General features: G+C 38.0%; 2 protein-coding genes across 3 annotated transcripts; one reads left to right on the top strand and one right to left on the bottom strand.

The window, feature by feature from the left end:
* The first annotated feature begins 45974 nt into the window (after nt 1–45974).
* On the top strand, nt 45975–55175 carry LOC137244493 (uncharacterized). Of its 2 annotated transcripts, XM_067773542.1 has the most exons (7): nt 45990–46023; nt 46169–46323; nt 53148–53206; nt 53295–53482; nt 53645–53857; nt 53950–54103; nt 54179–55175. In XM_067773542.1, the coding sequence occupies exons 3-7, from the start codon at nt 53155–53157 to the stop codon at nt 54304–54306; spliced, it is 735 nt and encodes a 244-aa protein (XP_067629643.1). In that variant the 5' UTR covers nt 45990–46023; nt 46169–46323; nt 53148–53154; the 3' UTR covers nt 54307–55175. The 2 variants fall into 2 exon arrangements, with proteins under 2 accessions (XP_067629642.1, XP_067629643.1); XM_067773541.1 differs by having other exon boundaries at nt 45975–46323.
* Nucleotides 55176–56579: 1404 nt separating this feature from the next.
* On the bottom strand, nt 56580–70198 carry Atf6 (bZIP_ATF6 domain-containing protein ATf6). Its single transcript, XM_067773539.1, has 3 exons — nt 70026–70198; nt 62872–64289; nt 56580–58800 (listed from the first exon to the last, which is right to left on the bottom strand). Exons 1-3 carry the CDS (start codon nt 70060–70062, stop codon nt 57391–57393), a joined length of 2865 nt encoding a protein of 954 aa, XP_067629640.1. The 5' UTR covers nt 70063–70198; the 3' UTR covers nt 56580–57390.
* Nucleotides 70199–72089: the final 1891 nt, after the last annotated feature.

Genomic DNA, 72089 nt, shown 5'->3' with positions numbered 1-72089 from the left:
TGTTATATTAAGTAATGTGTTTGTGTGCACAAAGCTTTTCCTTGATGGCAAGTATTTTACAATGTTAAGTCTGGTAGCTAGTTCACTTCTTAGTTTAATACAGTGGTGCTTATAGCTAAGTTTATTGTCAAATATGACACCTAGTATTTTTATGCTATTTACATTGGCTATGTTATTGTTGTTATATTTGATGTTGATGTTATTACAATTATGTTTTCTACAAACATGCAGGTGCTTACATTTCTCAAGTGAAATGTGAGCACCTGAGTGTTGTGACCATTCCTCTAAAGATTCTAAAGCCGTCTTAAACGAATTTTCTATATAAATTTTTGTCTTATTGTTGGATATCAAGAAAAAGTCATCGGCATACAAACAATACCTAATGTTACGTTGGAGGCTCATGATTTTGCCTACCTCTTCAAAGGCTATTAAGAAAAGGGTTACAGAGAGTGGAGATCCTTGGGGGATTCCATTGTGTTGAGTGTAAATGGGAGAAAGGTGGTTGTTTGCCTTGCAGCGACATTTCCGGTTACTTAGAAATGATTTAATATAGTTAAATATTTTGGGTCCCACTCACCACTCTTGAAGTTTCCTGAGGACTATGTGGCCTCCGATCTTGTCAAAAGCGTTGGAAAAATCAATTGCCAGTACAGATGAGTGATTTTTTGAGGAGAGATGATGGTCTAAGAAAAGTAAAGCATCTAGCGTGCTGACGCCGGCTTTAAATCCGACCTGAAATGGTGATAAATGTTTTTTGGTTGTTAAGAACCACATTAACCTTTTTGATATAGATTTCTCCATTATTTTGCTCATACAAGATATTAAGGAAACGGGGCGGTAACTTTCTATAAGCGAGGGGTCTTTTTGTGGTTTCAATATAGGGACAACTATAGGCGTCTTGAAGCTTTGGGGGATAATTCCGGTGTTATATATTGAATTGTATAGTTGAAGTAGTCTTTGTTTAAAAGAATTTGGGGTATGCTTCAGCATTTCATAATTTATTTGGTCAAACCCAGGTGACTTTCCTTTGCATGTTTTTAAAGCCTACTCGATTTCCGAGAAATTAATGGCGTTTTCAAGGCAGAGAGCAAGCTGGTCAGTTGTGTCCGCTGCACGCATGTGTGGAATGCTGTGCGCGGAGGCTATGAACTGTGGCGAAAAGTTGGAAGTTTCGGAAGACTTTGATATTGTATGTGCAAACTCTGATGAAATTGATAGTGGATTTGTGATGGTAGTGTTATTTATCGTTAATGAGGGGATATTATGGGGACTGTATCTTCCCGTGAGAGTTTGTATCCCTTTCCATATTTTTTGGGTAGAGCAGGTAGGGTTTAGTTCTTTAGTGAAATCTTCAAAGCTTTTGGTTTTTGCGTGTCTCTTTTCTCTGTTAAATCGGGCGTTGCACCTTTTGTAAGTTATCAGAGAGTCGAGAGTTGGGCACCTTTGGTATTCCCTCCAGGCTTTCATTTTTTCATTTCGTAGCTTGTTCAGTTCTCGAGACCACCATGGGACATTTCTTGACGCTTTTCGCGGGTTAGTCCGAGGTATTGCTAAGTTGGTTGCCTCTCTTATAGCCCTTTGAGTTATTGCGGCTTCTTTATTTGGATTATTGTTGTCGAAGTCGGGTAGAAGCTTGTCATTTAGCACTTTTACAAATTTGTTGGCACACAGTTGGCTCTCGTGGTATTATATCTAGAAGGTCTGGTAGGTTTGGGAGGATTCTGGGTGGAAATTGCCAGAGAGCAAACTATCGGAAAGTGGTCGCTGTTATGAAGATCTTCTAGGGTATACCAGGATATAATGGGAAGTAGTTGTGGTGAACAAATGGTTAGGTCAACGTGTGTAAAGGATTTATGGGTGGAGAAATATGTAGGACTGTTGTTATTAAGTACACATAAATTCGAAGCTAGGATAAAATCTTCAATTATTGTACCTCTGTGATTAGCGCTTGGTGACCCCCAGAGAGGGCTCCAGCCATTAAAATCACCGCATATTATTACTGGTGTATTTACTGACGAGATAAGCTGTTGTAATTCTAAGTGTGAGAAGGTTTAATTTGGTGGGATATATGCAGAAATTATAGTGATGGGGTATTGAACGTTGAATTCTACTGCAACTGCTGATATGTTGGAAGTAATGTTGACTCTTCTATGTTTAAGGTTTCTGTGAATTAATATGCCACAGCCTTGTTTGGCGTGGCCGATGTTATGGAAATTATGGAAATACGTTATGTACTGCTTTGGGCAGTATGGTGAGTGGGTGTGTTTGATATGGGTTTCTTGTAGGAAAACTATTTGTGGTTTGCGATCTTTTAAAAAGGTATCCAATTCTAGGTAATTATTTTGATAGCCTTTGATATTCCACTGGAAAATATCAACAATCATTAATAATAATATTAACTTTACTATTAGGTTTATTTTCTGCGAAAATAGTCTATAGTTCGGGCTCTGGGAGCTCGCATTCAATATCGTTTTGTGTTTTAGATATTGAGGTTGAAGTATTGCATTAGGTTGAGTTGGTTCAATGTGTGTGTTGTTGTAGGAATGGTGAGAACGAAGGAGATTTGAGTATGGAGTAGACGAGGAGGAGGTGGTAGGGGCGGTTGGGGTATCAGTGATGTTTTCGTTGTTACTATTGTTTTGACTGCAGTTCATGGATCTAACAGGTAGGGTGGTTGCGGATTGAGTGTGAGAAACAGAAGAAATATTTGTGGGTGAGTACATTCTGTGTTGTGCGTTTGATTTTTCTGAGAGAGATTGATTATTAGGTAAAGAGATAATATTTGTAGAAGTGTGGGAGTGAGTGTGATTAGAGAAGAGAGATTGAACTTTAGGTAAAGAGTCGGAGTTAGCAATCAAAGAGTTGGTAGTGGATGGGTGAGGTTGTACATGGGAGTTAAGTGGCTGAGCGGTAGCGGTGGAGTTGTCAGCTGAAGATGTTGAATCGGGTTTGCTGAGAGAGGGAGAAGGCTGCACTGAGCCCAGAATTGCTGAGTAAAATTGTGATTGAGTTGCATTAATGGGATTTTGCTCTTTATATAATCGTCTTGCTTCAACAAAATTGCATTTGTTCTGTGTTTTTATTTTTAATATTTCTTTCTCTTGTAGGTATTTTGGGCAGTCTCTTGCTGAGGCGGGGTGGGGTCCAAAACAATTTGCGCACATTGTGCGTTGGCATGGTTCTTTGCTGTGAGGTGGAAAATTGCAGGTTTCACAGGTAGTGTTGTTTTTGCATCTTTTCATGGTGTGGCCCAGTAGTTGGCATGATCGGCATCGCATGGGAGTGGGGAAGTATTCCTCAACTCTCACTGAGTACCATGCTATGTCAATAGTGGGGGGAACTTTATACAAGTTGAAAGAGAGCACTATTCCAGCTGTGGGGACTTTTACATTGTTGATATTTTTGGTAGATTTGTATATGCCAACGACACCTCTAATATTTCCTCCTCGTCTGTATGAGCTAAATTTTTATCGAAAATGGTACCCTTGCAAGTATTCAAGGAGTCGTGGAAGGCAATGGATACTGGACATAGGCCACCAAAGCTCTTGCAATTAATAAATTTCTCCCCGACGCTTAGAGATAGCCTTGGATAGCTTTTTGTTTGGCAAAGACACTGCACTTTGACAGAGGGTTAGCCTCATCAGTGGATTTGATCACAATGAATTTCGGGTCATTGCAGTTATTATTTTGTGTCACTTTTGGTAGTGGTGGGAATGGGGCTTTTGTATTTTCTTTTTTCTTTTTCCTTCGGGGAGGTTGACATACTTTCAGAAAGTATGTCAAATCGATTTCCCGAAGGAATCGTGGACCATTTGCCCATATACAACACTCAGTGATATATTTTAATGTATGATATAAGCAGAGTAATTAAGTTTATGTCGAAACACTAATTGAAAAGCACGTGTTTGTCGCACTTATGCTTACGAAAATTTGCTCAACTACGGATCACACTTGTTTAGCACAACTGCACTGAAAGAGAGTTAGTCGGTGACTGAGCAAATTTATTTATTTTTTGTTCAGTATAAGACGTGCTATATCTAAAATGGGCATCAAATCTGGAAATGCAAAAAACATTTTGGGTCAAATTTGCAATTAATTGTTATAAATAAATAAATTTAGTGAGTTTGAACAAAAGTTTACTCATTATTTGTGATTTCATGTTTTTTTGAAAGCAACTAAAATAAAAAACAATGAATTTGTTAAATAACGACCTATGCATTTAAGTATAAGTAAAATTTGTCAAAAAAAAATAGGCCGGTTAAGTTATTACTTCTCTTTAAAGTTTTTTTGTGCGCTAACAATTATTTTAGAACAATTTTTTAAGGATTTTGGTATATACCAATATAGGTAAGTAGCAACAATGGGAAACAATATTTTATTTGAACTGAAAATGAGTAAGGTCCCGCGTTTATCACCCACCACTGAGTGCAATATAATATATTTGATCCCGACATCGGTATCATGCTACCGACTGTCTTACACCCTAAAATCTTGGGTGTGACGTTCGATCAGGATCTACATTTTGGAGAAATGCAACCGTAACTGTACCGAAAGTCCAGAGCCGTAATAAAGTCGTCAAATCTCTTGCCGGCAGCACTTGTGGTAAAGGCAAAGAAACGCTCATTACTACTTACAAAGCAATTGGTCGGCCGATTGCATGCTTACGCGTCCTCGGTATGATCGCCAAGCTTAAAGGTTACTCACTGGAAGAAAATACAGGCCTGCCAAAATACTGCCCTCAGAACCTCTACGGGCTGTCTTCTTATGTTCTCAGAACACCATCTACATAATGAGGCGAGAGTACTCCCCATTAGGGAGAGAAATGAAATGCTAACCAGATAGTTATTGTTGAGTACCCAGAAACCTGGGCATCCCAACAGATATCTGATTGATGAAGCTACACCTCCCAGGGGGTTGGGGGTTCATCTCCGTAAGCATTATGAGGAAATACGGCAAAAACTTCATACATTTCCCTAACGGCCTACCAATTCCAAGTCAGCAAGAGGGCAGGGAAAGTTGAAACTGCCAACAACGGATGTGGATGTGGGTAATAAGCGAAAGGGCTGTAGGTAAATTCTCCTTAGTTATGGCTCCCGAAACGTAGAATGATTATTAGAAAAAGGGCGGTGCCAACCCCATTACCAAAATTAATTTTTCTTATTAATTTTCATGTTCAATTTTTTTGTTAAAATTCGTTTGGATGAGTCATTCCATAGCTATATTTTGAATTGCCCACTGGTTTACAGCCAAAATGCACCAGAGACGCCACTATGAAATTCCTATTTAAAATCACCACCTGATTCCGAAAATCAAGGTTATTTTTAATTCTATGGTAACATTTTTGAGATATTTACGAATAACCGTTTAAAAAAAAAAAAAAAATTGGGTCCACTTAATCATATATACATATCTCAAGAACGAATTTAGCAATTCCAAAACGGTTTGAAGCTTTAAAAGGTAATAAAATTTGCTATAAACTATACATACAACACTTTTTGCTAGGCCCTGCAGATTCAAAGATAACGAACAATAATTACGGATTTTTTCAATTTTTTTTTGTAAAAATATAAAAAAAAATTGGAATTTGCGAGAAAGGATCTCGAAAACTTTTTTTTTCTCTAAGCTATGTTTTATTACAAAAAAATAAGCTTTCATTCAACAAACTCGATGGACTAATAGAAAAGTTATAAGCATTCAAGTAAATATATCCATTTAATACTTAAGTACCCTACTGGCACATATGTGTTAGTATTCGTATATCATTTATTTAGCGGATACTAACACATATGTACCAGTAGGTTACTTAAGTATTAAATGGATATATTTACTTGAATGCTTATAACTTTTGTATTAGTCCGTCGATTATTTTGAATGAAAGCTTATTGTTTTTGTAATAAAACAGAGCTTAGAGAGAAAAAAAATCTGCAAAAAAATAAAAAGTTTTCGAGATCCTTCCTCGCAAAGTACAAACTTTTTTATATTTTTACAAAAAAATTTAAAAAATCCGTATTAATTGTTCGTTATCTTTGAATCTGCAGGGTCTAGCAAAAAGTGTTGTATGCACAGTTTATAGCAAATTTTATTACCTTTTAAAGCTTCAAACAGTTTTCGAATTGCTCAATTCGTTCTTGAGATATGTATATATGATTAAGTGGACCCAATTTTTTTTTTTTTTGAAAAACGGTAATTCGTAAATGTCTCAAAAACTTTACCATAGAATTAAAAATAACCTTGATTTTACATAGGAATTTCATAATGGCGTCTCTGGTGCAGAAAGTGTAGTTAGAGGGCCAGACTTTAATTATGTTCTCATAAAATTAAAGTCCGCATATAACTTTTATTTTCGGACTTACAAAATAAAAGTCCAGACTTCATTTCTTTCGGACTAAACAAATTAAAAGTCCGGAAATACTTTTTTTCTGTGGGGCTTTTGTTATAGTTAAAATAACATTTTGTGTCCCTGATTATGATCAATAAATATTTTTGAAACTTGAAAAGATTTCAGTTTAGTTATATATCTACTTATTATTATTTTTTCCTTGCTTATACTTTTTAATCTATAGTGCTGTAAGCAGACGGCTGCTGCTTATTGAAAACCTGTTTATTAACCTGTTTATCCCAATTCAGTGGAAGCTTCTACTGGGGTGTACAACGTCAACAATCCATCGCAGCCTTTTAGAACTTTTTTTCGTGTGCTTTTGATTGTATATCTAAGCAGCTCGTGTTCCAGCTATCAAAAGTTAAGTTACTTAGTAGATTTACATACGACTATTGAGTGGAATATCACCCTATCGCGGCTGCCGATTCAAAAAAAAAAAAAAAAACTTTTAAAAAATAACCTATGTCGCATTATTTTTCAAGAATGCCCTACTACAGAATTTTGTAGAAAACATCTATGTATATCAGACGATTTATTCAATAAACTTTGACATGAAACAAGGCGAATGGACATGGGGCGATCTTTCACTCGGTAGTCTATATGTAAATTCCCTAGGATGGCCCAATAAAAAAAGTCCCCTTTTGGTAAAAATTTTAGCTTTTAATTTTAATGTTAAGAGGTACCCACAGAAGTTATTAAAAAAATGTCACTTTGTTTTCTTCAGAAGAACAAGTGGATTATTTCGAGTGACAACAAATTTTTCACGGAAATATATGTTTATGAACTTGTTCTGGTGGCATTGGAAAATCTTTTATTCTTTCTATAGCATAAAAGGTTACTAATTTTCTTTTTTTTTTAAATAGATGTAAAAAAGATTTTTTGCATAAAATGAGCGACATTTAATTAAGTTTGAGGTCATGAATATTTTTTGCAAATTTGCAGAAAAAATTGCTAAGGTCTAGAAGTAGCAGCTCTACCAAAAATTTAAAAGTTTGTGCTTAAAATATAGAGTTGTACCATTTATTTAAAACGAAAATGGTAAACATATCTTTACCCGTTCAGACGTTAAAACTAATACAAGAAATGAGAATTATACTTTACGGGCCAGATTATGTATGACGCCGTGACACTTTGCGTCGTAGTCACTCACATTCACAGTCACCACTATATAATATTACACATTAGGGGGACTCATAAAGCATATAAACTTATAAGGTGTAAAATTATATCCATTTACACCCGCGGTTATATGAACGCACCTAGTAATTCTCTTGATAAACTTGATTGTTTATCAGCTGTATTATTGCCAAACAAAATTTTTTTGATTGTTATACAAATTAAAAAATGCCAAGATTAAGTGAAAAATCAAAACTAAAACGCCTTTACTTGCTTATGTTGGAGATTTCTGATGAAAATGCCTGCTGTAATTTGTGCAAGGTTGCATTCCTTTGAGCTTACCGCGTTTACACAATGAAATGTGCGCGTAAATTTATACAAATTGTGTAAATGATTTTTCATACAAAATTTGACAGCTCGTTTACGCACTAGATAAATTTATACGTTTACACACTTTATAAGGCATTTATACGGTTACATGAGTCGCCCTATTTTTTATATGATAGCAATTTTGGTACACACGAGAAAAAATGGCACGTCGCATTATACATAATTCCCCCCTAAAATATCAACTGTTTGGAAAGTATGCAATTTTTCTTAGGTAAAAATGACAGGCATCAAAAACTACCCATGACTAGCCCGCTGTTCATTCGAGACAAAGACATTTCCATTATCTCACAAAACTGACTCGTAGTCGATAAAGCAGTGTGGTCGAAGCCTAAGCTAAACCTAAACATTTGCGTTCTTTTATTTCACCTTGACCTAGTGAAAACAAACCATAGGAAGGGTAATCTGACGGATGAATTGATAAATGAATGCAAAATGCTCAACTTTTATTTTTATTCGGTCACCGCCCACGGACTTGACTTTAAACATTACCAAGGGAGCCCTTTTTACCCGGATAAATTCAGCAGCCCTATTAAATACGAAAGCTGAACCCCACCGTAAATGAACTCATTTAGCAAGATTTTCACCACACTCAAAAACTTCGAGCGCATCCGCTACCTTACATACTTACAGCACACTTTTCTTAGCACATTAAGAGATCTCATAAGACAAAAATAAAAGAAATGAAAACAGTTTCGTTCCAGAAAATTAAGGGATACAGTAGACGCTCACAAATTAGAACCACTTTGTTTTTAGGGTGATTCTAATTTCTGAAAAATTCTAATTCCTGGACGTTTTTTTATTTGTATAAAACCTTAAAAATAAAGTCAATTTGCATTAAAAATAAGAAAGGAAGGCTAAGTTCGGGGGTAACCGGACATTACATACTCATCTGAAAGCTTTGGAGACAAAATAAGGGAAAATCGCCATGTAGGAAAATAAACCTAGGGTAATCCTGGAATGTGTTTGTATGACATGGGTATGAAAAGAGTATGAAATATCAAAAAAAGATCCAAAAAACAAAAACTCCAATTACAATAAATATATTTTTTCATTAAAAATCATATATTTAATACTCCTATATTGCTACAAAAGGCTAGGTACATTCCTAAACATCAGAGTGCCGATATATTGCTGTTTAAACGTTTTTGTTGTTGTGTACGAATGACTAAAGATCCCGTAATGCCACAACCGTGTATTTGTAATTTAATATAGGAAAAAAGTTACTGTCAAATGACGTAACGCTTTTGAAGTTTTTCAGTTTCTTAATTATCATTTTTCTTTAAATTTTGACGTGTTTTCTAAACGGTCACAAATTAAAATTTCGTAAAAATTTATTTTTTCGTTGCGATTGTTATTTTCAAATTGGGTCTTGTATCAAAAAATGAAGTGCTTTGTGAAGGGATGTGTAAATTCCTATGAAAAGGACAGTTCCATCCATTTATTTGGAGTGAGACTTCGATAATGACCTACATTTTGGCGACCATCTAGCCGCAATTGTATCTTAAGTTCAGAGCCATAGCAAAGTCCTCAATTCCGTCGGTGGCAGCTCTCGGGGCAAAGACAAAGAAACGCTCTAGCTACCTTTGAAGCAATTGGCCAGCCGATTGTACGCTACGCGTCTCCAATATGGACACCGAACGTAAAAGAAACACACTGCAGGCAGGCCTGTCAAAAAACCGCGCTCACAAGAGGCGGAATGGTCCCCATAAAGGAGAGAAAAGAAACGAGGAACAAATAATTTCTGTTGAAAGCTCCGAAACTTGGCCATCCTAACAGACAACTGATGAAAGAGCCCCGCCTTCCACGGATGTAAGAAGTCATTTCTGCAAGCACTACGAAGAAATTCGTCACACAAGAAGCCTTATGAACCGAAAGAGCGTAAGGAAGGCCCTCAGAGTCATCTTCAAAGAATCGGTAAGTCCTATGACGAGATATGCCCGCCGAACCTCGTTCTCAGAGGTCAATAACCGACACTTGCAGTTGAGGAAAACAGAATCTCCAGAGAGTCATTTTGGCGCAGCTTCGATCTGGATACGTGAATCATATTGACGACTGACAGCGCCCAATACTGACGACTCCTACTGTGGAAGAAAGGACATAAATCTTTCGCAATTTCAATTTTTGTGAACTCTCTATCGAACTTTTTTGATATGTAAATTTTAATTTAATCCATATATGCCCAGCGCCCCATTTTTAAAACGCCTTGTATTTATAAGTTATTTAAAAAGCTAGCGAAGCAATATCAGTAAATGTTTCAGTTTTGTATTTTTGTAATTAGCGGCAACACCAGCACGTGCTTCGTTTTCAGCATAACCTTAGTTTATTTATAAAACTAGTGAAGAGTGGTTCGTGTTTTGTACGATTTACGAAGTTGCGAAATAATAAGTAAGTTTGCGTGGTTCTTTTTTTGTAAATGTGATATTTTTGGCTTATCCTAAAAGTTTTATCTCTTTAAAATGCTAAACTAAAATAAAACAAGTAAGGAAGGCTAAGTTCGGGTGTAACCGAACATTACATACTCAGTTGAGAGCTGTGGAGATAAAGTAAGGGCAAATCACCATGTTGTAAAAAGAACCTAGGGTAACCCTGGAATGTGTTTGTATGACATGTGTATCAAATGGAAGGTATTAAAGAGTATTTTAAGAGGAAGTGGGCCATAGTTCTATAGATGGACCTCATTTAGGGGAATCGCCATAAAGGTAGACCAGGCCTGACTCTAGAATTTGTTTGTACGATATGGGTATCAAATGAAATGTGTTAATGATAATTTTAAAAGGGAGTGGGCCTAAGTTCTATAGGTGGACGCCTTTTCGAGATATCGCCATAAAGGTGGACCAGGGTTGACTCTAGAATTTATTTTGTACGATATGGGTATCGAATGGAAGGTGCTAATGAGTATTTTAAAAGGGAGTGGGCCTTAGTTCTATAGGTGGACGCCTTTTCGGAATATCGTTATAAAAGTGGACCAGGGTTGACTCTATAATGCGTTTGTACAATATGGGTATCAAACGAAAGGTGTTAATAAGTGTTTTAAAAGGGAGTGGGCTTTAGTTGTATGGGTGGACGCCTTTTCGCGATATCGCCATAAACGTGGACCAGGGATGACTCTAGAATGCGTTTGTACAATATGAGTATCAAATGAAAGGTGTTAATGAGTATTTTAAAAGGGCGTGGGCCTTAGCTCTATAGGTGGACGCCTTTTCAAGATATCGCCATAAAGGTGGACCAGGGGTGACTCTAGAATTTGTTTGTACTAAATGGGTATCAAATGAAAGGTCTTAATGAGTATTTTAAAAGGGAGTGGGCCTTAGTTCTATAGGTGGGCGCCTTTTCGGAATATCGTTATAAAAGTGGACCAGGGTTGACTCTAGAATGCGTTTGTACAATATGGGTATCAAACGAAAGGTGTTAATAAAGTGTTTTAAAAGGGAGTGGGCCTTAGTTCTATGGGTGGACGCCTTTTCGGGATATCGCCATAAACGTGGACCAGGGGTGACTCTAGAATGCGTTTGTACAATATGGGTATCAAACGAAAGGTGTTAATGAGTATTTTAAAAGGGCGTGGGCCTTGGTTCTATAGGTGGACGCCTTTTCGAGATATCGCCATAAAGGTGGACCAGGGGTGACTAGAATTTGTTTGTACGATATGGGTATCAAATGAAAGGTGTTAATGAGTATTTTAAAAGGGAGTGGGCCTTAGTTCTATATGTGGACGCCTTTTCGAGATATCGCCATAAACGTGGACCAGGGGTGACTCTAGAATGTGTTTGTATGATATGGGTATAAAATTAGAGGTATTAATGAGGGTTTTAAAAGGGAGTGGCCCTTAGTTGTATATGTGAAGGCGTTTTCGAGATATCGACCAAAATGTGGACCAGGGTGATCCAGAACATCATCTGTCGGGTACCGCTAATTTATTTATATATGTATTATTTATATATGGTATTAACAGTATTCCTTCCAAGGTTCCAAGGGCTTTTGATTTCGCCCTGCAAAACTTTTTCATTTTCTTCTACTTAATATGGTAGGTGTCACACCATTTTACCAAGTTTTTTTCTAAAGTTATATTTTGCGTCAATAGACCAATACAATTACCATGTTTCATCCCTTTTTTCCTATTTGGTATATAATTATCGACTGTGTATAAAAACTGGGCGTGGCTTCAACCGATTTCGCCCTTTTTCACAGAAAACAGTTGTCGTCCTAGAATCTAAGCCTCTACCAAATTTCACAAGGATTGGTAAATTTTTGTTCGACTTATGGCATTAAAATTATCCTAGACAAATTAAATGAAAAAGGGCGGAGCCACGCCCATTTTGAAATTTTCTTTTATTTTTGTATTTTGTTGCAACATATCATTACTGGAGTTGAATGTTGACATAATTTACTTATATACTGTAAAGATATTAACTTTTCTTTTAAAATTTGAATTAAAAAAAATTTTTTTTAAAAAGTTGGCGTGGTCGTTCACCGATTTTGCTAATTTTTATTAAGCAGACATATAGTAATAAGAGTAACGTTCCTGCCAAATTTCATCATGATATCTTCAACGACTGCCAAATTACAGCTTGCAAAACTTCTAAATTACCTTCTTTTAAAAGTGGCGGTGCCACGCCCATTGTCCAAAATTTTACTAGTTTTCTATTCTGCGTCATAAGTTCAACTCACCTACCAAGTTTCATCGCTTAATCCGTATTTGGTAATGAATTACCGCACTTTTTCAATTTTTTCGAAATTTTCGATATCGAAAAAGTGGGCGTGGTGATTGTCCGATATCGTTCATTTTAAATAGCGATCTGAGGTGAGTGCCCAGGAACCTACGTACCAAATTTCATCAAGATACCTCAAAATTTACTCAAGTTATCGTGTTGACGGGCAGACGGACGGACGGACGGATATGGCTCAATCGAGTTTTTTTTTTGATACCGATGATTTTGATACATGGAAGTCTATATCTATCTCGATTCCTTTATACCTGTACAACCAACCGTTATCCAATCAAAGTTAATATACTCTGTGAGCTCTGCTCAACTGAGTATAAAAATGTGTTTATCGTTTATATGAACTTTTGTGAGCGATGTTTTGCGACGTCCCATTTTTGGGGCGCTCAGCACAGCTTCTCACATGATTTTGCGCAAACTTTTTCAGAAAATTTGTTCAAATTTAGTGGATATATCCATTCATTTGCGCTTTCTTTCGTTGGATTTTTTCAAAATTTTACGGAGACTCCGTAATCCATAATATAGACTTAACTCTTGCTGATATAATCGACATACATATAAGACAATAAAGATGATATTTTGAATGCTGCTGTCATTTGCCCTCCCGAAAATTAGTTGTTAAGTGATGCGGATAGTGACGAAGACGACGCTGTTGAATGAGATTTGAATCATCTGTCAGGAAATAATTTGCGAGTTACATGTAATAAGAAAAAGTGTAGTGAATTGAAAACAGAATCTTTTGGTCGGTAGGATGAATTAGATTTGGATGATAGTGATGACAACGTCCTCTGTCACAATTGAAGCTATACTATCAAGACCAAGTAATAAAGTTATAGAAAAAATCACCTCTAGAGAGGGAACGGCAAAACAAAGACCTTCCAACATATGAAAAGCAAGTTTTTAGTAAGCCTGATTTTTTCAACGATTATAGGAGCCCCGTGGAGTGGTTTGAACTTTTTTACAATGATGAGCTGATAGATTTAATAGTCCTAAACTCAAAAAAGTTTGCTGCTTACGAAGGAAACGGAAAGTGTACTTGTTATATTCTTATTGAGTGGGTATTGTTCTTATTCAAGATATCGAATGTTTTGGGATACCGGAGCAAATTCTAAGATATATGGACGTAAGCGAAAATACTTCATAAGTTCATAGTGATAAATTTACAAAGATTCGGTCATTGTAAGTTAAGCTAAATACCAGTTGAATGACATACTTCCCAAACTACCAGACGGATTCCAAGTTTAGGTTTATATCGAAGGAATCTGGGCATCATATTTAACTTACTCCATTTTTTACTAAGTGAAATCTGTCCTGCATTTATAATTTTCCCTAATAAAATAAAAGTCATAATTTTTTTAATCTCAGCTACTTAGTACATTTTTATTGCTCCCTGGCATGACCAGCGCCCCATTTTTGGGGCGGCCTTTTTCTAAAAACCGGCGAGAGATATAAATAAAGTTCTTAAAGCACTCTGATATTGGGGTCTCTTAGCACACTTATGTTGTATAATTCACTTCAAAATTTTAGTTTCAAAAAGTTTTGATTATATGGGTTAAATTTCCTAATACAAAAAATATCAATAAAAATGTAAGTCAAATAAATTTGTTTTTTGTTGTCCTCTTTTATTACATTTTACTTCATTTCAAACATACTTCAAAAGCGTGACGTCACAGCTGAAGTTTTACTTTTTATTGTTGCGTTTAATGCGAGATCTGTTACTTAGATCATGATTTTATAGGCTGTCTTGATTTCAAATTCAAAGCACATTGCGAGCATTTTCTAAGTATTGGAGTATTACATACTTATATGTTAACAAGTAAGGAAGGCTAAGTTCGGGTGTAACCGAACATTACATACTCAGTTGAGAGCTATGGAGACAAAATAAGGGAAAATCACCATGTAGGAAAATGAACCTAGGGTAACCCTGGAATGTGCTGTTTGTACGATATGGGTATCAAATGAAAAGTGTTAATGAATATTTCAAAAGGGCGTGGGCCTTTGTTCTATAGGTGGACGCCTTTTCGAGATATCGCCATAAAGGTGGACCAGGGGTGACTCTGGAATTTGTTTGTACGATATGGGTATCAAATGAAAGGTGTTAATGAGTATTTTAATTAGTTCTATAGGCGGACGGCTTTTCGAGATATCGCCATAAAGGTGGACCAGGGGTGACTCTAGAATTTGTTTGTACGATATGGGTATCAAATGAAAGATGTTAATGAGTATTTTAAAAGGGAGTGGGCCTTAGTTCTATAGGTGGACGTCTTTTCGAGATATCGCCATAAAGGTGGACCAGGGGTCACACTAGAATTTTTTTGTACGATATGGGTATCAAATGAAAGATGTTAATGAGTATTTTAAAAGGGAGTGGGCCTTAGTTCTATAGGTGGACGTCTTTTCGAGATATCGCCATAAAGGTGGACCAGGGGTGACCCTAGAATTTGTTTGTACGACATGGGTATCAAATGAAAGGTGTTAATGATTGTTTTAAAAGGGAGTGGGCCTTAGTTCTATGGGTGGACGCCTTTTAGACATATTGCCATAAGGGTGGACCAGGGGTGACTCTAGAATTTGTTTGTACGATATGGGTATCAAATGAAAGGTGTTAACGAGTATTTTAAAAGGGATTGGGCCTTAGTTCTATGGGTGGACGCCTTTTCGAGATATCGCCTTAAAGGTGGACCAGGGGTGACTCTAGAATTTGTTTGTACGATATGGGTATCAAATGAAAGGTGTTAATGAGTATTTTAAAAGGGAGTAGGCCTTAGTTTTATAGGTGGACGCCTTTTCGAGATATCGCCATAAAGGTGGACCAGGGATGACTCTAGAATGCGTTTATACAATATGGATATCAAACGAAAGGTGTTAGTGAGTATTTTAAAAGGGAGTGGGCCTTAGTTCTATAGGTGGACGGCTTTTCGAAATATCGATATAAAGGTGGACCAGGGGTGACTCTAGAATTTGTTTGTACGATATGGGTATCAAATGAAAGGTGTTAATGAGTATTTTAAAAGGGAGTGGGCCTTAGTTCTATAGGTGGACGCCTTTTCGAGATATCGCCATAAAGGTGTACCAGAGGTGACTCTATAATGTGTTTGTACAATATGGGTGTCAAATTAAAGGTATTAATAAGAATTTTAAAAGGGAGTTGTGGTAGTTGTATATGTGAAGGCGTTTTCGAGATTTCGACCAAAATGTGGACCAGGGTGACCCAGAACATCATCTGTCGGGTACCGCTAGTTGATTTATATATGTAATACCACGAACGGTATTCCTGCCAAGATTCAAAACCCTTGATTTCACCCTGCAGAACTTTTTCATTTTCTTCTACTTAATATGGTAGATGTCACACCCATTTTACAAAGTTTTTTTCTAAAGTTATATTTTGCGTCAATAAACCAATGCAGTTACCATGTTTCATCCCTTTTTTCGTATTTGGTATAGAATTATGGCATTTTTTTCATTTTTCGTAATTTTCGAAATCGAAAAAGTGGGCGTGGTCATAGTCGGATTTCGGCCATTTTTTATACGAATACAAAGTATGTTCAGATAATTATGTGAACTGAGTTTAGTAAAGATATATCGATTTTTGCTCAAGTTATCGTGTTAACGGCCGAGCGGAAGGACAGACGATCTACTGTGTATAAAAACTGGGCGTGGCTTCAACCGATTTCCCCTTTTTCACAGAAAACAGTTATCGTGCTAGAATCTATGCGCCTACCAAATTTCACAAGGATTGGTAAATATTTGTTCGACTTATGGCATTAAATGTATCCTAGACAAATCAAATGAAAAAGGGCGGAGCCACGCCCATTTTGAAATTTTCTTTTATTTTTGTATTTTTTTGCACCATATCATTACTGGAGTTAAATGTTGACATAATTTACTTATATACTGTAAAGATATTAAATTTTTTGTAATAATTTCATTTTAAAACAAATTTTTTTTTAAAGTGGACGTGGTCGTTCTCCTATTTTGCTAATTTTTATTAGGCATACATACAGTAATACAAGTAACGTTCCTGCCAAATTTCATCATGATATCTTCAACAACTACCAAATTACAGCTTGCAAAACTTCTAAATTACCTTCTTTTAAAAGTGGGCGGTGCCACGCCCGTTGTCCAAAATTTTACTTATTTTCTATTCTGCGTCATAAGTTTAACTCACCTATCAAGTTTCATCGCTTTATCCGTCTTTGGTAATGAATTATCGCCCTTTTTCGATTTTTCGAAATTTTCGATATCGAAAAAGTGGGCGTGGTTATAGTCCGATATCGTTCATTTTAAACAGCGATCTGAGATGAGTGCCCAGGAACCTACATACCACATTTCGTCAAGATACCTCAAAATTTACTCAAGTTATCGTGTTAACGGACGGACGGACGGACATGGCTCCATCAAATTTTTTTTCGATACTGATGATTTTGATATATGGAAGTTTATATCTATCTCGATTCCTTTATAACTGTACAACCAACCGTTATCCAATCAAAGTTAATGAGCTCTGCTCAACTGAGTATAAAAATACATAAAAGATAGAAAGACATGAAGAAAGCCAAAAATGAATCAAAAACTTCATAACTAATATTCAGCGATGTGCAATGATTTTTTGTTAGCCTCATGATAGGTATTAGAAACAGCGTTTAAAATTGATGATTGCAGATGGCGCCACATCAAAATCCAAGGGCTAACGCTTCCCTTGAACACCTTTATGACGCTGTTCCAAGATCTGAACTTTGGTTCCAAAACACGCACACATATCGAATTTCACACAAAAACTAGCAAAAACTGTACAGAACCGAGACGAAAATCCAACGACTACCGAACGTAACATGAATAAATTGGGGATTCTCCTTTTTACGTCTATTTTGCAACAAGCAACGCTCAGAAATTAGAATTTTCTATTCTAATTTCAGATAGTGTAATGTATTGAAAAAGTTGATTCTAATTTCGGGACATTCTAATTACTGAAGGTTATAATTTGTGAGCGACTCCATTACTACCTATTCGCAATTTTTTGTTGAACGTTTCATTTTAACAAAAAAGGAAGATGTTTAACCACTTTTAATACCTGAACTTGGTAAAAAAGTAATTCATACCGCAATTTCCGGCAGTGTGTTTATTTATGTACATGCACTTTTAATTTTTATACCTATGCTACAATCTACATAAGGTAAATACTTCTGATCGTGAAATTATCTAATTATCTATAATTCAAAAGGTAGAAGTCAACGCGCAAATTATTCTAATGTTTTTATGCAAATGTTCCTTCTATTCAAGCCACATCATCCCTTGACCTTCCCCACATCATGTTATTTCACACAACGCCACACCCCTGGTCATTTGTATTATTCAATGTTTTGTTGGTTGTCTGGAGATCGGAAGCGACCCTAACCTTCACACTTGAGCGAACTTTTCTTACAAGAAATTTGTTTAATTTTTAGAATACAAGAAATATGTAAACAACTGCAAAGACAAGGTTGATTGATATAAATATATTCTGTACGAATGTATATACTGTGTATGCATTTACAGTGTTGTTGTTGGCGCACGCGTAAATGGCCAGTGCTTCAAACACGCGTTACCACAGCACATTTAGATAAGAAATAAAATCAGGTGTCGTAGGTATTAAGGCATCGTGTCCCGAAGATCCTTTCGATACCGGGACTTCGGGATTTGAAAATAACAGTCCCGGAATCCCGATATTTTTACAGGATAATTTCTGCTACCTTTGAATTTTGGTTCGAAAATAATTATGTATCGTATATACATATTGTACCGATATTTATGAATTCCTGATTATTTTGCAACTTCTACAAACGTTCGTATCGCTAAAATGTTGAATAAATAACTCCAATATTCAGTAATGCAAAATGGTCTTTATTAAAGTACTTCACAATAACAATTATACTTCGCAACCAATAGCGTGCTTAAATCAAACTGATTGGTCGTGCCTCAGCTGGTGCTGCTTTTATACTCTTAGGTTTCCTCGTTGGCATAGGTTAGGTTAGGTTAAACTGACCGGCCATGAGGACCTCACATAGACTGATTGAGTCCGTAGTGTTACCAGAAGTTTGTTTTAACGACCACACTGAAAAACCCTATCAAAAACCAGGACCTATGTTATAAAATAACGTCGTCCTCTTGGCAAATACTAGAAGCTTCCTAGGACTTAAGCCACTTGCTGCTTCTAGATCTGACAGCTGTATCACTCATAATAGCTGGAGTCTTAGCCTGGGAAATGCAGGGCACGAGCACAGAACGCGCTCGATCGTTTCCTCCTCCAACAGCACTTCCTACATCTGCTATCACTGACCAAGTCTAATTTAAAGGCATGTGACGCCAGAAGGCAGTGTCCGGTCAGAATACCCGTCATGAGTCTACAGTCCTCTCTTTTTAATGATAGAAACAACTTTGTTAGTCTAAGGTTGTAAGACCTACACATAATCTTCGACACTTTACAGCCCCGCGCTTGAACCCACGCCTGGGGCAGCGCACAAACTCTCTTTCAGTGTTTGGAAAGCTACTTCTTGCTCCTTCTTCCATTGAAAAGCTTTATTTTTCCTTGTTAGCTCGTGGATAGTATGGGCTACGCTGGCAAAATTTGGTACAAATCGCCGGTAATATGTGCACAGCCCAAGGAAACTTCTCAATTCATGCAGATTCTGTGGCCTTGGCCAATCCTTCACTGCTTCTATCTTTTCATTCGCGGTGCACCAACTATTCTTTGGAAAACCTCCTCCAAGTTCTTCAGATGTTCTTCGAAGTTCTTTCCCAATACGATGATGTCGTCTAGGTACACTAAGCATGTTTTCCAATGTAGTCCTTGCAGTACCTGATCCATGAGTCTTTCAAAAGTAGCTGGTGCATTACATAGTCCAAAAGGCATCACTGTTAATGGCCAAAGACCATCACCGGCACTGAAGGCTGTTTTCTCTTTGTCCTCCTACTTCACTTCCACTTGCCAGTAGCCGCTTTTCAAGTCCAGTGTGGAAAACCATTTCGTACCAGATAGCGAGTCCAGAGTGTCGTTAATTCTTGGCAATGGGTAGCTATCATTTTTCGTTACGTCATTCAACTTCCGGTAGTCCACACAAAACCTCATTTTTCCATTCTTCTTCTTTACAAGTACTACCAGTGAGGTCCATGGACTAGCTGATGGTTCGATGACGCCGCTGTCGCTCATCTCTTGTATGATTTGACTCACAACTTCCCGCTCAGCCCGTAGATGTTCGCGTACTTTAGGAGCAGTTGTTTTGCCTTACTCTGATAGTCTTCCTCTAGCCCCTCCGTCCATGCCAAGATGTCATTTGAAAGATCAGTATTGCTGGTTGAAACGTGTTCCTGGAGCTGCTCACAGTTAATAACTACATCAGCCTCTTGGCATCTTCCTAATATATCTCCTATGGTTAGTTTGATTGGTGATTTGAACTCATTGAGTACTCTTACCGGGATACGTCCATCTTGTTTTGTTATAGCCAGGGATTTTCCTACAAGTACGTTCAGTGTTGATTTGTTTTCCGCTTCGACAAACCACAATATTTTTGTCGCACAATCTCCATCAACCTTTTCCCAGATGACTGCTTCTGATTTTGGTGGTATTTGCTGACTCTCTTCCACCAGCACCCGTTTACTGCTGTAGTCTTTATCGTAGCCGAAATTAATTGGCACATCCATGTTCTCATATCGCATCGTCTTGCTTTGCATGTCGATCTTGATGCCTTGGTCGATTAAAAAGTCCACTCCAATTATGATTTCATCAACAATCTCTGCCACTATAAAATTGGGTTCCCAATTGCGACTTTACATGATACTTCTCCTAGAACCGTGGTGTCTTCTCCAGTGGCTGTACGCAATCTTGCTCCATGCAATGGTCTTATTTTCTTGTTGACTATATCCGATCGAATGATGGAAGGAGATGGACCCGTATCTACAGTCAGTAAACGTTCCTTTCCATCCACATGTCCTCCAACAGTAAGATTGTTTGACCTTCTTCCAATTTGTGAGATAGAGATTATGGGGCATTCAATTGAGGAAGCCAGCTGTCGCCACTTGCGGCTGACTCGTTTTAGTTTAACGATTGATTGGTCTTGGAGATTTGCTCATCTCCTTCAGCTCTGCGTTTACGACCACCCACATTGTTGGAACTGTTAGGGTTGGTGTTGCAATAACGCGCAATGTGCCCTGGCTTTCCACAATTAAAGCATTTGACTGAATCCTAATTCTTCTGCTGCGTACCCTTCAATGCTTCCAATGCTTCTAGTTCCACACGATGAGCCTTATATGCTAGTTTACTCAATAGGGAGGCAGTTTCCTAAGTCAATGCATGTGATATCATTTCTGCGAATGTGGCTTTTGGGTTTGCATATGTCGCTCGCTTCGTTTCCACGTCCCGTAGGTCATTTATAAAACTCTGGATTTTTACCCTTTCAGTGTATTCCACGGGTGCGTCCGCATTTGCTAGATGAGCCAATCTTTCAACATCCGAGGCAAACTCCTGCAAAGTTTCGTTTTTCTTGTTCTTTTTGGTAGCGGTTTTGCAATTCTATTTGGTAGATCTCTTTCCTGTGTTCGCTTCCGTACCGTCGTTCTACAGCAGCCATCAATGCTTCATAACTGTTCCGTTCGTACTCTGTGATTGTCTGTAAGATTTCCGCAGCTGGTCCTTTTAAAGCTACGAACAATGCAGCAACTTTATCTTCAGCATTCCAGTTGTTCACTGTTGCGGTCTTCTCAAACTGTAGCTTAAAGGCCTGGAAAGGTACAGAACCGTCAAAGGATGGTGTTTTTACCTTTGAAATACTCGTTGAAACTGCTGGGCGATTTAGTTGCAACTGCTCCATACGACCTTTAAATCCTCGACTTCTACCTAAAATTGAGCGATTTTTGTATCCTGTGTTTCCAGCTTTGATGATATACGGACTTCCTGCTCTTCAAGTTGTGTGGAGATCTGAGATGATATCTGCGCTGAAATTTGTGCCGACATTTCTGATATACGTGCCTCTTGCGATTCCAGTTGAGATATTATATTTGTCTTTTCTTCTTCCAGTTGAGATGACACTTGCGACGCCATTTCTGAAATGCGTGCCTCCTGCGCTTCCATCTTGGATGTTACTGTCGATGTTTGAGCAGATATTGCAGCCAAAATCGTGTTCAAGTATGTGCTCGTAACTGTCTGCGTAACTGTCTCTTCCATTTTTGTTGTTGTCTCGTCGCTATCAAAATGAAAGACGTACTGCTGAACATTAATTACCTCCGACTCCATAGCGTCTCGTAGCCGTGCTTGAAGTTCGATCTTATTGCCGGTTGTACTCAACCCACGGTTCTCCAATTCCTTTTTCAATTGCTGGATCCTTAATTCACTTAACTTTGCCATGTCCTTGTTGTCCTCTGGAATTTATTCAACAATTCCTCTTCTGACACCAATTGTAACGATATTTATGAATTCCTGATTATTTTGCAACTCCTTCTAACGTTCGTATCGCTAAACTGTTAAATAAATAACTCCAATATTCAATAATGCAAACTAGTTTTTATTAAAGTACTTCACAATAACACTTATACTTCGCAACCAATAGCGTGCTTAAATCAAACTGATTGGTCGTGCCTCAGCTGGTGCTGCTTTTATACTCTTAGGTTTCCTCGTTGGCATAGGTTAGGTTAGGTTAAACTGGCCGGCCATGAGGACCTCACATAGACTGATTGAGTCCGTAGTGTTACCAGAAGTTTGTTTTAACGACCGCACTGAAAAACCCTATCAAAAAACAGGACCTATGTAATAAAATAACGTCGTCCTCTTGGCAAATACTAGAAGCTTCCTAGGACTTAAGCCACTTGCTGCTTCTAGATCTGACAGCTGTATCACTCATAATAGCTGGAGTCTTAGCCTGGGAAATGCAGGGCACGAGCACAGAACGCGCTCGATCGTTTCCTCCTCCAACCCGCACTTCCTACATCTGCTATCACTGACCAAGTCTAATTTAAAGGCATGTGACGCCAGAAGGCAGTTTCCAGTCAGAATACCCGTCATGAGTCTACAGTCCTCTCTTTTTAATGATAGAAGCAACTTTGTTAGTCTAAGGTTGTAAGACCTACACATAATCTTCGACACTTTACAGCCCCGCGCTTGAACCCACGCCTTTCCCGCTTGGTCGAACATGTGCACCTCTCGCCTTCGCTTAATCTCGCACAGTCTAATTGGGACGTCTACGGAGCAAGCTTCAAGGGATGCGCCTTTTTTAGCTAGTTCGTCCGCTTTTTCATATTTACACTCTAACACGCATTTAGGTGCTGTGCTATGCGAGATTATTGCCTTAATTGCTGCTTGACTGTCGATATAAAAGCTAACACTTTGCAGGTTAAGCTATTCTCTTCCTGGGTTTCTACTGCTTTGGTTACGGCTAATATTTCCGCTTGGAAAACGCTACAGTAATCCGGCAGCCTGTAGGATCTGCTTATTTCTGGATCAGCACAGTATACCGCAGACCCTACTCCTTCCACTACTTTGGAACCATCTGTGTACACATGTATCGCCTCGTCCACCATTTTCGCACCCTTGCGCCATCCGTCCACCTCTATTGTGGCCTTAAGATCTCCCTCGAAGCGCAGATAGGGAATCAGGTAGTCTGTTCGTCTTGTGATTGATGACGCTATACTACTATGGCCCGGCGCTCAAGCTGCCCCGAGGCACCGAGCCTGGTTGCGGTTGTTAATGCTTTGTTCTTTGCTAACAGGTCTACAGGTGGAATGGGCAGAATAGCATACAGTGCAGAATGGCATACAGTGCAGCCGTCGGGGTTGTTTTCAGGGCTCCCGTAATGCTAAGCATCGATAGTCTGCATACCCCCTCTAATTTTTTGAGGTATGTTGTTTTTTGTGTGGCTTTCCACCAAACAAGAACTCCATAGTATAGAATAGGGCTTACAATCGCTGTAAAAACCCAATGAGAAAGAGAGGGCGATAAGCCCTACGTACACCCCAGCATTCTTTTACATGCATAGAGGGCCGTTGAGGCCTTCTTGACCCTCTCCTCCACGTTGAGCTTCCATGACAGCTTACTGTCTATGATGATTCCTAGATATGTGGTGCAAGGTTTCTCCTGTAAGGTCACCCCTCCTAACTTAGGCCTGGTCCAATTTGGGACCTTGTACCTCTTTGTAAACAAGACCATATCCGTCTTCTTCGCATTGACTTTCAACCCGACATTAGATGCCCAGGTATGACTATCCCGAAGCGCCCGATCCATCAAAGAACTAATCGTTGGAAGGCACTTTCCACTTATGACAATTGCAACGTCATCTGCGTAGGCCGTAAGTTTTACGGGTCCCTCATTGAATTGCCTGAGCACTTGGTTGATGACCAGCGTCCACAGCAGAGGTGATAGCACCCCTCCCTGCGGCGTGCCCCTGTCCACTGATTTCGTAGCCTCTTACAATCCCCATTGTGATGTAATCTTTCTGCAATTTAACATGCAGCCGATCCATCTGATTAAGGCAGGATGTACTTTAATGTAATTAAGACCATCTATAATCGCCCATTTTGCAACATTATTGAAAGCCCCGGCAATGTCCAAGAAGACTCCTAGAGCATACTCCTTATATTCCAGAGATTTCTCTATGCTTATTACCACCCTATGCAATGCGGAGTATACCGACTTGCCTTTGGCGTACGCATGCTGTCTTGTGGAGAGCAGCTTTTCATCCACGTTGGACTTTATGTACACATCTATCAGCCTCTCAAAAGTTTTGAGCAGAAATGATGTTAAGCTAATGGGTCTATAGTCTTTGGGGTACACGTGACCGATATTCCCGCCTTTGGTAGGAAAGCTACACGAGCAGTTCTCCAAGAGTGCGGTACATGATTCAGCCTTATGCACCCATCGAATATTATTTTAAGCCATTCCACGACCGCCATACTTGAAACTTGTAGCATGGCCGGAACATACCGTCTGGGCGCGGCGATTTAAACTTAGAAAACGTTTTCACTGCCCATTCTATCTTGGTATCGGTCACCAAGCCCGGCACTACTAGCTCCGTGATCGAAGTGTGAGTGATGTCTGCTGGCTCTTCTAAACCGTCTCCCGATGAGAAATGTGTGTCGAGAAGCACCTCAAAGGATTCCTCACTATTACGTGACCATTCCCCGTTCTCTTTCTTTATTAGTCCCTGGACTATGTTTCCCTTTGCTAGGACCTTTTTTAACCATGCTGTTTCGCTGGAGCACTCTACGTCCGTACAGAAACTTTTCCATCAGTTTCCTCGTTGGCATATTTCTAGGCGTTTCTATTTCTAGAATTTACTACTTGTTTACCAGCTATAAATTTCTCAGCTATAATACAGATGCACGATTATAGCTTCTCGCATAGCTATATGCGCGTGTATATGTGAATGATACTTCCACCGATGATTGCCTACCCACTCAGCATATATTTGATTGAATTTTCAATTTCCCTACATATAAATACAATTTGATTACTCTTCCTGACTAAATAATGAGTTATCATACAATTGAACAAAAGAAATAATCAAATATGCTTACCTTTGATGATCAAAAACTGAATATAGCTTTTCAAAAATTTATAACCATTTTTAATTCTGCTTTCTGAATCTTTTTTGACTATATTTGTTTTATACTTGTTAAAATTTTACTTTTCATTGAAAATCTTATTTTTTCACATACACACATTTTTTCAATCATGAAGTTCAGAAAAAATATGTATATAAAATTGACAATGTAATGCAAATGCTGCTCGTGCCCGAAAATTTCCCCAACCATTTCTCCACGTTCGGCTTTCCAGAAAATACATAATAGCTGGACAATACAGAAGTTGTGAGCTATTTGACCAGGTAAGTGAAACTCTCTTGACATATGTACCTGGATATGTCTTCAACATCCCGTGCCGTATCGTATTTTAAGATATTGACGATCATACCTGATGTTGGATGTTGTAGTCGCAGGTTTATATAGGTCAAGTTTGTTTGCGAGTGACCTGTGGTTCAAATAGCTCACTTTCGCATGCTTTCTTCCCCTAATGAAATAAGATTATTACGTAGTATCTATTTAGAATGAGATATGAAGAATAAATGCATCGTAATCGCATTCAAAAATGATTCAAAAATCTTAACCAAAGCGATTGAAATATGTTCACGAATATGATCACAAAATGACTGAAAAGTAGTCAAATATTACTCTAAAACAACTAAAGCTCAATTTTACAATGATATCAAATATGAATAAAAAGCGTTTCGAAATATGAATCATAAATGATTATTCAAGAATAATCACATTTATGGTACATTTTTCTCCCGACGATACGTTAATTTTCGAACTGAAAATGCTTTTAAATTTGAACGTTTTTAATCATCTTGGGGTATGATATTTGAATATTTTTTGATAAAAATTTTCAAAAAATGCTGGCTGGGAAGTGAAACACAACATAGGTACATATATTTGTAAAAACTGAATCGAAATACATACTTATAAATAAAGTGATATTTTAACTGGTATAATGTTAGGCGGAGTCAATATCGTTGACATGCTCTGGTTCAGATAATAAGCCAATTACTTCACTTTGTCATTCATACAACAATAACACCAAAACTCTCGCCTCCCAGCGGGTTAGGGGGTTAGAATATACCCGCGATAGGTATGCCTGCCGTACGAGGCGATGGTGGTGTAGCGCAACCCTTTCAGGTTGCCAGCTCAATATATAGCTTCTCTAAACCCAACTGTCAACCTCACCTATCCGTGGCGAATCCTGTTTCATTAACAGCCGAGGCTCTGGCAACCCCGAACTCCTCATGGATCTAGGAGGTGCGAGGGTGTTATGGCCTAGAAGGTCGCATGTGGAGATGGTCGGGCTTGGTACCGGAACGTACCGGATCTGCATCCGGCAAAGGACCATCAACATCGATAACACTCCCCAACGCCTTCGGGGAGTGTCCTTATCGCTACAAAGCAACAACAACCAAAACTCTCGTTTTATACCTAATATATGTAAAAGATTCTAAATATGATAAACATTTTTATTTAGGATGTTACATGAATCCAGATCCGGCGATACATACTCTGGTATAAGTCCGATTGCCGCAGCTGCCATCCACCCCCTCCTTCACCGCCCACCCCCCCCCCCCCCTTATGTTTTTATAAAATTGTCAAATGCATCTTGAATTGATTGAACTGACTGATCCATACAAGATAAAGTTTGTATCATTCTTTACTATATAGTTTGGCAGCTTAAATTGAGGTTATGTTGCGAATAGAGTGGAAGGCACTCGAATTCAGTGAAAGAGGACACTCGAATGGAGTGGAATGAAGAACAGTAGGAAGAGCAGAGTTGCATTGGATCAATATACCTTCAATCATTGTATCAATATTAAAGATAAATTTAGAAAAAATAATTAAATACTTGAGTATAAGCAAACATTTTCTTTCAATTACTGCAATTAAGGTGTCCTAGATGCTATATATTTCAAAATTTTAACATTTTATGTCTGTTTAAAAATTCAACTTGAATTTCCCTAAAGATGTTGTTTGTGTGTGTGCTAATTTCGAGCGATCAGCTGTTAGTTACGCTACTTGGTAAAGTTTACAATGGTTTGTATTACTTATAAGCAAGGCGAATTCATTACAGGTGGTGTTATCCGATCAGCTGATTGCTTCTTCTTGATAATTTTCCATACAACGCCTTGTACTGCAACATGTCAGTTAATCGAAATCAATGAAAATTTTCTTTTGACTTGACATTCTTCTGTACGGCGAATTGGTTGAATTCACTTTGCCACCACCTAGTATGGATTCGCCTTGCTTATAAGAAAAAAAAAATGTCGAACTTCTCACAAATCAATAAGTCTGCGGGAAAGTTGTATAAAGTGATAGTGCCAACCGAATGTCAATAAACAACGGAGGGATTGTAGTTCAATGCAAGAAAAGAGTCATGCGAACTACTGCAGAAGAAAATAGCGGAACAAATTGGAAAAGTGTTCGAGGCGGAGAAAACTAAAGACGAGAGAGAAATGAGGAAAATATTTAAAGTTATTGGTTTAACAGAGAGACTAAGCAGTGAGCGCTTAGTAGAATGCATTACGAAACAGAATAGTATATGTGAGGGTAAAGAGTTTGAAGTTGTAAAGATTTTTGAGAACTTTAGTCGTAGAGAAGAATGTTTTAATGCACTTGTTGAAACAGATGCAGAGACTTTTGAAAATATTTTGCACCAAAAGAGAATAAATATAGAGTGGGACTCTTGCATTACCATAGTACGTAAAGCTGGAGACATTGGTGCTTTATCGGTAACCGTATCGGTAACCTTATGACAGCTGATTCGACCAACCTTATGAGAATCGATGCAATCGATTATTAGTGCCGCTAAAGTCGTAACCGTATCGTAGCCAACCAATTGGGTTTTGGTTTACCGTCGTAACGATAAACAGCTGATTACGTTAGGGATACGGATACAGCGATACGACATATGGCACCAATGACTCCTCGCTGTATCCGTATCCCTAACGTAATCAGCTGTTTATCGTTACGACGGTAATGCGGCAGTTACCCACCGACGTGTGCCGTACGTAAGGACGTTTGTCGAACGAAGCACGTTTGACCGAACTCTCAAGCCCGTAGGAATCAATGTGTGCGTCTGTGTACATGTACATAACATATTTGTGTGTGTATTGTTTACAGATAAGCACTGTTGCCATTGACCATTTTGCATGTATGCTTATGGAAACATCAACTTTTTCCAATTTAATTTTTGATATTGTAAAAGGCCGGAATACATATTAAATAAGTATAAATAGATAAAATATTTATAATCAGCACTTTTACATAATTATTTCGAATTATTTTCACAATTTTTCAAACTTTAATTAGGCGTTTTTGCATAAAATTGCAAACGGTCAAAAATTAGCGTACAAAAGTTTACTAGGCAACTCTGTCTAGTGAGAGAGCGATCAGCTGACACGTTCTTACGGAAAAAATCAAAATTTTTTTGATTTCTACGTTCCGGGCTACGTACGTACGGGCGTTGCACGTCGGTGAGTTTTCGTTTACATTGCACACTCATAAGATAGGTCGTGTCAGCTGACACGTTTTTGGTACGTACGTTCGTGAGTAACTGCCGCATAAACAAAAACCCAATTGGTTGGCTACGATACGGCTACGACCTTAGCGGCACCAATAATCGATTGCATTGATTCTCATAAGATTGGTCGAATCAGCTGTTATAAGGTTACCGATACGGTTACCGATAAAACACCAATGTCTCCAGCTTTACGTACTATGGTAATGCAAGAGTCCCACTCTATATTTATTCTCTTTTGGTGCAAAATATTTTCAAAAGTCTCTGCATCTGTTTCAACAAGTGCATTAAAACATTCTTCTCTACGACTAAAGTTCTCAAAAATCTTTACAACTTCAAACTCTTTACCCTCACATATACTATTCTGTTTCGTAATGCATTCTACTAAGCGCTTTAAGAATATTTAGATCAGGGATAATAAGTGGATTTTTTCATTTTGTACCAAACGAGGAAGAAAAATGTACCATATCATCCAAAAATGTACCAAAAGTCTTCGGATGTGAATTTGAACCAAACTAGAGATATATTCTGCTTCTTTATCCAAAAACTGTTTTTTATCAGGAAACTTTCTTCTAACACAAATTAAAGGTAGTATAACAGGGAAATATGATTTATGAAGAAATACTTTTCCAGTAAAAATAATAAAAGAAGTTTATCGATTGAAGCGTACAATTATGTACATATATAAAAACATTTCTTTATTGAGTACCAGTAAGGGACATAAAATTAATATTAAAAAAAATAACAGCTGCATTCAATGCGAAAACATTTCATAAAAACATTTTAGGTGCGAAAGATTTAGATTCATGTATAAAAGTTGACAAATTGTCGCCTACATCTATACTATTAACTCATATTTCAATCACTGCATTAGCAGTTCTTCTTCTTTAGCTATCATCCGGTGGCAAAATCCTGAGCCAGATAAATAATTTTGCATGTAAATACAACAACAACGATTTGAGCCAGATAAATCCAGATTGAAGTCTGGTTCAATTTGTGAGCCAGATAATTTGTTAATTACTTCTTTTTAGGTTGGCAACGCGGCCTTTAATATACCTACTTTTTCAAAAATAGATGTCGCTGCTTAGCCTTTCGCCGTATGAGTTAAATCAAAAACAGCGGCGACATCTGCCTATAACATTTCAAGTGTGCGAAAATTTCACGACATCTGCTTCTCAAGTCTCTCAATGATCCAGAGCATTCCCGTGAGAATCGAGCGTGAGCCGGAGCTCTAAAGCTCACTGAAAGACGGTATTTGAGATCTTTAAATACCTGAGTTGACAGAAAGCTTTGTTTTCGTATCTAGAGCCGTGTTTTTTTTACACGCGTATACGTTTCGTTTGCGCGTGAAAAAACGCCTATCCTCGCTTATATAATGCTTAGGAGACCCATCTAGCGGCTGTGGTTAAACAACTAGGTACAGCAACAGGGTGTACCGAAAAGCGGAGACACAACGTTCTGATGGCCATAGGGTATAACATATAGCTGAATCAGTTGCGATGAATTGTGGACACACATAGAATACATAGAATTAGTGAAGAGGGTGAAACAAAGCCACATATTTCAGTTACATCTGAGTATAATGCGTATTAAAATTTAGTAGAACAAAATTTATGCGCAGCAATTTCAGAGGTGTATTTAAAGTTTGTCGCTTAGCAGTCCATATCAAGTTTAAGCGTAAACGGATATAGGCGTGTTAAAAAACACGGCTTATATTATGACAACTACTGTTAGCTGAGTTCATCAAGTCTTTAGTTTTTATTAAATTCGAAACTTTGTTTATTTAAAGTCTATTTCTACACTTAGTTTTAATTAAATTTTGTATAGAAAATATCCTTTCTACGTTTGTGGATGAATGTGGAATCGACAATATGCCTTTAGCTATTCTATAAGTATTGAAAAATATTTGCGCATTTTATTAATTTTTAACTGATCTTAATTCTTTCCAATAGCTGCATATATTTAAATTCTTGAATTTTTTAAGGCTCTCATTCTCTGCTAAAGCTCTAAATTCAGAATAAATTTTCTCTATTTTATCAAATTCAGATTTCGGAAACAAGACCATAACTACCCCGCAAAAATCGTTGGATCATGTGGTCCACTGGAGTACTTACCATTATACTCCACTGTAATGCAGAAATGGACCAACTCATGTTTCTACACGAACATATTGTAAGCCGATCATTGCTCGTTTTTAACGATTGTAATCACTACACGATGTTTATTGGACTGTGGGTACTCCATGGATTACTCTGATGTAATGCGGAGCTGGAGTATATGGTCCTGTCCTAGGACATCGCAATGTTAATTGGACCATATTTTTTGTATGAATTGTGGTTAATTTTGGAGCACTCGCTTGGTCCATAGCGAGTACTCCATACATGCATGCATGGAGTACTCGCGATTTTTGCAGGGTAAAGGCACAATACTATTTGTTTCACCGCTTAAAATACTGTAACGAATATCAGCAACACTAAGGGTACTGTCATCTCTAAGCCGATGCTAAGCAGTGACGTGAATGCACATTAATAATTCAATAATTATGTCTACACATATGTACGTACATCTTATCTGAGATATGCAATTATAATTATGGACGTGTCGCTCACAAACACACGCGCATATGAGAGCTATAAACGTACATCTATAGTTATAATTATAACAGATAACCATCTAGTAGATTCTAGAACAGAAGCGCCTAGAAGATGCAAAGAGGAAATCAAAGAGTATAAAAGGAAGCAATAGTAGAGGGGCTACAACCAGTTGCGATTAAGCACGCTATCTGTCAGGCAATAGTAGAGTTATTTATTGTGAAGTACTTTAATGAAGGCCATTTTGCATTATTAAATATTGGAGTTATTTATTCAACAGTTTAGTGATTCGAACTTAGCAGAAGGTTGCAAATAAGAGGATTTGCAGTAAATTCGTTACAATTGGTGTCAGAAGAGGAATTGTTGAATAAATTCCGAAGATTTTGAATACAACTTGGACATGGCAAATTTCAGTGAATTGAAGATCCAGCAACTGAAGAAGGATTTGGAGAGCCGTGGATTGAATACAAGCGGCATTAAACTCGAACTTCAGGCACGACTACGAGAGGCAATGGAAGCAGAAGGAATTAACGTGGAAGAGTATGTCTTTCCTCCTGATGGCGAGGAGACAACAAAAATTGAAGAGAAAAATGAAACATCGCAGACAGTTACGAGCACAGACTTGAACATGACATTGGCCGCAATATCTGCACAAACATCGACAGTAACATCAATGTCGTCGCAAATGTCATCTCAACTGGAAGAACAGAAGACATATATAGCATCTGAACTAGAATCCCAGGAGAACCGTATAACATCAAAGATGGAAAGACAACTGAAAGAGCAAGAGGCACGCATAACAGTACAACTCGAAGCGCGTATGGACGAGAAAATAACGCAGTTTGAGGAAAAAATCGAAGCCGAGGTGGATGCTTTGAGAGGTCGTATACAGGAGTTGCAATTCAATCGCCCAGCTGTTTCAGCAAGCAATACGAAGGTAAAAACTCCATCGTTTGACGGCTCTGTTCCTTTACAGGTGTTTAAGATTCAGTTTGAGGATACCGCAGCAGTGAACAACTGGAGTGCTGAAGATAAAGTTGCTGCACTATTCGTGGCATTGAAAGGATCTGCTGCTGAAATCCTACAGACTATTCCCGAGGGAGAGCGAAACAACTACGAAACATTGATGAGCGCTCTAGAGAGGCGATACGGAAGCGAACACAGGAAGCAGATACACCGAATAGAGTTGCAAAACCGACACCAAAAAGCTCATGAGACTTTGCAGGAGTTTGCGTCAGATGTCGAAAGGCTTGCACATTTGGCGAATGCCGACGCATCCGTCGAATACACCGAAAGGGTAAAAATTCAGAGCTTTATAAATGGCATACAGAACGTCGAAACGAAGCGAGCCACATACGCAAACCCAAAGCCAACATTTGCAGAAACGGTGTCACATGCATTGACTCAGGAAACTGCCTCACTATTGAGTAAACCAGCATAAAAAGCTCATCGTGTGGAAGTGGAAAGACCAGATTGGGTAGACACAATTTTGGAAGCACTGAAGGGATCACAACAAAAATGCCGGAGTTATTAAATGTTTCAAGTGCGGCAACCCAGGTCATATTGCACGACATTGCAGCACCGGTCCCAATAGCTCCAACAATGTGGGTGGCCGGAAACGCAGAGCTGAAGGAGATGAGCAAATCTCCAAGTCCACTCAATCGTTAAACTAAAGCGAGTCAGCCGCAAGAGGCGACAGCTGGCTCCCTCAATTGAATGCCCCATAATCTCTATCTCACAAATTGGAAGAAGGTCAAACAATGTTACTGTCGGAGGACATGTGGATGGAAAGGAGCGTTTACTGACTGTAGATACGGGTGCATCTCATTCCATCATTCGAGCTGATTTAGTCAACAAGAAAATGAGACCATTTCATGAAGCAAGATTGCGTACAGCCACTGGAGAAGACACCACGGTTCTAGGAGAAATATCGTGTGAAGTCGCAATTGAGAACGTCACGGTAGTACACAATTTTATAGTGGCAGAGATTGTTGATGAAATCATAATTGGAGTGGACTCCTTAATCGACCAAGGCATCCAGATCGGCATGCAAAGCAAGACGATGAGATATAAGAACATGGATGTGCCACTTAATTTCGACTACGAGAGAGGCTACAGCAGTAAACGAGTGCTGGTGGAAGAGAGTCAGCAAATACCACCAAAATCAGAAGCAGTCATCTGGGCAAAGGTTGATGGAGATTGTGGGACAAGCAAATTGTGGGTTGTCGAAGCAGCAAACAAATCAACACCGAACATACTTGTAGGACAAAACAAGATGGACGTATTCCGGTAAGAGTACTCAATGAGTTCAAGTCACCACTCAAACTGACAAAAAGAGCTATTTTGGGAAGATGCCAAGAGGCTGAAGTAGTTATTAACTGTGAACAGCTCCAGGAACACGTTTCAACTAGCAAGACTGATCTTTGAAATGACATCACGGCATTGACGGAGGGGCTAGATCAAGATTATCAGAGAAAGGCGAAGTAACTGCTCCTAAAGTACGCAAACATATTTGACCAGGATGGTTCCAAACCAGGCCGCACCAATGTTGTGAAACATCAAATTGACAGTGGAGACGCGAGGCCGATACGTCACGCTCCACGTAGTGTTCCACTGGCGAAGCGGGAAGTTGTGAGCCAAATTATACAAGAAATGAACGACAGCGGCGTCATCGAACCATCAGCTAGTCCGTGGAGCTCACCGGTAGTACTTGTAAAGAAGAAGGATGGAAAAAAGAGGTTTTGCGTGGACTACCGGAAGTTGAATGACGTTCCGAAAAAGGATAGCTACCCATTGCCAAGAATTGACGACACTCTGGACTCGCTCTCTGGTACGAAATGGTTTTCCACACTGGACTTGAAAAGCGGCTACTGGCAAGTGGAGGTGAAGGAGGAAGACAAGGAGAAAACAGCCTTCAGCGTCGGAGATGGTCTTTGGCAATTTACAGTAATGCCCTTTGCACTATGTAATGCACCAGCTACTTTCGAGAGACTCATGGATCAGGTATTGAGAGGACTACATTGGAAAACATGCTTGGTGTACCTGGACGACATCATCGTATTGGGCAAGAACTTCGAAGAACATCTTAAAAACTTAGAGGAAGCTTTCCAAAGAATAGCTGGCGCTGGTCTGAAGTTAAGTCCCAAAAAGTGTGCGCTGTTTAAAAAGGAAGTAAATTATTGGGTCACAAGGTAACGACACAGGGCATCTGCACTGCGAACGAAAAGATAGAGGCTGTAAAGGATTAGCCAAGACCACAAAACCTACATGAAGTAGGAAGTTTCCTTGGGCTGTGCACATATTACCGCCGATTTGTACCAAATTTTGCTAGCGTAGCCCATAGTCTCCACGAGCTAACAAGAAAAAATAAAGATTTTGAATGGAAGAAGGAGCAAGAAGTGGCTTTCCAAACATTGAAGGAGCGGTTGTGCACTGCCCCAATGTTAGCATATCCGATTCCAGGAGCAACATTTATTCTAGATACAGATGCGAGTGGATATGCTCTAGGAGGCGTTTTATCATAACTGGTCGATGGACAGGAGAAGGTAGTCGCATATTACAGCCGTTCGATTGGAAAATCAGAGAGGAACTACTGCGTTAAGTGGAGAGAGCTGTTGGCATTGGTAGAGTGCATTAAAAATTTTCACAAATACCTCTACGGCCAGCGATTCCGTGTCAGAACAGATTACGCAGCGTTAAAATGGCTTCTGCAGTTCTGTAATCCGGAAGGACAATTGGAACGGTTGGAGTCCTATTGTGCACAGTGGAACAGTTTAGAATTGACATCCGGTTGCTTGCATCGAGTATGGGAGAGTGAGGATGGTCAAAGAAAAAATAAACTGATAGTTATTCCCAGAAACAGGATTCCTGACGTGCTCAGCGAGCTGCATAATGGTCCAAGCGGAGGTCATCTTGGAATCGCGAAGACGCTCGAGAAGATTAAACAGAGATATATCGGGTTGGTTGCCGTCAGTCGGTCACTGAGTGGATTGCGAACTGCGAGGCTTGCGGCAGAGCGAAAGGGCCCAAAACCCGAAGTCATGGCCAGATGAAGCAATATAACTCAGGTGCGCCATTTGAAAGGATCGCTATGAATGTCGCAGGTCCATTTCCTACTAGCAACTGCGGAAACAAATATGTACTGGTTGCTATGGATTATTTCAACAAATGGCCAGAGGTATACCCAATCCTAAATCAAGAAGCGGAAACTGTAGCAGAAGTATTTATATACAATTGGGTTGGAAGGTATGGTGTACCAATGGAGTTACATTCTGACGAAGGCAGGAATTTCGAATCAGCTGTGTTCCAGGAAATGCGTAAATCATTGGGCATTCGAAACACACGGGCAACTGCATTGCATCCTCAGTCCGATGGTATGGTGGAACGATTCAATAGAACATTCGAGGAGCACTTAAGGAAAGTAGTGGACAAGTTCCATAAAGAGTGGGATACCCGCATACCATTATTCTTGATGGCTTACCGATCAGCATAGCATGAGACAACGGGTCAAACCCCTGCAAAAGTAATTTTTGGCAATGACCTTAGACTGCCAGCTGATTTTAAGTTTGGGATAGATGCCGATGCGGAGAGAAATGTCAAGGAATCCACTGGTGATTTGGAAGAAGCGCTGAGAGAAATACACGATCTGATAAGGCAACGAACAAAGATTATGAGTGACAAGATGAAAGCCAGATACGATAAAGCAATTAATTCGGAAGGTTTTCACGAAGGAGATTTGGTGCTGTTATACAACCCACAACGAAAAAAAGGTTTGTCCCCGAAATTGCAGTGTAATTGGGAAGGCCCATACAAAGTTGTAAAACGGATCAACGATGTAGTGTACCGCATACAAGCCATCGGTAAACCACGAACCAAAATGAATGTGGTCCATTTGGAAAGGCTGGCAACGTTTAGATCGAGAGATTTGTCTGATCGGGACGATAAGCCTTAGAGCCTCCGGAGATTTACAACCAGATTGACTGAATTTTGTGTGCGTTAGTGCAGTCGGGTGGCTTCGTGGCACACATATTTGTTGTCGGCTACACGTTGATGAAAATCAAAAATTTTTGATTTTTTCATTTGACGCCAGCTTAGTTGATAGTCGCGGGGTGTGATTGACAAAACAGCAGTGTTTTATTTAATTTGTGTCGACATTCAAAATGAACAAGTGCGCGGAAGAACAACAATTCATATTAAAATTTATTGAAAATTATCAATTTTTACCAGCTTTATGGAATGTAAAGCTTTTATTATTATTTAATAAAATTTTTATTAATTTTTTTATTATTTAATAAAACTGCTGTAGTTGCAAGTAAAAAAAGTCATCATCCGATGACGACATATTCACAACCGAACGCTACGAGTTCTCAATGCAAATGTCGATTGATGGCTTTTTATTTGATAGTCGCGGGGCAAGCGTCAAATACCCGACACGCACACATACAAAAATTCAGCCAATCTGGTTGTAAATCGCAGACGGCTCTTAGGTGGAGGCATGGTTCAATTATGTACAGGTTGGCTCATCTCATCAGCTGATTTTATTTATGTCATTGCATGGTCGAAGGGATTGTCAAAAGTAGATGGCAAACTCAAAATGAAACCAAACCATTGGCAACATTTTACTTACACATACAAAAACTGCTAAGTTTTATGTTTCCATTCCATACCATTCGCACCAACCCCAATACACAGATTTTGACAATTTGAACAGACATATTTTGTTGCTTTACAGATGAGCCAACCTGTATATAGTTGAACCATGGGTGGAGGGCAGTGTAACGAATATTAGCAACACTAAGGGTACTGTAATCTCTAAACCGATGCTAAGCAGTGACGTGAATGCACATCAATAATTCAATCGTTATGTCTACACATATGTACATACATCTTATCTGAGATATGCAATTATAATTATGGAAGTGTCGCCCACAAACACACGCGCATATGAGAGCTATACACGTACATCTGTAGTTATAATTATAACAGATAACCAACTAGTAGATTCTAGAAGAGAAGCGCTTAGAAGATGCAACGAGGAAATCAAAGAGTATAAAAGGCAGCAATAGTAGAGGCGCTACAATCAGTTTCGATTAAGCACGCTATCTGTCGGGCAGTAGTAGAGTTATTTATTGTGAAGTACTTTAATAAAGGCCATTTTGCATTATTAAATATTGGAGTTATTTATTCAACAGTTTAGTGATTCGAACTTAGCAGAAGAAGGTTGCAAATAAAAGGAATTGCAGTAAATTCGTTACAATACTTTCTGGTGAAAGCTTTGCACCCCACAACAAAGTTTTATCATTTAAATTTACTTTCTTTAATAAAGTACTACAAAATTTTATATAAAATTGTTTAGCACAGCCCTTAATTTGTTCACAATTTTAGAATCAGTTATGCTATTTTCCATAAGCACATTTAAATGATTCATAATTGCAAATTGCAAATTATGCTCGGCTACAAAACAACAACCTAACTATATATTTTCTTCGAAAAATTTATATGCATGCTATAATATTTGGGATACTTCTATGCGCAAATCATAATTGAAAGTTTAAGTAGTGGCATAGTTCCGGGTATTTGGAAAACTTCTACCGTTGTGCCAATCGAAAAAGTTAATAACACAATCGAAGCAGAGGAGTTACGTCCGATAAATACACTGGCCAGTGATGAAAAGATTTTAGAACTTGTGGTAAAAAACCAGTTGGTTCAATACTTGAAAGAAAAAACCGTACTCATACCTCAACAATCAGGATTTAGAAAAAAACATTCCTGTGAAACAGCTTTGAATATGGTTTTAGCTGAATGGAAAGAAGAACTTAATAATAAAAAGGTGATAATAGCAGTTTTCATTGATCTTAAAAGAGCTTTCGAAACTATAGATACAAAAATTTTATTAGGAAAATTGGAAGGAATTAGTATTAGAGATTTTGAACTGGATTGGTTTAAAGATTTCGTAACAAATCGCAAACAGAGAACAGTAATTGTTTCGAAAATATCAAACGAAGTGGATGTTAAGATTGGCGTACCCTAAGGCTCTGTTCTTGCACCAATTTTATTCAACATTTATATTAATGATATAAATTCTGTTTTGAAATACAGCTCCATAAAACTTTTCGCTGATGATGCTCTAATTCCTATAAATGGCAAAAATGAAAATGATATAAGAATCTAGTTATAAAGTGACATAAACTCACTTTATGTCTGGCTGTGTACCAACAGACTTAAAATTAACATAAATACATGCTTATTTCAAGAAAAAACAAAAAAAATATTTAAATTGAAAAAGTAAATACGATTAAATATTTGGGTGTTCAAATTGATTGCAAATTAAAATTTGTTGCCCATGTTGACTATACAGTAGAGTTGTGCTTTTTCGTTCATTTCAGAGATTCGAATCTTTCGTTCTTTTTCTGATGAACGAACAAGTTGTTCTTTTTGTTCATGTGTTCTTTTTTTTCAAGCAAATTTGTTCACTGCTGCTCGCACCCGCGAAAAAAGCCAACAAGTATAGTTGGTGGTGTGTATGCAGCAATGCTTTGTGTAGGTATATTTAAATGTGTTAGAATAAATAAGTTATGTATAATTAACTTCAAAAAAAGTTACAAATTTCGGAAGATCCAGGAAATTGAAAGAGTAGAGACACAAATTGTAAATATGAACTTTTCAAGTTTAATAAATGTAATAATTAGCTTCTTACAAAAGATGTTTTTCATAAATAGTCCATACATAATTGTTGTAGCAGTGCCACACACACATGACCACACATATCTTTCGTGCTCACTGTGAATTTCAGCGTATGTGTATGAATTTACAATGTTCGCGACCGAGAAGAGAGAAAGAATAACTTTAGATAAAACGAACTAAAAGAACAAATGAACTAAAAGAACAAATAGAATCGAAATCGAAGATCTAGTTCACTTGTTCAGTTGAGAGACCCGGTCAATTGAACATGTTCGGAACGAAACGGCCCAACTCTACTATACAGTAAGTAAAATAGCAAAAAAATTATGGTTTATTTAAAGAACTTGTAAAAATTTAAGTAATTATTACAAAGTAAAGGTTTACAGATCCATAGTTGAGCCTTACTTTATTTATTGCTCAACAATATTTTTTATTATGAAAGATTCGCAAATTGATAAGTTGCAAAAAATGCAAAATAAATCAATGCGCTTTATTTTAAGCAAACGTTACGATACTTCCATAAAAGACATCCTTCTAAGTTTAAATTGGATGAGCGTTAAACAACAAATATTCTTCAACACAATGAAATTTTTTTATAATATAAAGCACGGAATTTTGCCAGAGTATCTCAGAACTGATATTACATTTAATTACGAAGTCCATGATATAAATACAAGGCAAAGAAATAATTTTAAATTGCCAAATTATAAAACCGAATCGGAACAAAATAGTCTTTTTTACAAAGGGTTGAAATACTTCACCGAACTACCTGAATATATAAAAAGTTGTGATAGAAACTTATTTAAGAGCCGGTTGTATGACTACACCAAATCTAGGCCGCTTAAATGTATAGTCGTTGAGATTAGATGCATTAGTGATACAGGTGTTTTAATTTAAAATTTTTTTTTTAATTTAAAAATTTAGATTAAGTACACATTGTTAATTAATGCAATCATATTTCTAAGTTTTTGAACTAGGCTCTTAGAGTCGTAATAAATAAATACAAATTTTTATAATTAATTTGTTTATTGGCCGTTAATGAATAAATATATATATTATTCTGTTTTATGAGCTCTAGGCCTGTTTTAAATAAAACAACTCCGTTTGTTGCTTATATGTGTTTAATTTCGATATTTCGATCTCAATCTGAGATCATCATCAGGACTGTAATAAAAAACAATAAAAACACACATTCAATTACACATAAAAAACATATCCATCTCTTAAGCATATTACATTTCACATAAAAACATGCTAATCTACTTAAACATAATGCATAAGCGCGACTTACATCTTCCGCTGTGATGCAAAGACTAAAAATTATGAAGAAAAGTGATTATCGGAACCAACGAAAAAATAAACAGAGAGTGTAAACATGTAGATAATCAAATGAAATACCGTAATTGTAAACAAAAATTGAGAAAAATTTACAACAATAATATGGCAAGCGGCGAAAATAATAATACTGTAGGTATGCATACAAGTAATCAGGTGTATAGTTATTGTACCAAGGCACAGAAACTACATGAGTGTGCATGTGCAGAGAATGGAGCAAATTGTTATTATTTTTGTTTTATTTTATCAAGAGTATTGATTGTGCTTTAAAATCAGGTTGCGGTAGGCGTAAGCACAATGATCCGTGTCAGCCTTAAAATTCATCCTTCTATCATTAGGGGTGTTCACTATGTGAAGCATTTCTAAAGTAAAACGCTTATGATAATTTTTCTCCTCTTCCAAAATTTTTATATTTTCGAAATCCGGGTAATGTCCGGTATCCTTACAATGAGATGATAGAGCCGTTTTGTTGTCAGAAAAATTGTTCCTTAATTTTATATTGGATTTGTGAGCGGATATCCTTGTCTTCAGTTTTGATTTTGTAGTACCCACATATACTTTCTCGCATACGTGGGACCCGTCGCCGTTGCAAGGAATCCTATAAACAACATCCGATTTTTCTTGTATTGGTATTGGGTCTTTTAATCTGCTGAACACCTTTTTTAAAGAATTGCTGTAGGTAAATGCTAGCTGAACATTATCCATATCATACATTTTTGAATGTTTGATCCTTTCTGAAAGCCCAGGGATATATGTGACGGATTTAAAGATTTTGGCATTTTGATTTTTCTCCTTATTATCTTTACCTAGACGCGAGTAATAATTATATATAAGTTTGTTCACTAATTTAATTGGAAAATCATTCTTTTCGAGGGTATCCTTTATAAGTTTAATATTTTTGGTATGGTAAATTCTATCACTAATTGAGAGAACTCGTCTCACGAAATTATTGGCCGTGTTCACTATTACTCCTCTATCATGCTGTGAGTTGAAGTTAATCAGTCTGCCGGATGCAGTAGGTTTTTTGTACCAGTCTAATGCTAATTGGTTGTTCCTCCTAATCACTAGGGTGTCCAGAAAAGGTATTTTTCCGTCCCTCTCTACTTCAATAGTGAATTTAATCGATCGGTGGTATCCGTTAAGTAGGTTAAGCAAAATATTTGTGTCCTCCGTTTTTATTATCGCGAACAAATCATCTACATATTTCGTAAGCATTCGTGGTTTGTTCGGTGCCTGCATTTCAAACCGGGATAAAAGTTCCTCCATCACAATATCCGCAATAACCGGTGACGCTGGGGATCCCATGGGCATTCCCGATCGTTGCTCGTATATCTTATCCTTATATTTGAAATACCGATTTTCCTTAATGCAAAACTTGACTACCGTCAAGAAAAGTTCTTTCGTCATGGACGTGTGCTCCTTTATCATTTCCCACTTTGCACCTATTATGTCTAGTGCTAAATCAACTGGTATGCTGGGAAATAAAGACACGACGTCGAACGACACCAAACTCTCGTCGTCATGCACATACGTATTGTGTATCTTATTTTTGAACTCAGCTGCATCTTTGATGTTGTATTTGGATGAAGAGGTCAGATTTTTCAGAATTCGTATGACAAATTTGCACAGATTATAGGACGGAGACTTGACGGACGAACAGATAGGTCTAAGTGGAATTCCTGCTTTATGGATTTTGGGCAGGCCATAGATTCGGGGGGGATAGGAAGTTTTACAATTAAGACTAACTTTTTCTTTTAAATCAATGACATTGTTGTTGTATAATTTATCCACTATATCGTTGTTTTTCCTTTGAAGCTGATTTGTAGGGTCGCGTTTTAATACTTTATACATAGAAATATCATTAACAATTTTCTGCATTTTTATGTCGTATTCAGTTCTGTCCATTAACACTGTGACATTTCCCTTATCTGCATTGAGAACTAAGATTTGTTCATTCTTTTTCAAAAATTGTTTTGTGGCTCGCAGTGTGTCTACCGTGAATTTGTCTCTAGCTGAAATTTTTGTTTTGTTAATGTGGTTCTGTAGAAGTGCCGTCAAGTTGTTCCTTTCGATTTCCTGTTTATCTTTTTCCTTAATAGTTTGAATGTGATTTTCCCCATCTGCTATCAATTTGAATAACGGGAATTCTTTAACCAACGTGGGCAGAGCATGTTTGGGACCAAGGGAAAGAAGCCACATGATATTTGTCGGTATTTGTATATCCGTCGTGTTACAAATATATTCAGGTATCACCCTAATGTTAAAGCTTTGTTCCTGTTTTTGTTTTAGATGTTCGTACTTGCTAACTTGTGTATTTTTCATGTTGGTCTTGAGAGTACAAATTTTTAAAAATAAACACACTTGAGGGCATTACTTTCACCTCCAAGTGGGTCCGTAAAGATTTTATCATTATATCAGTAGTAGCATGCGCGGTTCCAGGGGGGAGGAACTGGCGGAAATTCCCGCCCCTCGCCTAGAGCTTTGTAACACGTTTTTTTTTCATTATTTTCGACTGTGAAAAATTATGAGAGATATTTCGAATTAAAAAATATTTTAATTACTCTTAAAAATATTAATTTATCCAAAAGAGCGCAGAATTTCATTGTAGCTTGAAATTGAGGCTGTGAGGCTAGAAGCTAAATAAATAAAGTTTTCCGAAAATAGGACCACATCGTCTTGTTTTATGATTTTATTTTTGTTCAACAATTGCATCATGTACAGAGTAAATATTGACTGTAATGAAATAACTATATATGTAATACTAATATACATAGTAGTTTTTTATCACAAAACGGATTTTTACTAATTTTTAATTTTTCTTGGTTAGTCTACTATTTTAGGTAGTAAAGTTTACCTCAATAATAGACGTATATACGTCCATTACGCAGATATGGACAACAACTCTCCCTATTATATCCGGTTTTTGGGTGGAAGCCTGAGCTGAAGTTGAAGTTCTGTTCTTTTCATATTAACTTCATCTGGTGATTCCACCATGGGCTGATCTGTAAGGCCTACTGGCTGAAGGGCAAGTTAACTTTTTAACTCAGAGTTGACCTGACATGAGAGGTTTAACTCAAACATATTTGACAAATGTTTTAAATTAATTGTATTGTGCCGAATATTAGCAACACTAAGTGATACTCACATCACTAATCTGATACTAAGTAAATTAAGGCACAACAACAATAAAGTAAGCTGCCACTTTTGTGTACATCAAATCAATCATGATTTACTCACATACATACAAGGCAACGGAGACATACGCACCAACACATGTAATCATCAGCCGAAGTAGTACTCACATATACACACGCATATGGTTACACACTACAAATATACATGTCAATTGGTAACCAAGTATGAAATTCGAGAAATGACTAGACCTTGGGAGAAATGGATGAAAGAGAAAACAGAGAGTATAAAAGCAGAGCAAGCTGAGTAGCCAGTAATCAGTTTGATTTAAACACGCTATCAGTCGCGAAGTGAAGTTTAATTGTGCAGTATAATTGTACAACTCCCTACGTAGTGGAATAAAGACCATTGCAATACAGAATATTGGAGTTATTTATTCAACAGTTTAGCGATTCGAACGTTAGCAGAAGGGTTGGAATAAGCGGAATTCTCTAAATTCGTTACAGTATGAATTATTGCTTTAAATGTATAAAAACAGTTATTTGAAGCATATTCTAGTTTATAATTCATTCAATAATTTGGGAAAAATTTAAACAACGTGACATCATGACGGACGAGGCGACAGCTGTTTCCATTATACCTTGTAAATCTCTTCAAAATCTTTTCTTCCGGGAGTGGAATTTGAACCCGCACTCCTACTTGCGTTTGTAACGCATTCAGCCACGTCATGCCTTAGTTGTTGTAAGCCTTAAGCGGGAGTCATTGGTGCCATATCGCTGTAGTCGTATCCCTAACGTAATCAGCTGTTTATCGTTACGACGGTAACCAAAAACCAATTGGTTGGCGGCACCAAACCTACAAACATAAATAAAAATTGCATGTACTTTGTTTTTGTAAATTCGGTGGACAAATGTCAAGCTGCGCCGGAAGTTAATGCATCAAATCAAAAAAAAAAGTATATTCAGCTGTCCCATGCTGCCACCTTGTATCGTTCTGCCATGATCAGGGTTCCGTGAACAGACGTAAAAGATTGAAACAGGGTTTATGTAGTCACAAAAGTGTTGCTCCTGTTCCACAGTATTTTAATTTTATATCTTTTGGCGAAAAGTGTTCAGTTCAGAGTTATTGATTTTCATTAAAAGTTTAATTTATTACGAAGAGTTACTCCTTTAAGTGTAAAAAGCAGAGAAAACGTAGAGTTTTTCAAATTACTTTTTAATTTGAATTTCTGTACCCAAGTTCACTATATTTGTGTAACACAAGAATCTGGAGGTCAATTCCTTAACTGTGAAAAACTGAAAAATATACACTTATTGAAAACTCATTTGCACACACAATTTACACTTTGAATTTAGTTGTGTTTGCACAAAATTTTGAAACTAAAAACAAAATTTTCATTTGTCAGAAAAAATAAAGAAAAAACGGCCTAATGTCAAAAAACCCTATCGAAATACAAACTGGCTTGTTTGTTTTTAATGAACTACGTTGTATTTTTCTTGTATTTCGCTAGTTTTTTTAAATATAGTTCACACACACCAGTATTGAAACCTTATTGACTCCCTCGACAAAAAATATAAGAGAAAATGCAAGAAAAATATATAGAAAACTAGAAGACCCGACAGACGTTGTCCTGCCCTAAATTTGGCCTATCTGCATACATTTTAATAAGCTGACTCTGCCCTCCCCCCTCTTCACTTTTTCCTAATCCTTTTATTCACCCCTCCCTCCGTCTGGTATTTTTGCTTTTGATCTATTTATAGAACTACAAAGAATTAATTAATGTTGTCTATTTGTACAAAACTGTGCAACAAGAATAAAATATGCAAGGGAGGCAATCGGGATAAAGTTTACAACAACTAAGGCATGACGTGGCTGAATGCGTTTGTAACACTTCAATCATCGTAGGAGTGCGGGTTTAAATCCCACTCCGGGAGAAAAGGATTTGAAGTAATTTACAAGGTATAAGAATAATTTTTTGCAGTTATATGCATTTTCACTTTTACGGCCCGATTCTTAGCGTTACCGGTAAAATAGTACCCAGAACATTATGTAACCGAAAATCGTTACCAGTTGTTTTATTCGCGATTCTGCCCAAAGTGGAAACGCCGTCATCACCGAAAAACTCACCAATGTCTGTGGTGAAATTTAAAAGTTGGTTTTCTTCGCTTTACCCATGGCGGAACGATACAAAGTGACAGCATGGGACAGCTGAATATAAACTTTTTTTATTTAATTTGATACATCAACTTCCGGCGCAGTACGATTTTGACATTTGTCCATCGAATTTACAAAAACGAAGTACATGGAATTTTTATTTATATTTGTAGGTATGTCACCATGCTGCCACCGTGTATGGTTCCGCCATGGCTTTACCGAAAATGTGTCACTCGTAGATACGATGTTAACGAATAAACGGGACGATGTGTATATACATATGTGCATACATACATACGTTTTTACATAGCTATATTGTAATATATCCCTGCTAACCATGGCTAACCACATTTTGCTATTTTCAGCTCAAAAACCAATACTATCTCAACTTCTTTTTGGACACAACTAACACCAACTCACATTTGTGGGACATTTTTCATAATTGTGGTAAATTTCTAAGATGTGCGAATGAAACAGTAGTATGATGTGGGAATGAAACAATAAGATACTACACATTTCGCCACCATTTTTGAAAATTTTTTAAGCAAAACGCGTCTAATTTCAAAATAATTTAATAAAAATTGAATTTTAGAAGTGCTCAAGTGAGTAAGGACATTAAAAATAAAAAAAATAAAAATATAACAGAAAAGTGAACGTTCAAAAAAAAACCTCCAACGTAATAAACCAGCTGTCAACAGTCACAAAAGGGCTTCTCCAAGACGCCACTTCAACGTTGGATTATCTGAGGTAAGTAAATGTTTAGTTATTTTAGTATAACTAACTTTTTTGTTGTTGTAGGAGTGCAAATTTGGAAATATATTGCAGAACTTGCCCTTATTATGAAGATACCAAATCAGTGTTACATATTATGGACCTGACCGAGATCAGGAATATTGTTTGGTATTGTCATAATATGAATGGTTCTGAGTAAATACAGGTATTTTGGTGATAGCCAAATTAGTTGAAGTGTTTGATGGCACAACATTTGCTGGTAATTCTTTTCTTTAGCTCACAACTGCTAAAACTAGTCAAAATATATCGGGAGAGGTGTCAGTAAAAGAGCTTTGGACTCAGAACAACGAATCTGAAAGTGGAAATTGAAAATTTTATATCTGTGCAGAGATATTTGCAGTTACCCAAAATGTATTAACGGAAACACGAAAAATGATCCCCGATCCCTGCGAAACCGGCGGTGTGATGCATAGAATTTTGGCCTTCGGCCGCGCTGATAAAAATATACCACCAAGGAGGTGGAATCAAAATTAAATCAGTGCAAATTACCTTCGTATACAAAATGTTTTCCTGTGAACAACAACAATACAATAATCACATGAAAAACGCCAACTTCAACTAAAAATATCTCTGCAGAGATATAAAATTTTCAATTTCCGTTTTTGTATTCGTTGTCCTGATTCAAAGACGCCCTCTTGACACCTCTCCCGATATTTTATGACTAGTTTTAGCAGTTGTGAGCTAAAGAAAAAAAATTTTTTTTTATATAAATGTGAAATAAATAGTTATTATGTTCCGCTTATTTAATACGAAAGCAAACGCTCGCCTTTTTATACCACCCTCGAAAGTGTTGGTTTGCTTGGGGTAACAAGCGGATACTATGGTGCCATTTGTTTATGATCTTGTTGGCAAAGAAAAAGAATGTGGACATATTTAAAGATATGTATGTTAATTAAATTAGGTAATTCTATTCACTCTAAATAAATCACTGCTACAACAACAACAACAAAACTCTATATAAACGTATAAAAATATCGGGAGATGTATCAAAATATGCGTTTTGGACCCGGAAACGCGAATATGAAAACACAAATTTTTAGTCTGTGAAGAGATACTTGCAAAAGAAATTGCAATTTTTTGTGTGGTTGTTGTAATGTTTTTGTACACAGGAAACAATTTTGTGTACAAAGGCATTTTGCACGGATTAAATTTTGATTGCACCCCATTAGGGGACCGGCCCCCAGCGGGTTAGGGGATCAGAATATACCCGCGGTAGGTATTCCTGTCGTAAGAGGCGACTAAAATACCATATTCAAGGGGCTGTGTAGCGCAACCCTTCAGGTTGCCTGCGCAATATATAGCTTCTCCAAACCCAATTGTCAACCTCACCTATCCGTGGCGAATCCTGTTTCACTAACAGACGAGGCTCTGGCGACCCCAAGCCCATCATGGAACTTGCGGGTGGGGAGGGAGGGAATGGCCTGAAGGTTTAATGTGGCCACATAAATCGTTCCCGAGATGGTCGGGCTAGCGCCTTAATGGTGCCATGGTACCGGAGCGTACCGGATCTGTATCCGGCAAAGGACCATCACATCGATAACACCCCCCAAATCCTTCGTGGAGCAACCTTATCGCTACAACAACAACAACAACAGGGGACCGGCCAGTGTCTTTTGACACCCTTCCCGATATTATTGGACGTGTATTAAGAGTGTCATGCTTTCGTATAGAATTGCCATCATTTGAACGCCTCAAACATTTTTTCCCGTTTTCGGATTCGCATTCTGGGTCCTAGACGCATATTTTGGTAATTCTATACGACAGTATGACACTGCTAATACGCGTCCAAAAATATCGAGAGAGGTGTGAAACGACTCGTCTTAACATCAGTACTAATAATCCGCAACCGGAAAATAAAAATTTTAACTCGTTCAAAAGATATTAACGAAAACCCGAAAAATGTCCCGAGGGTCCCTCAGAAACCGGGGGTGGTATCCATAGTATTTCTCCGCAGAACACCTTTCTGCGTTGGCGGCCTTCGGCTGCGCTTATAAAAAATTACCCTGGGTGGGTCCAACACCGGTTTGGAGACCAAAAATAAAACGCGCAAAACACTTATGTTCACATTTTTTTTTGTGGGTATGAATAACATTACAACACCCACATGAAAATCGCCAACTTCAACTGCAAATATATCCGGACAGAGATTAAGTTTTTCTTTTCCGCCTTCGGATTATTATTGTCGAGGTCAATAAGCGTCTTTTGACACGTCTCCCGATATTTTTGGACCCGTATTAGCAGTGTCATGTGGTCGTATAGAATTACCCATCTTTTGATAAATCTCCCGACATTTTTGGACGTGTGTTTATAGTGTGATGGGTAGTTCTCGACAATAATCCGAAGGCGGAAAAGAAACATTTAATCTCTGTCCGGATATATTTGCAGTTGAAGTTGGCGATTTTCATGTGGGTGTTGTAATGTTATTCTACCCACAAAAAAAATTGTGAACATAGGTGTTTTGCGCGTTTTAGTTTTGGTCTCCAAACCGGTGTTGGACCTACCCAACGTACTTTTTTATAAGCGCGGCCGAAGGCCGCCAACGCAGAAAGGCGTTCTGCGCAGAAATACTATGGATACCACCCCCGGTTTCTGAGGGACCCTCGGGACATTTTTCGGGTTTTCGTTAATATCTTTTGAACGAGTTAAAATTTTTATTTTCCGGTTGCGGATTATTAGTACTGATGTTAAGACGAGTCGTTTCACACCTCTCTCGATATTTTTGGACGCGTATTAGCAGTGTCATACTGTCGTATAGAATTACCAAAATATGCGTCTAGGACCCAGAATGCGAATCCGAAAACGGGAAAAAATGTTTGAGGCGTTCAAATGATGGCAATTCTATACGAAAGCATGACACTCTTTATACGCGTCCAATAATATCGAGAAGGGTGTCAAAAGACGCTGGCCGGTCCCCCAATGGGGTGCAATAAAAATTTAATCCGTGCAAAATCCTTTTGTACAAAAAATTGTTTCCTGTGTACACAGAAAAAAAAAGTTGTGTTGAAAGGTGTTTTCGCGAATATAGTTTCTATCTCTAAACCATTGTTGGACACTATTTCAACATTGCGATCGTGATCTTCGGTTTTATTTTGTTGTGTTACTAGTGCTTCACCCCATTCCAATGTGTCATCTATTTCTTCCACGTCGTAAACAGAGTGGCCTAGGAATTAGTCGGTAATGGTTCCAGGTCGTAGGCATAAGATACGGTGGGTAAGGGAGCTTTGGTATGTATAAATTAAACATAAGCGGGGATACGACACCACCATCAACCCCACCACCTGTTTACCGGTTTTGTTCCTGTAAAGTCAAAGGGGAAGGTGTGGACCTTCTATGTGTTCGAGTAGCATGTCGTGGTTCACTGTATCAAAAGCTTTGGACAGGTCAAGTGCCACGAGCACCATCCTATGCTGCGGTTTTTCCTGGTTCAGTCCGTAACTTATCTGAGTGTTTATGGCGTTTAACGCGGGTGGTGTTATGCTTTTTGAGGAAGTAATATTTATGGGTGGCTTTGCAAAGACTGACGAAAAGAGTGAGAACGGTCGATATGACTCGCCTTCGTTTGCTGGTTTCCCAGGCTTTAGTGGTGGAAATATCCTATCAATTTTCCATTGTTCGGGAACGACTAAGGACCTCAGCGAGAGGTTGAAAACGTGCGTTATGTTGTTTATTTTTTCAGCGCGAAGGTTTTTTGCACGGGTATGACTATTTCGCCTGGGCCTATTGATTTAGAGGGCTTGGCCTTGTGGAGGTGATGGTAATGGGTGAGTCTTGTTTTTGTTAATGCGTCCGTCTGCTTGCACGACGTCTATAACCTTGCCTACAGAAAGATGCATTACTAAATGCCCACAGAAAACGCTTGCGCATTGCTAAAGGCGATGGAAACTTTATCATTTTATTTTATGGGGGATGTAGATGTTGGTGATTTCTAGGTTTGCATCGCCTGACCGGACAGATAGGCCATGACGTTCTAAGACACTGTCTTTGCAGTCGATGTCGGAATCAAACAGATGATATTGCGCAGAGTGGTGTATGACAAACGCAAGGCCGCCTCCATTTCCGCTCTCGCGATCTTTTCTGTGGACATTATACACAAGACAGGTCTGCAATGCAGATCTTGCTGTTAGTTTAGTCTCTTGAATCGCAGCAATGCAGATGTTGTACCGCTTCATGAAATCGACTATCTCAGTGATCTTCACAGTTATCTATTACAGTTTAACGGCAGAATTCTGAAGGGCAGCGGGGGAGGCGTCAGCACGCTAGGGGTAAGTGACGGGTGACTACGCCTGAGTTGTGGTAGGTGAGGACGCTGTTGTTGCCCTGGGACAGGACGTCCTTGGGTAAGCATTGGAGTACCCGGTGTAGTTTAGAAGCATTTATTTAATTTTTAATTTTATTTCAATCGCGAAACTATGCATTGCTATGTTACCGATTACTATCAGAATTAGACCGTAAGTAGTATATTATTGAACAATTTCAGTTTTTTTTTTTGTGCCTAAAATCGGCTTGGTATAAAATGTTCAGTTTCCCCCAACTTAGACTTCCTAACCTTATTTTAATTCATCTGTAGCTTTCATTATGTGTTTGTTTCTGTTTTATTTGTAAATTTTACTAATTTTTTCTTTTAATTTTCTTATTTGCAGTTCATTTATGGGTCAATTATAAAGGACATACAGCACATTTTCAATTTTTATTACAAATATTATTATATTAGCCATTATTATATTTGTTATTTTATTCTTATCATTATTATTAATAATATTACTAGTTTTATTTTCATTATTATAATCATAGTTAAACATGAATAGGAAAACATTTAACAAACTTTTGAGGAAGGAGAAGGCAGTTTATGATGAAACTGTAAACAAGTTTCGTAGGCTCAACGACTCTTCTAGAGTAGTTAGTGATGATATACCATCAACTAGTAGGGAAGCACATATAGGCCTTAACGAATCTTCCAAAGTAGGCAGTGATGATATACCATCTACTAGCAGGGATACTTTTATTCTCAGAGTAGCAAGCGATGATGAGCCACTTCCCAATGCGGAGCCCACTACTTTTGACTTAAATATTGACGAAGAATATATCGATAGCGATAGCGACAGTGAGAGGTTTTTATTTGACGACGATGAGTTGGTAGAAAGTTTGGAGGAGACATTAAGCCTCACAGACAGAATACGATCAGCGTTGAAAGGTTGGGCGATCCGGCAAAAAACAACTCAAATCAGCCTTACCGACCTTCTACGTTCCTTGGAGGGCGCCGGACTCAAAGGACTACCGTTAGATGCTCGAACAGTTATGGGAACAAGTAGGGAAGCAGTTTATATTAGACCTTTTCCCGAGGGGGAGCTATTGTATTTGGGAATACAGTACAATTTCGCATTTGAAGAATTTAATTTTTTACAAGACTTGGAACGGATTTCCATAGATGTAGGCATAGACGGACTGAAAATTTTCAAAAGTTCTAATACGGCATTATGGCCAATTTTAGGTCACGTAGTAGAGTTTCCCAAATCAAGGCTTTTTATTGGAATTTTGCGCAGAAGTAAATAATTTACGTCAGAACGGAGTAAAGGTAGGATCCGCTGAAGTTTTAAAAGAATTTGATATAAGGCTTTTCACTTGCGATTCACCAGCACGATCTTTTGTAACTGGTGTCAAGTCGCACACGGGGGCAAGAAGCTGCCCTAAATGTGAACAAGTAGGTCAGAGGTTCGGAGCTAGGATGAGCTTTTCTCAAGTTGTAGCAGAACTCAGAACAGATATTTCTTTTAAGAATAGAGTAGATATGCAACATCATTTAGATCAATTTAGGGATAATGAAAATGTGTTAGAATCCGTAAATATTGACATGGTTTCTCAGTTCCCTTTAGAACCTATGCATTTAGTAGACTTAGGAGTAATGAAGAAACTACTTGAAAAGCTTGTAACAAGAGAGAACGTAACAAGAGTGAATGCAAAATTGAAGTTTCTCAACAGTTACGTTCCCTCTGAATTCCCTAGACGCAGCCGAGATTTAGATAGAAGTAAAAAACTGGAAGTCAACAGAATACCGCCAATTTTTATTGTATTCAGGCTTGTTCGTTTTAAAAGACTGCATTCCAGACAACCTGTATTCTCACCTTTTGCTATTACATTGCGGTATTAGACTTCTCTCTTGTGAGAAGTCTTGTAGAGTAGAATCCAATGTCGCGAATGAAATGTTAGAAGAATTTGTTAGAGTGTTATGTGTTAGTGCTGAATTATACGGTGCGGATTTTGTTAGTTTTAATGTTCACGGGCTTTTACATTTAACTGATTGCGTTAAACAGTTCGGTCCACTAGATAACTTTTCAGCATATAAATTCGAAAATTATATGCAATATATTAAGAAAATGATTAATAGTCTAAATAATATACTGCAGCAATTATTTTTAAGAATTGAAGAAAGGCGCAATTTTACGGATTTCAGCAAAATTTCAAGTATGGATAAATTTGTTATAAGTTCTACCAAAGACAGGGATAGTTTTTTTTATAGCAGTAAAATGGGTTCCCTAAAAATAGTCAACCAACAGAGCGAAGGAAACACTTTTAATGTTGTAATTTTGACACAAGTTGCAGACGTTTTTAGAGAGCCCATTGTTTCCTCATCTGGATTAGGTATTTTAGTAGGTCAGATTATAGATGAGAGCATTTATAGCATAAGTAAGGAAGACCTAGACTTTAAGTATTTTGCAATCCCAGTACGTAATAAATTTATTTTAGTGCCATTATTACATAATCTATTTTATAATTTTTCATAGGTCAAATATGGATTCCAATTTTGTCGAGGAAGAGGAGCCGGGAACCAGTCAGGCAAATGGTAATGCAATTTTTTTATTCTTAGTTCTGCCTATCATAATGATTATTCTCATTAAATTCTTTATAATTGTATGCTTCTTGTTTTTTAGTATCACGACGCTTTAAAACTTCCCAAACATTTTACGAACGTGCTGCCACCCAACCACTGGCTGAAAAGAGTGACTTTGAAGAGGTCACTCAAATGGAACGCCTTTTGGCTGCAGTTTCAAGGATAGAGGCCCGGCAGGAAGAAATGTTGAAACGACTAGCCGCTTTAGAAAAAGTGATTGCCGACAAGGTGGGTTTTTTTAATAAATTCAGTCCATAGAGTGGTAGTGCTGGCATTAATTCACAACCAATTGATAAATCTTTGGTGTTTGATTTAATGCTTTGGTCTACCGCTATCCTGATTTGTCCATAAGTCAAATTTTAGTTTAATGAAACTCAACTTAAATTTTAGATGCCCGAACGTGCAGAGGTGCAGACTCAAAGCCAAGTTCTGCGCGAGGTTAAGGTGCTTTCCGCCAAAACGCAAAGAAGCATCGGCCGTATCTCCGGAGACGTGTGCAGCGAGGAACAAACCTTTTTACAAAGTTTGCTCCCTATGTCACCAGAAGAAACTTTGCTGAAGGTGGAAGAGTGCCTTACCAATAAGGCTCACGCTGATGCTATGGTATGCCCCTATTTTTACTAGATCTAATATATAAATAAAGCACTCTACAATTGAATATATATATATATATATATAATCTTATAATTTTATAGTCGGCCATCATTTTTCGGCTAAAAGGCACAAAAGGCTCAATCGAGAGTGTCATGCAGTCACTCTTTACTGACGAGTTGGCGTGGGAGTATAACTGCTACGGCGGATTAGGGAAGAAATCCTTTACAAGTCTAAAGGTCGTAGATATGGTTCTGGGTAGGTATCAACATATTTGAAATTAGTAATTTTTTGTCGCTAAATATTAATATTTGCTTTTTTAATAATCAATAGGGGCATTCGCAAGTATACATAGTGATAAGATTTTAGCTATTAGGCATTATGTACTTTTAAGTCGCAATAGATTTAAGCATGTCAGACGAAAAAAAAAATCTGGGGTTAAATTGCTGACTACTATTTAATTTTTAATGCATAGCAATTTTTTGTGTAATAACAGCGACTATCGCATTCACTATGGCGTAAATGAGAGTAAAATATACAAAGTATTAAATGAAATCACCTACTGAACTGACGACAAATGAATAAAAGTGGCGATAGTTGCTGTTATTAGACAAAAATATTTTTTATTCTTTAACTGTGTAAATAACTTCCTAATATTTCTTTACTTTATATTATTTACTTTAAGATTAGTATAGTTAACTAACAATAAGTTGTGAAATCCACTTTTTCTTTTTATACTTTGTTTTGTTTTTTTTTTTTTTCAAACTTCCGATTCCGAATATTACGTTAAATTATTTATAATATAATAAATAGTCAAGTCCACCATTTATGATAATATTGTTCTTTTGTTAATAACCTCCAATTCCCAATACCGATTTACATAGAACGTTTTGTAGCATCCCTCGCTTTCTTCGATATAAATTTTGCTGTACAAAGTTCGTTGAATATTGAATTATGATCAACTTATGCCAAGTCCAAGCGAAGCATGCGACAAAGCGTTCTATTTGAATTCTCATCAGAACTCCTTTCCTATGTTAAACACTTTTCTTACTTATAAATACCCAATACAAAGTCAGTGGATAATATATTTGAACAAATTTCATAAGTTTTTTTCGAGCTTAACTATGTTTATAGTTTTATATATTTATTTTTTAAAAACTTGCAACTGTTCTTAAATTATTAAAACTAAATTTTGAAAGTAAAAGTATTTAGTTTTCATTTTTTTTTATTTTATTAAATTTTATATTATTAAATTTAATTGAAAGAATGATATCAAATCTATATTTTAAATAAGAAACATATTTATTTGAATTTTAAATGAAAAGCAAAACGTAACACTAGTCAATAGAAAAATGAAATGTATTAATAGATAAATGTATTTTAACATAATGAATGAAGTAAAACGAATTTTTGTAAATATTTTTTAATGTAAATATCTAAAATATGCATATATCTAAATTATTCATACTTTAAATGAATTTGTTGTATTTTTAAGTTGAACTATATTTTAAATAAGAAAAATATTTATTTGGATTTTAAATCAAAAGCAAAACGTAACACTAGTCAATAGAAAAATGAAATGTATTAATAGATAAATGTATTTTAACATAATGAATGAAGTAAAACGAATTTTTGTAAATATTTTTTAATGTAAATATCTAAAATATGCATATATCTAAATTATTCATACTTAAAATGAATTTGTTGTATTTTTAAGTTGAACTATATTTTAAATAAGAAAAATATTTATTTGGATTTTAAATGAAAAGCAAAACGTAACACTAGTCAATAGAAAAATGAAATGTATTAATAGATAAATGTATTTTAACATAATGAATGAAGTAAAACGAATTTTTGTAAATATTTTTTAATGTAAATATCTAAAATATGCATACATCTAAATTATTCATACTTAAAATGAATTTGTTGTACTTTTAAGTTGAACTATATTTTAAATAAGAAAAATATTTATTTGGATTTTAAATGAAAAGCAAAACGTAACACTAGTCAATAGAAAAATGAAATGTATTAATACATAAATGTATTTTAACATAATGAATGAACTGAAACGAATTTTTGTAAATATTTTTTAATGTAAATATGCAAAATATGCATTTATCTAAATTATATACTTACTTAAAATGAATTTGCTGTATTTTTAAGTTGAAAATCGTAATTTCTCAATAAAAACACAGAATGAAAAATTTTGGACATTTTTTGGGGGGTTTTTGGTTATTTTGTGGGGTTTTTGCAATTTTTTAGGTATTTTCAATTCGCATTATGGATTAATTTATCATTGGGCTGGCAACTCTGGAGCGCCTAAAAGTATGCAACCTTTTTAAAATTACATTGTGAGAGCAGTTCAGCTATTCACTTTTGATATGATGGTTCTGAATGAGTGCGACAGAGATGGAAGATCACACGTACACGAAATATCCCATTTCACCATGGATAATATCGGCGCCTCGCCGAACAAAATTATCCAACTTATTATCCAATTTTTTGGATAGCGTCAGTATACGATTACCCGAATTTTTATCCACTCATGGTTAGCAGGGAATTATCTGGCTACTTTCGTGGGCAGAATACCAAAAGGATACAAAAGTTACCACATGAAGAAAGTTGCCGTGGTGAAGAAAGTTGTTACGACATTAGAATCAGGCTGTTACTGTCGTGGAAAGTGGGGGATAATACAATAACGTTAGAACAATATTACAATACAATAAACAACGAATTTTTTGTGTTGTTTCTATGGAATTTATTTCATCAAAGCAAAATAACTCATTTGAATTAATACAACACTTGATATATACTAAAATTAAAAATATTAATAAGCTATTGCACATATTTATTTCAAAATTGAAAATCAAAACTTAAGAAAGTAAGCAAATGTTACAAATATTAAAGCAACGAATTACAATAAATCAAAAACGGCTTAAAGCCGACGTGTATTTAAGCATGTACTTACGCACATATGTACAAATTCCGAACGACTTAATTACTATAAAAAATGTCATCAACTTAATATATGTGTAAATATCCTTGTAAATATAGTAGCATATGTAATGTATGTATGTACAAATTAGGACCAAAATAATACATATAAATTAAAAGCTTATTATACAAATATACATGGAAAACTAATATACTGAACAACTGTGGGGCTCCACTCTAAAACAAAACTTTTACACATGTTTCGTTTTGGTGTGGACCTCTACAATTATAAATTATCTATTTAAGTTTAAGTTATTCTTGTCACTTCGCAAATCATCTTATACAAATGTATATGCATCTATGTATGTATGTTTTCGGCTATTTAATTCACGATGTATAATAGCTTGTGCATAATGACATATATATGGTTTTATAAATGCTGAATATATACTAAATAAGCAATATATTCACCAATACATATTTAAATATTAAATATCTACTACCGTTTCCTTTTTGATAATTTATCAAAATTGTTTAAATAATTTCTTATGCATATGATTCCGCAATAAATTACCTCGATTAATGCTGTTTCGTTGGTCGTAAATTTTTCATTATTGCGTATTGTAAGCATTTGAAGTAATTGTCGAATTTTTCCCGATGTTCGCAGTTAAATGTTCGATGAATTCATTGCCTTCCAAAGGCACAATAATTGGCTTCTTTTTCATAGCTGCCGCTTCAGCTGCAGATCTAGGCCCCATCATATAATAAGTTTTTGGTGGTGACTTTTGTTTTGGCATTTCTGGCATTGATCCTTTCGCTTTGCGTTGTTCCTCATGCACGAGAGTTTCATTATTTACCATATCATTAGGACTAGGCGTTGTATTTCCAAATTTGTGTGGGCGAAGTTTTTCGGGTATCATAAATGATTTTAGTTCCAACTCTGTAGTGTTTACAACTTCACAATCAATTTGCATTAGGGTTATATCTCCGTTGACCGATGGATCCCCAGCTGGCAGCATTAGCGACATCTTCGGACGTGCACTCTTATTATACGCCGATGCTGGCAACAATATGTGTTCTATGTTGAACGATAACACATAAAATGTGTCATCTTGTCTTTTTATGCCCTTAAACAAACGTAAATATTCATCACTAATTTTAGGCTTGTAAATGTCCAAATAATTGTTGCCTTTTCCAGATTCATAATTCTTATCGATTCCATTTTCGTGTGCCGTATCCGTTTTGGGTTGCTTTTTCTGAACGATTGTTGGTGTTATAAACATTTTCCGTTTCATTTTTATTGACGGTACAGCATCTTGTATTGGCAATTGTAAAGGTTTTCTATCATAATAATCCGATGCGAATTTTCCAAATCGAAGAGAATTATCCAAAGCATTACCATGTTTCTTATACAAGCTCAAGTTCAAATAATCATTAACATCAATCCACTTTTGTAAATTACTATGTAAGCGATAGTTTTCGGTGTAATTAGAGCCGCTTCCACATTTACTCGCCGTTGATGTCAATTGATCGTTGACCGTTATATTGGGGCTATGCTCATTTGTCAACGTTGTCCTAGAGCGATTGATTGGATGTAAAAAATGTAATGGAGGTACATCTATTTCACCTTCACGTTTGCTGTTACTTAATTTCTTCTTAAATTCGTTTTCGGCCCAAAGCAGTCTTCGCCCCGAACCAACCGGCTCATCAGCAGAATTTGCAGACTCAATGGAGTTTTCAATAGTATTTTTATTCATATAATTTTGAAAATTACCCACATTCATAGATACCATAAAAGCTATAGCAAATAGAATTGCAATATTCTTTTTGACATTTGCTGCTGATATACGTTGCTTTAAGCTTTTGCTTGATGATTTAGAATCACATCTTCCATGCTGATCTCTACCACTTATTTTAGTGTTTATATCTAATGCATTTAAAACGAATTCGCTGATGTTGCCATTTTGGCACTGACAAGATTGAGCGAATGCAACCAGTTGAGAGCGCAGCGATGAGTTTTCCTAAACAAAAATAAAATACATGCATGACATTTTTTGCAATTTTTTCGTTTAATATAACAAAGGCCGCAAAATGGCGGACCTACATGTTTTTTGACGACTCCGACCAGCATCTGGTAAGACAGATGAATTTGCTGCTACAACAACCCTGTTTTAGACTGATACAACAACAACTCTGTTTAAGACAATTTTTCTAAACAGTTTTTGATATTGATGGTTCGCTGAAGAGACCAGGCGGACATTTATCGATGTTGATGGTCCTTTGCCGGATGCAGATCCGGTACGTTCTGGTAACAAGCACCATTAAGGCACCAGCCCGACCATCTCTGGAACGATTTAGTATGACCACATGAAACCTTCGAGGCCATACCGCCCCACCCCTAGATCCGTGAGGAACTTGGGGTCGCCGGAGCCTCAGCTGTTAAAGTAACAGGATTCGCCAATGGTAGGTGAGATTGACAATTGAGATGGAGAAGCTATATTTTACGCTAGAAACACCTTGAAAGGGTTGCTCTACACAACCACTTGAATCATTTTGGTATTTTAGCCGCCTCTTACGACAGGCACATGGTGTTGTTGTTGTACCGATAAGGACACTCCCCGAAGGCCTTGGGCCATACCGCCCTCCCACCCACTAGATCCATCAGGAGTTCGGCTGTTAATCGATGAGCTTTGTAATAGAATTATCTATCTCCCTGTATTTTCTGTGTCTTCGCCTTGCGAAACCTGACATTGGCACCGACCAAGTCATCGGCGACCTTATTTACAACATGACGCGCCAAATGTAGACCACACACGTTGATTAGGATCTACATTTTAGTGAGCATGCAGCCGCAATTGTACCGAAAATCCAGAGCCGCAATAAAATCCTAAAATCTCTTACAGGTAGTACTTGGGGTAAAGATAAAGAAACGCTCATTACTACTTACAAAGCAATTGGCCAGCCGATTGCATGCTACGCGTCCCCGATATGGTCGCCAAGCCTAAAGATTACTCACTGGAAGAAGCTACAGGCCTGCCAAAATACTGTCCTCAGAACCACCATGGGTTGTGTTTGGAATTTAGCGTGGTGGTAGTGCTATGTAGTTTTCTAAAGCCATGTTGATGATAGGCTAGTTGCAAATTTGCTTTAAAGTTGAAGGCTGTGTTCTTATGTCCCCAGAACACCACCTACACAATCAGGCGATAGTACTCCCCATTAGAGAGAAATGAAATGCTGAAGTTTCTGTTGAATACCCAGAAACCTGGTCATCCCAACAGACATCTGTTTAATGAGGCTACACCTCCCATGGGTTTAAAGGGTTGTTGTTGTTTTTGAAGCCATAAGGACACTCCCGCCTTGGGGACTGTTATCGATGTTGATGGTCCTTTGCCGGATGCAGATCTGGTACGTTCCGGTATCAAGACCGCCCATCTCGGCTACGATTTGTTATGACCACATGCGACCTTCTAGGCCATAACGCCCTCCCACCTCTAGATCATTTAGGAGTTCGGGTTCGCCAGACCCTCGGCTGTTAATTAAACATAATTCGCCACGGATCGGTGAGGTTGACAATTGGCTTTGGCGAAGCTATATATTGCGCTGGCAACCTCAAAGAGTTGCGCCTTGAATCTATTTGGCATTTTAGTCGCCTCTTACGACAGGCATACCTACCGCGGGTATATTCTAACCCCTAACCCGCTTGGGCAGAGCTTTAGGGGTTGTTGTTGTTGTTGTAGCAGTGCTTCGCCCCACCAAACAGCCGCGACCGATCACAAATTGTCATCAAGATCCTCTATCGGGAGTCCAAGGAAACTTGCTGTTTCAACAGGGGTGGACCATAATGAAAGGGTGCTAGAGGCGTTGGTTCCACATTACAATTAAAGAGATGTTTTGTGTCATGTGGGGACACATTGCAAGCGGGCATGCATTTTGTATGTCGGGGTTGATTCTGGAGAGTTTAACCTGTTACAGTATCCAGAACGAAGTTGAGCAAGAGTGACACGCGTTTCCCTGGGGAGTATGCGTTCCTCTTCCACAAGTTTTGGGTACTTTTCTTTGAGTACTGGACTGACCGGCCAATTCCTGGCATAAAGGTCCGACGCCTGTTTGTGGAGTTCACCAAAGACCTGCTTGTGTTTTTTTGCTTCATACAGCTGGGATCTCAGGTGCCGTATTTCCTCAAAATGCTTACGGAGATAACTCCTTAAGCCCCAAGTCGGTGTTGGCTCATCAATCAGATGTCTGTTTGGATGCCCAGGTTTCTGGGTATTCAACAGGAACTGTTTGGTTAGCATCTCATTTCTCTCCCTGATGGGGAGTATTCTCGCCTCATTATGTAGATGGTGTTCTGGGGACATAAGAAGACAGCCCGTGGCGATTCTGAGAGTAGTATTTTGGCAGGCCTGTAGCTTCTTCCAGTGGGTAATTTTTAGGCTTGGCGACCATATGGTTGACGCGTAGCACGTAAACGGCTGGCCAATTGCTTTTTATGTAGTAATAAGCGTTTCTTTATCTTTTCCCCAGGTACTGCCAGCAAGGGATTTGAGGATTTTATTACGGCTCTGGATTTTCGGAACAAATGCGGCTGCGTGCTCACCAAAATGTAGATCCTGATCAAACGACACACCCAAGATTTTGGGGTGTAGGACAGTCGGTAGCGTAGTGTCAACGTGGATGTTCAAAATGGTCGACATTTGGGACGTCTATGTTGTAAATAAGGTCGCGTAAGATTTAGTCGGTGATAATGCCAGGTTTCGCGAGGCGAAACACATTTCAGTATAAAGCTTAAGGGGTCATCTCCGTAAGCATTATGAGGAAATACGACACCTGAGAACACAGCCGTATGAAGCAAAAAAGCACAAGCAGGTCATCAGTGATATCCACAAACAGGCGTCGGACCTCTATGTCAGGAATTGCCTGGCGAATCCAGTTCTTAAAGAAAAATACCCACAACTCGCAGAAGAGGAACGCACTCTCTCTAGAGAAAAGCTCGTCACTCTAGCTCAACTTTGATCTGGGTACTGTGACAGGTTAACTCTTACCTATCCAGAATCAATCCCAACATACAAAATATATGTCCTGCTTGCAATGTGTCGCCACATGACACCAACCATCTCTTCCATTGTAATGTGGAACCAACGCCTCTAACACGCCTCTCACTATTGTCCACCCCTGTTGAAACAGCAGGTTTCCTTGGAATCCCGTAAGAGGACTTTGATGATAATTTGTGAGTGGTCGTGCTCATTGAATGGGGCAAAGCACTGTTAATACAACAGCAACAACGGCACCTGAGAACACACCCGTATGAAGTAAAGAAACACAAACAAGTCCTCAGTGATATCCACAAACAGGCGTCGGACCTCTATGCCAGGAATTGCCCGGCGAACCTAATTCTTAAAGAAAAACACCCAGAACTCGCAAAAGGGGAACGCCCTCTCCCCTTGAATCAATTTGGTATTTTAGCCGTCTTTTACGACAGGTATACCTGCCGCCGTGTATATTCTAAGCCCCCTAACCCTCGCTTCTCACCAGCTCAACTTAGATCTAGATACTGTAACAGGTTAAACTCCTATCTATCCAGAATCTACCCCGACAGCAAAATGTATGTCCTGCTTGCAATGTGTCCTCACATGACACTAACCATCTCTTCAATAGTAATGTGGAACCAACGCCTCTAACACCCCTCTCACTATGGTCCCCCTGTTGAAACTGTAAGTTTCCTTGGAACCCGTTAAAAGATATTGATGACAATTTGTCACAGTTTTTCCTAATATGCCGCGGGTATATTCTAAGTCCCCTAGCCCGCTGGGATAAGTATCAAGCATCGCGTTGCGCAGTTAACGACTCCATCTTCTCTCGAAATTAGAGCGTGAAGCTGATCTTAACCTCCCTCAACACTCCAAGTGATTTGTAGTTAACTCCTTATTAAAAATTTATAATTGCAATGGCCGTGCATTGATATATTGGGCTTATAAATTGATCGCCAATCTAAGCGTTAAATACAATATACCAATGAGACGGCCATTACAATTATAAATTTTTAATAATTTTATCTATATACATAGATACAAAATTTATATAAATATACCTACCCCTTTCAAAGTGCAATTTTCCTTTTCCAAATCGCTAATACGTGATTCCAATGAAACTACATAATCTTTCTTCTTTTTACGCGACAACGAAGCGGATTCTCTATTTTTGATCATACGTTGCTGTTTTTTCCACATTTTTTCGTCAATGAGACCCTTGTACACACTAAGGCTAGTAGGACCAGCACCGAGCCCCGATTTTGACGATACTGCTATATTATTGCCACTTTGAGCACTTTTTGAGACTTGCTGTTTGATAACTACCGTACCATTGTTTGTCTTTAATATTTTTGGTACGAAGTTCTGATGTATACTCAAAGCATTGTTTCCTGAAGATGCTACCTTGTTAGCAGTAATTAGTTTTCCACTTGCTGTTTTCAAAATAATTTTTGGCGCCGTTGAATTCCCACATTTTCCATTTTTATTATTCATTTGAGTTAAAGCTTTATAATCGTTCATTGTGAGGAACACAGTTTTAGGTTTCGTATTGGAAGGCGGAATTATTTTTGTGACATTCGTTGTGGGTGAACCTACTGATTTTGTGACATTGGTAGGTTTGGTAAATGAAGTCTTCGGTGCCAATTTAGGCTCAACTTTAAAATGTGCTGTAGATTTAATGCTACCGGTTGCTTGAGTTATTGCTTGCAATGACATAAATGATTTTACAGGAATAAAAGCAGTTGGTAATACACTAATTGTTTGCACTTGTTGTGGTGGACACAATGAGTGCAGTGTACCTTTCAGTGCGGGTAACGAAACGCCAACATTGTTGGTATCAGCAGCTGGTAAAATAAAAGTTTGTTGTTCACTTGGTGGGGCCAATGCAGATGAAGTTTTAAAAAATTGTTCTGCTTGTATATGTGGTAAAGGTGCCACAATTTTTCCAAAAGGCGATATATCGCTGCTACTGTTCTCTGGGTCCGTATATGAACTAACTTCCACATGGGTTTGAGATCGCGATGCAACTGAAGATATATCACTTTGGACACCACTTGTAGAGCTGCCTCCAGAACTACTGCAACTTTCAGTTGGTGAGGGGGTATTACGTTCTCTTAGTTCATTTTCAATGTTACAATCCATTTGTATAGCATCTTTAGGTAAAAAGTTAAGAAAATCATCCGGATTAAAACTGTCTTCGTCCATGGATGAAATGGAGGAAGTACGCTTGGATTCATGACTTTCAAAAGTCGTGACCTTATTGGATCCCGAGGACATATCAAACTCATCGCTTGTTAATATATCCTCTCTAGATGGACCAGGAATGCCGACTCCAAGTGGTATATCAAAATCTCCCACGTTATGTGGCGTAAAGGTGTTAAGATCAATAGACGAATCAAGATGAGAATCAGTAGATCGAAGAATTTCTTCTATATCGTCCAATGCATAATTGTCCTGTGGTGTCATAAAACTGTCCAAGTTTCCTAAAAGTGAAACATTAATATTAAATTCGCACAGCAGATTACAGTATAGAACATTGCAAGAGAATATTAATTTTTTTATTATAATCTATTCACGCATAAATAGGTACCTATATTTATTACATATGTTTATACAGTTTTATCTAATCACATGTGCAATCATATGTTAAACAAGCAAATATTTGTACTACTATACTACTTCACTTTTCTATTCAAACACGACACTAATGTCGTTGTTGTAGTGATAAGGACACTCTCCGAAGGTTTTGAGGAGTGTTATCGATGTTGAGCCCAGGGTTATTTTTTATAAGCGCGGCCGAAGGCCGCTAACGCAGAAAGGTATTCTGCGCAAAAATACTATGGATCCCTCCCCGGTTTCGGAAGTACCCGCGGGTCTTTTTTCGGTTTTTCGTTAATATCTTTGGTAATAGTCTAGTTGAGGGATCGACTGCTAATACGCTACCAAAAATAGCGAAAGAGGTGTCAAAAGACGCGTATTAATCTCGGTCCGCCACAGTGATGCACAATTTTTTTTGTGGGTATGAACACAACAACAACCACATGGAAATCGCCAACTTTAACTGCAAATATCTCCGGACAGAGATAAAATTTTTCTTTTCCGCCTTCGGATTATTGTTTTCGAGATTAATACGCGCCTTTTGACACTTCACTCGAAAATCTTGGCCCAACTTTAGGGTGGGTACCGGAAACTGCACTACTACCCATTTTATATCTGCCTGTAATTTTCGCCGGTGCTCGAAACATGGTCATATCAAGCACGAGGTTCATGCATAAAAAGATACATCAAGCTACATGGCTGTCTCCTGATCGAAATACTCGCAATCAGATCGATCACGTTGTGATAGACGGACGGCATGCCTCCAGTGTTTTAGATGTGCGAACGATCCGAGGACCTAACATCGATTCGGACCATTATCTCGTTGCAGCCAAAATACGCACCCGCCTCAACGCGGCTAAAAACAAGGAACAAAAAACACAAGGAAAGCTAGACGTCGAAAAGCTTCAATCACAACAGACTGCCAATGATTTCGCAACTCGACTCTCACACCTGCTCTCTGAGGGCGCGGATGATGCATTGATAACCATTAGTGAAAGAAGTGAGGGCTTTGCGGTATCGAAAATGCAAGAAGACTTAGACTCCCTTTACAAATGGCTATGCCATAGAAAGTTGAAAGTGAACGTGGATAAAACCAAAAGTATGATATTTTGCAAAAATCAAAGCATTATGGGTGCCAATACCCTTAGCAATATTACTCTGAAGATAAGAAATGTTGAAATTCAGCAAGTAGACAAGATCAAATACCTAGGAGTCTGGATCGACAAAAACCTTAGATTTGGAGAACACATAAATTATTTAGAAAACAAAATTGCAAAAAAAATTGGTTTTATGTACAGAACTTGTAAATATATTAGTCAACGACACAAATTATTAGTGTATCGATCAATTATTGAACCGCACTTTATCTATTGTCCAACAATCCTGCTATTAGCAAATGACACACAAATAAAAAAACTGCAGATACAACAAAACAAGGCAATGCGATTAATTTTAAAATGTTCGCTTAGAACACCAAAAACTACAATGCTAAATATGTTAAACTGGCTCAGTGTAAAACAGTCGATATATTATTTCACATTGAAATTTATACATCATATGAAATTAGGAATAACACCGAATTATCTGAACGGGAGAATACATTTTAATCATGAAATACATAACTATGGAACTAGAAGCAGCGGAAATATAAGACTGCCTAGAGTAAGAACTGAGTTCGCGAAGAAGACTTTAGAATATATAGGTTATAAAAAGTACAATGAATTACCAAATGCGATAAAAGACTGTGAAAATATTAATAAGTTTAAAGCAAAATTATTTTTATACTGTAAGTCATTAAGCATTTAATGTATACAATTTATTTATATATATATATATATATATTTTTTTTTTTTTACCTTGAACTAGGTCTTAAAGACCGTAAATAAATAAATTATTATTATTATAACTCATCCTGAAGGAATACAGGAGCAGTGGGAGCATATCTCCAAAGCACTTCATACTGCCGCCGAGGAAAAAATTGGTTACCGGCGCCCACGAAAAAACAACTGGTATGATGAAGAATGCCGCGTTGCAACCGAAAGAAAGGACGCTGCCTACAGGGCTACGTTAAAAGCGAGCGCGACAAGAGGAGTGTGTGAACGCTATCGTGAGTTGAAAAGGGAAGCGAGACGCCTTTTCAGGAAGAAAAAAGCAGAAGCAGAAAGGCGTGAGTGCGAGGAGCTTGAGCTGCTAGCCACCAGGAATAACGCCCGAAAATTCTACCAAAAAATACGGCGACAGACGGAAGGTTTTAAGACCGGGGCAAACTCCTGTAGGAATGAAAACGGCGACCTTGTAACTGATGTCCAGAGAGTGCTTAGATTATGGAGGGAACACTTCTCTGCTCTCCTAAATGGAGGCAGCAATTCACCGCGCAGAGATGAAGAACCCGATCCCGCAATCGATGATGATGGAATATATGTCCCCCCGCCCGATTATGACGAAGTTAGAATAGCAATAACCAGATTGAAAAACAACAAGGCCGTGGGCGCTGATGGATTTCCTGCGGAGCTATTCAAGTTCGGCGGCGAGGAGTTGGTAAGGCGCATGCAGCAGCTTCTTAGCAAAATATGGGCGGACGAAAGCATGCCCGACGGTTGGAATCTAAGTGTTCTTTGCCCAGTCCACAAGAAGGGGGATACTGCAAAATGCACCAACTATCGTGGAATCAGCCTTCTTAATATCGCATATAAGGTCCTTTCAAGTGTATTGTGCGAAAGATTGAAGCCCACCGTGAACCGGCTGATTGGACCTTATCAGTGCGGCTTCAGACCTGGTAAATCTACCATCGACCAGATTTTCACAATGCGCCAAATCTTGGAAAAAACCCGTGAAAAGAGAATCGACACACACCACCTCTTCGTCGACTTTAAAGCCGCCTTCGACAGCACGAAAAGGAGCTGCCTATATGCCGCTATGTCTGAATTTGGTTTCCCCGCAAAACTTATACGGCTGTGCAAAATGACGTTGAGCAACACCATCAGTTCAGTCAGAATTGGGAAGGACCTCTCCGAGCCGTTCGAAACTAAACGAGGTTTCAGACAGGGTGACCCCCTATCGTGCGATTTCTTTAATTTGATGCTGGAGAAAATTATACTAGCTGCAGAACTTAACCGCACTGGAACAATATACTATAAAAGCGTGCAATTACTGGCATATGCTGATGACATTGATATCATCGGCCTAAACACCCGCGCTGTTAGTTCTGCTTACTCCAAGCTGGAAAAAGAAGCGGTAAAGATGGGTTTGATGGTGAATGAGGACAAAACGAAGTACCTGCTGTCATCGAGCAAAGAGTCAGCGCATATGCGCCTTGGCAACCACGCTACTGTTGGCAGCCATAATTTCGAAATAGTAAAATACTTCGTTTATTTGGGAACCAGCATCAACATTAGCAACAACATCAGCACTGAAATCCAGCGAAGAATCAATCTTGCCAATAAATGCTACTTTGGACTAGGTAGGCAATTGAAAAGTAAAGTCCTCTCTCGGCGAACGAAAATCATACTCTTACAAGTCACTTATCGTACCCGTCCTGCTATATGGGGCAGAAGCATGGACCATGACAACAGCAGATGAAGCGGCTTTGGGAGTGTTCGAGAGAAAAGTTCTTCGAAAGATTTATGGACCTCTACGCGTTGGCGATGGCGAGTACCGAAGAAGATTTAATGATGAGCTGTACGAGCTATACGCAGACATCAACATAGTCCAGCGAATTAAAACGCAGCGGCTGCGCTGGCTAGGCCATGTTATGCGAATGAAAGATGATGCTCCGGCCAAGAAAGTGTTTCTATCGGAACCCGCCTATGGAAGCAGAGGTAGAGGGCGGCCCCCACTCCGTTGGAAGGACCAGGTGGAAAACGATTTAAACTCCCTTGGTGTGACCAATTGGCGCCGGTTGGCGGAGCGAAGGAGCGACTGGCGCGCCTTGTTGGACGGCCATAACCGTTTAGACGGTTAAGCGCCAATTAAGTAAGTAAGTAAGTAATTTTCGCTATAGGTAAATTTTTGGTAATAGTCTATTTGAGGGGTCGACTGCTAATACGCTACCAAAAATATCGAGTGAGGTGTCAAAAGACGCGTATTAATCTCGAGAACAATAATCCGAAGGCCGAAAAGAAAATCTTTATCTCTGTCCGGAGATATTTGCAGTTGAAGTTGGCGAATTCCATGTGGTTGTTGTTGTGTTCATACCCACAAAAAAATTGTGCATCACCGTGGCGGTAGCCACGGGGACCTCCGAAACCGGGGGTGGGATCCATAGTATTTTTGCGCAGAACACCTTTCTGCGTTGGCGGCCTTCGGCCGCGCTTATAAAAAATAACCCTGGGCTATGCCAATGCCAAGTCCGGGTGTGTGGTATAACCGTGGCTACCGCCACGGTGATGCATAAATTTTTTTTTTTGGGTCTTGACATCAGTATTAATAATCCGAAGGCGGAAAATAAAAATTTTAACTCGTTCAAAAGATATTAACGAAAAACCGAAAAAAGACCCGCGGGTACCTCCGAAACCGGGGGTGGGATCCAAAGTATTTTTGGTAATAGTCTAGTTGAGGGGTCGACTGCTAATACGCTACCAAAAATATCGAGAGAGGTGTCAAAAGACGCGTATTAATCTCGAGAACAATAATCCGATGGCGGAAAAGAAAAATTTTATCTCTGTCCGGAGATATTTGCAGTTGAATTTGGCGATTTCTGGTTGTTGTTGTGTTGTACCCCCAAAAAAAATTGTGCATCACTGGCGGTAGCCACGGTTATACCACACACGCATGGCGTAGCCCAGGGTTATTTTTTATAAGGGCGGCCGAAGGCCGCCAACGCAGAAGTGTTTCTTTTTTCGGTTTTTCGTTAATATCTTTTGAACGCGTTAAAATTTTTAATGGTAATAGTCTAGTTGAGGGGTCGACTGCTAATACGCTACCAAAAATATTGAGAGAGGTGTCAAAAGACGCGTATTAATCTCGAGAACAATAATCCGATGGCGGAAAAGAAAAATTTTATCCATGTCCGGAGATATTTGCAGTTGAAGTTGGCGATTTCCATGTGGTTGTTGTTGTGTTAGTACCCCCAAAAAAAATTGTGCATCACCGTGGCGGTAGCCACGGTTACACCACACACCCGGACTTGGCATGGCGTAGCCCAGGGTTATTTTTTATAAGCGCGGCCGAAGGCCGCCAACGTAGAAAGGTGTTCTGCGCAAAAATACTATGGATCCGACCCCCGGTTTCGGAGGTACCCGCGGGTCTTTTTTCGGTTTTTCGTTAATATCTTTTGAACGCGTTAAAATTTTTATTTTCCGCCTTCGGATTATTAATACTGATGTCAAGACGCGTCGTTTGACACCTCTCTCGATGTTTTTTGACGCGTATTAGCAGTCGACCCCTCAACTAGACTATTACCTTTTTAATTTCCGCCTTCGATTAATACTGACGTCAAGACGCGTCGTTTGACACCTATCTCGATATTTTTGGTAGCGTATTAGCAGTCGACCCCTCAACTAGACTATTACCCAATTTTTATCTCATTTAAGAGAAAAGAAGAGAATGGAAGAACCCAAGCATTTCTTAAGATTCCCAAATGGTAATCCGGCACACCGCAGAAGAGGCAATTTATAACTCACCGTAGAAACTTTCCCCATCGACCGACTCCAAATCCATTATCGGTAATGGATTAGTATTTTGCTTCTATTCAACTTAAAATATTTCGAAAACATTTATATCAAACAAAACCATGCGTAAATTACTAAATTTCAGCAATAAATTTTTTTGATATTCCAATTCTTCCATTTGTCTACGAAAGCAAAAATAGCAGGGTCGCATGTTCAGTAATTTTCATCAGTCTCTTACAGTCGTGGCGAAATAGGTAGCATTGTGAATGATAACTACCCTTCAAAACGCGAGTACCCTTAATAATGTAAGGAATACCCTTTGGGAGATAGGAGTGTTCCAAAACTATTCTGTATTCATACAAAAAATGTGCTTCAATTAACATTGCGATGTCCTAGGAGAGGAGTAGGTGATCCCACTCTCGCTTTGTTTGAGAGTATTCCATAGAGTACTTTCCAAAGTACTTTCCAAAGTACTTTCACTGTAGTACTCCATGGAGCACCCACAAAGGATCATATGCCAAAGTACTAAAGAGGAATTGTCATTCCGGTCTTGTCTTTTCGCGCGAGAGGTTGTTCGGGTCATCCTCTACTCAACGTCAATTTTCGGGCTTTTTGCGTTGAGTGAAAAATTAAATAGGCCACAAGGTTGGCTTCTGTGCTTCCCTCGGGCGTTTTGGCGGAGTTAGGAGATGCAGTGCCTCCCTGACCTGGAGTTAGGGCGGTTTTATGCACTCCTAATAGAAATCAGTGAAATTGAAAAAATGGCGTTGTGCCAATTAAAAACGTAACCTCAATAATTTACATACATATATAAACTAACGGAAAACCTGGCGTGATGCCATAAAAATCAAACGGTTTTTCTATACGAACGGGACTTGTACCCGAATCAGTGATATTGGAAAAATGGCGTGGTGCCAAGAAAAAACCTAACCTAATATTATACATACATACATAAATTAATGGAAAACCTGGCGTGACTCCATAAAAATCAAATGTGTTTTATATACGAACGGGACTTTACCCATAACGGGATACTGGAATAACATGGCAACAAGCCATATATTGAATTTTAATAATTTTGTGCCTGGAGTGGTGCCATGAAAAAAAACCAAAAAATTAACGTTATACAAATAACTGAATTGAAAGAGAACCTGGCAGTATAATGCGGCAGTTACCCACCGACGTGTGCCGTACGTACGGACTTTTGTCGTACGAAGCACGTTTGACCGAACTCTCAAGCCCGTAGGAATCAATGTGTGCGTCTGTGTACATGTACATAACATATTTGTGTGTGTATTGTTTACAGATAAGCACTGTTGCCATTGACCATTTTGCATGTATGCTTATGGAAACATCAACTTTTTTCAATTTAATTTTTGGTGTTGTAAAAAGCTGGAATTAATATTAAATAAATATAAATAGATTACATATTTATAATCTGCACTTTTACATAATTATTTCGAATTATTTTCACAATTTTCCAACTTTAATTAGGTGTTTTTGCATAAAACTGCAAACGGTCAAAAATTAGCGCACAAAAGTTTACTAGGCAACTCTGTCTAGTGGGAGAGCGATCAGCTGACACGTTCTTATCGAAAAAATCAAAATTGTTTTGATTTCTACGTTCCGGGCTACGTACGTACGGGCGTTGCACGTCGGTGAGTTTTCCTTTACATTGCACACTCATAAGATAGGTCGTGTCAGCTGACACGGTTTTGGTACGTACGTTCGTGAGTCATGCGGCAGTTACTCACGAACGTACGTACCAAAAACGAGTCAGCTGACACGACCTATCTTATGAGTGTGCAATGTAAACGAAAACTCACCGACGTGCAACGCCCGTACGTACGTAGCCCGGAACGTAGAAATCAAAACAATTTTGATTTTTTCCGTAAGAACGTGTCAGCTGATCGCTCTCTCACTAGACAGAGTTGCCTAGTAAACTTTTGTGCGCTAATTTTTGACCGTTTGCAGTTTTATGCAAAAATACCTAATTAAAGTTTGAAAAATTGTGAAAATAATTCGAAATAATTATGTAAAAGTGCAGATTATAAATATGTAATCTATTTATACTTA

The sequence above is a fragment of the Eurosta solidaginis genome, chromosome 3 (assembly GCF_040869045.1).
Source record: "Eurosta solidaginis isolate ZX-2024a chromosome 3, ASM4086904v1, whole genome shotgun sequence".
NCBI classification, from domain to species: domain Eukaryota; kingdom Metazoa; phylum Arthropoda; class Insecta; order Diptera; family Tephritidae; genus Eurosta; species Eurosta solidaginis.
Note: the sequence above shows the minus strand (reverse complement) of the source record. Positions and strands in the feature narration are given on the sequence as shown.

Excerpts from the sequence above, each read along its gene's own strand:
- LOC137244493 (XM_067773541.1), top strand. The coding sequence starts at position 53,155 with ATGGATTCCAATTTTGTCGAGGAAGAGGAGCCGGGAACCAGTCAGGCA. Across the intron at positions 53,207-53,294 it reads GGGAACCAGTCAGGCAAATG|TATCACGACGCTTTAAAACT; the intron begins GTAATGCAATTT and ends CTTGTTTTTTAG. Across the intron at positions 53,858-53,949 it reads AGGCTCACGCTGATGCTATG|TCGGCCATCATTTTTCGGCT; the intron begins GTATGCCCCTAT and ends ATAATTTTATAG.
- Atf6 (XM_067773539.1), bottom strand. The coding sequence starts at position 70,062 with ATGGATTTGGAGTCGGTCGATGGGGAAAGTTTCTACG. Across the intron at positions 64,290-70,025 it reads CGATGGGGAAAGTTTCTACG|GAAACTTGGACAGTTTTATG; the intron begins GTGAGTTATAAA and ends TTTCACTTTTAG. Across the intron at positions 58,801-62,871 it reads AAAATTGCACTTTGAAAGGG|GAAAACTCATCGCTGCGCTC; the intron begins GTAGGTATATTT and ends ATTTTTGTTTAG.